General features: G+C 45.9%; 3 protein-coding genes across 3 annotated transcripts; all 3 read left to right on the top strand.

Moving 5' to 3' along the window:
* Positions 1 to 5,544: 5,544 nt before the first annotated feature.
* Positions 5,545 to 20,865, top strand: HOXA3 (homeobox A3). The gene is made up of 3 exons (XM_036760212.1): positions 5,545 to 5,623; positions 17,781 to 18,455; positions 20,040 to 20,865. Exons 2-3 carry the CDS (start codon positions 17,900 to 17,902, stop codon positions 20,810 to 20,812), a joined length of 1,329 nt encoding a protein of 442 aa, XP_036616107.1. The 5' UTR covers positions 5,545 to 5,623; positions 17,781 to 17,899; the 3' UTR covers positions 20,813 to 20,865.
* A 6,260-nt stretch (positions 20,866 to 27,125) lies between these two features.
* Positions 27,126 to 28,902, top strand: HOXA2 (homeobox A2). Its single transcript, XM_036760193.1, has 2 exons — positions 27,126 to 27,546; positions 28,184 to 28,902. Exons 1-2 carry the CDS (start codon positions 27,141 to 27,143, stop codon positions 28,900 to 28,902), a joined length of 1,125 nt encoding a protein of 374 aa, XP_036616088.1. The 5' UTR covers positions 27,126 to 27,140.
* Positions 28,903 to 34,384: 5,482 nt separating this feature from the next.
* Positions 34,385 to 35,880, top strand: HOXA1 (homeobox A1). Its single transcript, XM_036761197.1, has 2 exons — positions 34,385 to 35,039; positions 35,522 to 35,880. Exons 1-2 carry the CDS (start codon positions 34,385 to 34,387, stop codon positions 35,878 to 35,880), a joined length of 1,014 nt encoding a protein of 337 aa, XP_036617092.1.
* Positions 35,881 to 60,948: the final 25,068 nt, after the last annotated feature.

Raw genomic sequence — 60,948 nt, 5'->3', positions numbered from 1 at the left:
CTTTGCTTTATTTCACTGCCTGTAGTTCGAGACAACTAGAATACTTCATACAAAAAGAAGGGAGTGGGTGGGGACCAACCATCCAACCTGGCCAGCAATCCCGGGTCATCTTATGCCTGAGACTTGTTCCTCGAATATAGCAAATAACTCCCTCTGCAATATGAAAAGGAAATACATTAGCATCAGAGTATTATAGAATTCACTGCATGTTCAAGGCTTTTAATGAAAAACTTTGAGCTGGGCCTGGGGTGGTGGTGGTGGTAGTGGTGGTGGAAAAGCTCTACAGAATTAGACCAGAGGCATTTTAAAGACACTCGCCAATCAATAGTTAAAACACTTAACTAATAAGCAGGAAAGCTATGTTTCTTTTACATACTGCCATTTGTTAAAGGAGAATTCTGCCAGCTCTTTAATTATGAACGAAATAGATCTGAGAATGAGACAACAGTCCCATTGCTCAAAGCAGCTTCCATTTCTCTGCCATTAAAAAAAAATGTCTTGCCACTAAAAATTGGGGAGGAACAAATAAACATTCAGAAGTCATCCAAAGTCCTGAAGTGAACCGTGTTTTATGAGATGTGAACTGGAGTCTCTGGGTTTCTCCAAACCTGGGGCTTAAACTTATTATTCCCCTCCCCCAACTTGTAAAACGAAATTAAATCACGCTGAAAATAGCAATTTTGCCGAGAATCATTAATCACCTCATACAATAAATACTTCTTTGTAATTCAACAGCAATTCTGAAAGGCATTCTCCTGGAAAAGTCTGTGGAGGAGCAAAGGATGTCCCTGGAAAAAATGTGGTCATATATAAAGGTGGAAAATCTTGGCTGTCTCCTAAAAAATGCAGACTTTCGGTGGAAACGAAGTGCTGGCTGCAAAGTCTCTTACAGCAGATTATCATCACATAAGGTAAATATTCATATTTACTCTTTGTGTTCTGAGGCTGGGGGCGGGGTGCCTAGAAATGAGCAAGCCTTGGGAGGTGTTTTGGGTGGGAGGCTCCTTGGTGGAGCATCTAGCTACACCCTGAAAATAATGTGGAGTGTCGAGACCATTTTTAAAGGTAAGGACTTGGAACTGAAATGCCTGGATAAATAAATTCAACGTGGTTTTTTTTTAATTCGAATTACCTGGATAATTATCTCCATTCGACACTTCACCCAGGCCTGTTGTAGACCTGCTCCTTTGAGCTAGAATGTTATAACAACTTAGGAAATTCCGCTTTGGGGTTTAAGCCTTCGCATTGTCCTTCTTTTGCTAGGGCAACCATAAGAGGTCACTGAGAGGACAAATTTTCTATCCCATTAATTGTTTTTTTAGAAAAGCCCACTGGCCCTAGGGACCCTTGACCTTTAAAGATAGTATTCTATGTAAGCCCTAGAGCTCTCTTCTCCCTCCAGATATCCTCATGGTCTCTCTGTCTGTCTCCCAATCTCTGTCTTTGTCTCTGCACGAGCGCGCGGGCGCGCGCGCGTGCGCGCGCGCACACACACACACACACACACACACACACACACACACATCTTCTTTAGTCACAGAGGAAAGCCACAGAACATCAGAGCTAAAACTTTTGTCAACATCTGAAATCAACCTAAATCGGATCGGAGACACTTTAATTGTCACAGTTTGAAGCAAGTGCTTAACACTCTCCCCCCTGAAGGAAAATGGCAGTTTGCAAGCTCTCTTTCCTAGTTTTTGCTGAAATCTATGATATACCCGGTGTTTTATTACAGGAGGAATTCAACTGTGACAGGCAGAGTACGGTACTTAATACCCAGAATAGAGCTCCATGGGCGGATTACCTAGATAGATTACAGTTGGGGTGGCTGGCTGGGTGAAGTGAGTCCTGTACAGAGCTTCCTGAATTTTATTCGTGGGGAGCTCGTGGGGGTTTTCTTCATTCTCCCTTGCTCAAACCTCCTTCCTAGTTCGGGCCTGTCTCCCATTAGCATCTTCCTTACCCCCTTTTCTTCTTACTCTCCCTCCCCATTGAAACCTCAGAGCTGCTTCTTACCCTTCAGTCCTTGTATCATTTCATTCCAGTGCTTACAAAGGCAAAATAGATCTGACTCAATTTAAAATATATTTATAAAGGAACCTTTGAAGGACCGATAAAGAAAATAGGGACCTCAGGTTTCCTGTGGAAAGGAATGGGCTCTATTGAGTCAGTGGGTTTGTTGTTCCTGGTCCCCATCATGATCTCTTTGGTAGGCAATTTCCTGAATTTAAAACACTACACACACACACACACACACACACACACACACACACACACACACACGAAGGTCCAATCTACACTCCTTCCCTTTACTATTGGTCTAAAACAATTACAGCAGCCATTTCAACGAATTTTTAGTGTTCCAGCACTTGGATGTTGGGGGAGATATATGATTTCTGGTTCCTTTGTAATGCAAGGCAGAGTATTTTATGGTGACTTGAGACTGATTCCAGCACCTAGCCACAATCTACAGGGCTGGAAGATGTTACTTGGAGCTCAGAGCAAATGTATGAAATGCATGACATGGCTCTTATTCAGTAACTAAGGGGAAAAGATGGTGAGGCGAGAGTCACTCTCCAGCTGGAGAGCCACATAACAATGAACTCAGCTCATGTCCAGCCTTCAAATTAATGGTTAATTTTACCCCTGCCCCAATTTTCTTGGCATTTATAACATCCTGCAACTCAGTAGTGACTTCTGCATCTCTCTGTATAGGTGTGATGTGTCTACAGAAGCCACATCTCTACACATGTGTCCTTTGTCTGCCAGCACACAAGCATGTCAGCATGTGTGTGTATGTCTGGCCTATTTGTGCAGAAATCTACAGTCAAAATGGTCAGGTGCTAGAGGTTCACTCTTTCCAGGCACTAGGGCACCTAATTCAAGGAACAACATAATGTGCCCACCCCAGGCATGCTGGATCCAAAGGTTGATGGATGGAGATCATATATAGGAGGCAACCTAAGAAGCCTGAACTGTTAAGGCAGCAGACTCTTGCCCAGAATCTCCATCAGGATTCAAAGGACTCAGGCTGCTCCTAAGAAGGAGACATAATCAGTTCTCTGATTATGGTTTGTTGCTCACTCAAGACAGACCTGGGAAAGTTACCCTAAGTCCCAGAGATCTGGGGGCTGCCTAAGAAAGCAAAAATGAAAGCCCTGTCCTCTCAGAGAAAGGTGTTTCCTCTGTTCTGGGGGTGATATTGAAATGGTAAGCTTTGGAGTGTCACGTGACTCATTAAATAATTAATGCAGACAGGCAAGAATGGATCTGTGGTCGTCAGTATCTCACTCACTAGGAATGATACTCTCAGAAGTGAAACCCAACTTCCTACTTGATAGATTTCCAAATATATATTTTAAATTCACATTCAGATTTATCTGGAAAGACTTTAAACTCTTTAAGAGGGGGCAATAGGGATTCTGTCGGTGAGTATGGAGGGATCTTGCAGGCTTCATTCTAATTTGACCATTCCTCGGATATTTTCCTGTGGGTCGGATGAGGGAGTAACAGATCATGGGTGGATGGGAGTGGGGGTGGGGGAAGCAGGGTCAGCTCTTTGGCTTTGGCTGTCTCGTGGTGGTCACATTCTCCCTTTTGTGTTGGAATGGGCCGATTACTTTTGGTAATGTTCTAATTCGCTCTGTGGACTGCTGGCTGCCACAGAACAGGAGCAAAGCTTCGTCCCGTTTTCTTGGAGCTAATAAATCACAGCCCACAAGAGGAGGGCCAAAAAATAAAGCCAATTCCTAATTCTGAGGGCTTGGGTTGAGGGGAGGAAAGGACAGAAGAGAGGAGAGAGAGAAGGGGTGGGGAGGGAGGGAGAGAGAGAGAGAGAGAGAGAGAGAGAGAGAGAGAGAGAGAGAGAGAGAGAGAGAGAGAGGAGACATTGTAAGGGAAAAGTCAGGGGGCAAATTTCTTCCAGATTCATTCATTAGTGGGCATGATTTATGCTTGTACCAAGTCGGGGCGCCCACAGTGTGCATTGGGCTTTCTCGGGTAACAGTAACAATAATAATCATAACAATAATCATTATCTTGGTCATCCGTCTCATAAATGGCGTGGCAAATGGCGACTTAGCAGTTCCTTTCTGGGAGTTGTGTTGAAAGTCCTGAGTGGAAGCGCTAGACAATGAGTAGTGTGTGTGGCTACATAAGTAGCCAGAAGTGGCTTTCCAAGATGCAAATGGCATATTTAAAGGAGGAGGAAAAGACTGCCGATACAGTTTATTGCCATTTGTAACCGAGTATCGATTACAGGTCAAAAGAGATCAAAGCGTGGATAGGGAGGGAAGCAGCAGGCTGCTTTGGAAATAGGGCCAAACGCGTGGAAAAGAGGGGTGAGCGGGGGGATAGCAATGCACAAGTCGAATGCTTGCTCCATCCACTTACTGAGCAGGCTGAGCGCCTTGGGAAGGCAACTTTCCCATTTCAATAGTTTGGGGCAGACAGTGGGAGCGCCGGACACTGACTGCTACTGCAAGCGATCAGTCAGGATCACCACTCTCGGCGGGCTGGGGTGGGTGTGAGAGACGCACTGAAGGCTGGAAAAAAAAGAGAAACGTTGAAGGGGATGGAACTGTGAAGCCACACAATGAAAGTTTCTTCCAGAGAAGTTCTCTCAAGACAGACTTCAGAGCTTTCCAAGGCATGAGCTGGAAGATCTCACCACTCCCGTCCTCCCTCCCCCCACCCCCCATCAAAGTTGCACCATCACTACATTGCCCTTTGCTGTCCAGGCAGAAATTCAGGGATGCAGTTTGGTGGTAAACAATGCATGCGTCTGACTTGCTCTGCAAGCAGGGAGATGGATCCAAATAGCTCCCTCATTGGCATCTTGTAATATTCTTTTTCCACGTGGCCGCTTCGGGTTTCCCAGTTTCCAGCAGAAGTTCGTCTAAAATCTGAAAGGTCTAGCACAGCTGGGCCCTCTTGTCAGGCCACAATAACATTTGGCGCAGAGATGAAGAAAGCCGGGTTTGAATAAACCAGAAGACAAAAACTCACGCTCACAATGCTGTGCCCGGCTTGTAGACTGGAGCCCCAGTCTGAAACTTCTCGTACGATTGGGAACGTTTTCAGTGTCTACTTGCTCAAACGCTCCCCGCCCCCAAAGAAAATCCCAAGGCTAGCCTTTGTTAGCAAAAGAAAATAAAGCATACTTTCATATCTCAGAATTTAGGGGCGAGAGAAGAGGGCATAGCGCAGACTGGCTGAGAGCAGAGAATTCTCTTTTCTATGCCCATCTTTCTTGCCCTCTCCCATTCCAACCCCGCCCCCAAGAAAGAAAGAAAGAAAAAGACAAGAGAATGGGTGTGGAGCTAGGAAATGTATTTCTTTAATTTTGAAAAAGAATTAAGTGGTCAGATGTGTAGGCTAGATCCTTTCGGGTGATCACAGTGGATCTGGGAAGAAACTCTGGTGACTTTGTGTTTGTGAGCTCACCATGTACCGAAGGATGATCTTGTATTGCACGTCCCTCACTCCCCCAACTCTCCCCTTCCCTCCCAGCCGCGATTCACCCACTGCTGTCTGTTTGTCTGCAGAACTGCCTGGGCACCGGAAAAGATGACTGACTGAGCACTTGGGGGCAGGAAGCCATTCCATGATCTGATCTGAAGAGGTAAGAGGGCTCCATATACTTAACCTTCATGGTGTGTCCTGAAATGGGGTTGGCATGGACTTCCCATTGGGAGGGGGGAAGCGTCTTTTTTCCCCTTCTGCTTGTGAGGGGAAGGGAGGAGTTCTGATCAATTTTTAACCCAGTTGGAATTTTCTGGTTAGCTTCTATTCATCGCCCATCCCCAGCGAATGTTGGGTCTAGACAGAGAAAGAATGTCTAGGAATCAGAGCTGTATCTGCAGGGGCATTTAGATTATGGGGTGGCTAAAAATCCTGGCAGTGAATGGGGTGCTATAGTGTGCTGTGGTTTGCTAGTGCCTTGTGGGTTTCCTTCTTCCAACTAGCCTCAAACAAAACTTCACTTGGACTACAACGATTTCCAGCCAGTGAGGACAATGAAAACAATTGGGAGTTTTTTGGGGAGGTGGTGGTGGAATTGGGTAGTAGTGGAGGTAGAGGGGGGTGGACTGCGTTCTAGTCTACTTTTTGCAGGCCCTTAGGAGGGAGGTTAGGGGTGGGAAAGAATCAAAGTCATGATTCAGTTTTAAGGAAACTTGTCTCAATGCCCCTGCTTTTCCCCAGGTTTTTCTTTTCCTCCTTAGGCTAAGAGATAAGTGAGCTCACTGGCATTTCATATGTCTAGGCCTTTTCAGCTGTGTATATGTGATCTCTGTTCCTTGCCTGGAGTAGACAGAAGGTCATGTTGGCTAAGACAATGCAGTGGTCTTTATTGGTTTTAGGATTTTCTTTTCATATTTAAGGCAAGGAGAAAACCCTCCGGAATCCTTTTAAGTTGCCGAAGTTGTTTGGGATTCAGGAAGGCAATTAGTGTGGTTTATTACCTTGTAAAAGGGTCATAAATTAAGGGCCTATGGGGGTGTCTGTTGGAGGACTGGGGTAGCCCTCAGAACCCTCTCTTTGCACAGAGCTGCTGAACACGAAATGATTTCTTTGTTCTTTAGAGGATTGCTCCTTTTAAGCTAGGCACAAACAAGGAGTTTCAGGAAAGTCTGTTTATCTGTGTATTTCCCAGGCCTAAACCTTCTCTAACATTTGCCCTTCCCCTACCGCCCCCCCCACCCCAATCCTATCAGTTTGTGACTTCTTTGAAATTTATGATGAGTTAGTCTCTGTGCTGATATGATTGGTATTCTAAGTTTGATTTGTACCCGATAGAAAGTTAAGCACATTAGGAGACCTAAATTTCTCTTTTATTAGCTACTCTGGGTCGTGTGCCTATACCCAAATATACTGAGTGTATCAATTATCAGCTCCCTTCCCATTGTAATGTTCTCATTGTATCAGGAAATAGCTTCAGAATCTACCATACCCTTCAGCACCCAGAAAATTTAGAGTCTGAATGCATTGCAGATGTGCCTGAAAAACCACACCTAATAAAGAATGATGGTTCTCTCCCTCCTCTAAGGAGAAAAAGAGAGCCTTCTTTACCTCATGCATAGGAGAGAGGGAGGGAGGGAGAGAGAGAGATGTCCAAGTTAATTACAGAAATTAAAAATGACTTGTAAGTATATGTAGAGTTAGCAAATCAAATCGTGATATTTGAATGTGAAAATCTTCTTATAGCTTTCCAGTATTAACCAAAGTCATCTCTTATTAGTTTCCCTGCCCTTTACAAGGGAGCTCTATTGTTTTTTGTTATTTCATTTGCCTGGACCCATATTTAAGTATCCCTCACTTACTCCAGTCCCAGATAGCCAATAGAGTTTAGTTCTAGGAAAATGTAGAAGTTTGGGAGTGGAGGTAAGTTATCATAGAAGGATGGAATAAACATTTGAGAGAGGCAGAAAAGACTTTCTCTCTCCACAGTCTGCCCCAGGAGTGGTACAGTGGAATGGAAGGGGACAAGGTTGAAATCTTTTTTGTCTTCTCTTCCATTAGAATTGAGTGTGATACAACATAGTCCTTTCTTAGGACGTGAGTTGTAGTGCCCAAAAGAGATGTCTAACTTTCAGTTGGATTTTCCTTGTCATCTGAAGTTTAGGCTATTAGGAAGAAGTCATAGCGCTATCCATTTGCTAAAGTCCACCCTTAGGGAAACCATTTCCCCTTCAAGTTCTACTTCTTTGCAAATCCTTAGACATCCCCTTCTAGTTCTTACAAACTGGCCCACTCCACTCCAAGATGTTAATTGTTAAACAGAAGTTTGGGCATTAACTTAGTGGTTAACAGAAATGAGGACCTTCTGGGGACCTGAGTTGGGAAACCCAGCCTCTTTCACTAGCGTTAAGGCATTTAGCTGAAGATGTACCTCTGACTTAGGATGGTGATTTATGGTTGTTGGAGTTTCTGTTTGCTTGGGATTCTAAGTTCTGAAACTACCCTCCTCCCCCCTCCCCCCTTTGGGATACAGTGTAGTGGAGAACACTTTTTGTTTTGTTTTATTAAGGCTCAGTACTCTTTCCAGGCTCATATTCCATTTCGATGGCTTGGCAAACCCTCTTGGGGTGGAGAAACGAGGGTGTCCTGGGAGTGGAGTCAGCTCTTTTTTTTTTTTTAATCAGCCTTAAATCCCAGCTGTGATCATTTTCACTTTCAGTTCACTACTGCAGCTGGACTGAGTCAGTCTAGTTAAATCAGAATGTCCCATGGAGGAACAGAAAGACTTAGGCAAGAAAAAGGAGGTTACTAGCTGAGCACACTCACTTTCACTACAGGTAGGGGTAGGCTTCAGGGCAGGGCTCTTCTCTTTCAATGTCCAGATGACTTGGTTACCAGGCTGGTTATTCCATAATTACAGCTGTATAAACTTAGTCCCCTTCTATTCCCTTGGGGAAGAAAAGAGAAATAATATGGAGTCTCTGGTTACTAACGTTGGGTCCTGTTTACAGATAGGAAGGTAAGAGAAGGTAAGGGCACTAAAATGCAGTCTGGGGACTTAGTAGGTGTTTCATCAAAGCTAACAGAGAAAGGGTTAAGAAGGGCATTGGCGATATTTTCCTAGTTAAACCCAGCTCACTGAGTGTTAGAGTCAGAGCAGTAGGGACCCGTGTCACCAGACTGGAAGGCTTAGAGCTTCGTATGGGTTTCATTTGGCTGTGAGAACATCAGTTCCTTTAGTTCATTTTCTCTGTTGTTGGATAAAGCGTTATGGATGTTGAAAAGAACTAAACAGTCTTAAGGGAAGCCCTTTGGATATTCACGCAGATAAGACACCAGCTTGTTTTCTAGGTTAACTCGAGGGACACAAGTGAAGGTTGTTGGTTTTTTTTCCTCTTGGACAATTAGATCATTCCCTCTCCGCCCCCCTTTGCATTTTTCATCGTTAGAAACCTATAATTTCGTGTAGCACTCAGCCTGTGCATAGGAAATGCGTAAGCCCAGGTTGAACGGGGATGGTCCCTACAGAGTTTGAAAAATTCAGATCCACCGCACCGGAGTCGGGCGCATCCTTCAGAGCCTGGGCTCCCACAACTCAAAACATCTCAGCTTCCAGGAGCCGCATCTGCCTTTGTCAGGTAAATTACAGGCCCTTTCAGCCACCCGGGCTGCCGCTTGTACCGCGTGGGTGTGGAGCAAGTTCCACACAATAGCGATATAGAGGAGCCTGTGGGGACGCTGGTCTGGCAATCAAGTGACTCATTAAGGAGTTTCCTTATCGAAAGCAAGGGATCAGCGTTTTGATTTATTAGTGGAGCAAGGACCAGATGAGGCTCTGGCCCTGCAAAAGATGTGGGGTGGCCTTTGCTTACCAGAGGAGCAGGGTTTCTTAGAAAAGTTGAGTGGACTCACTGAATGGGGCAATGATCTTTTTTTAACCTAACTCTGGTTGGAGTGAGTGTGTGTAAAGAAATAGAAGTGAAGGTTGAGGATGGGGGTGGGGTGAGGCGGAAGAGTGGAATGAGACAGTCCCAGTAGAAGTACCGCCTGCCACTCCAAACTTCCTGGCTGCTTTTGGACAAGGCTGTCTTCCTTCCTTGTTTCCTTGTTTCTTCCCTCCCTCCTTCCTTCCTTCCTCCCTCCTCCCCTCCCTCTCTTCCTTCTTTCCTTCCTTCCTCCCCTCCCTCCCTTCCTTCTTTCCTTCCTTCCTTTCTCTTTCTTTCTTTCTTTCTTTCTTTCTTTCTTTCTTTCTTTCTTTCTCTCTTTCCCTCTTTCCTTCTTCCTCTCTCTCTCTCTCTCTCTCTCTCTCTCTCTCTCTCTCTCTCTCTCTCTCTCCCCCCACCCCTTCTGTTCTGCTTGAAAATCTAGTTCCTTCAATGATTCCTTATTTCAAATAAAAGGATTTAAGTTGACGCGTGACCACGTGAGCACATAATGCAGCGCATTATTGTGGCATTTGGAGCGGACACCGAGGCGGGCTTCGTCTGTGATTACGTGATCCCAGATTCTGTTTAGAACGAGAGCTTTCTTCCCCCCCCCCCCCGTCCTACCCCCCCCCCACCTCCCTTCTTCTCTTTCCCCTTCTCCTCCTCAGAGAGCTTGCCGTGCCTGCTGCAGTATTCTAGGGCTCATGGAGAGATTACTGCCGAGCTGATGGTACTCGAGGCTTCGGCAGGAGGATGGATTTGGTTTTAAGGTATTTCCGTTGATTGTTCGCTTCTTCGATAAATTATTGCTGATTGAGGCAAAGGTCAGCCCCGGAGGCTCAAGGGAATACGCGGACCTGATTGCAGTGTGTTTTTTTTCTCCTTTGTCTTGGTTCAGAACTGAAAATCGTCCCGAACTCCCGGGTTAGCGCAGCGAAGTCAGTTTCTTTTCAAGGAAAGACTCTCTCTCTCTCTCTCTCTCTCTCTCTCTCTCTCTCTCTCTCTCTCTCTCTCTCTGTGTGTGTGTGTGTGTGTGTGTATTCACGCGCGCGGGTGGAGGAGAGGAGATCTGGGGACTGCTCCCTTCGCCTCATCCCCTAAGGAGCCTTCTTTGACTCTTCCATAGTGTTATCCTTTCTAGAATATATCCTACTTCCCGTTGCTTGTCCGAAGGAAGATCCTGAAGCTAAGGCCTGGGCAGTTCGGTTTTTGTTGGTGTTTGTCCAATGGGGTATTGGAGGGTGGGAATGAGAGGGCCTCTGGTCTGTTTTGTTGGAGACGGTGGACTCGCTGTGGCTACTGTAGCTAGTGGAGCCGGGAGAGGGAACTGGCTGAGAGCAGTGCGTTGCTTCCATCTTATCTGTCATGGGTCTCACTACTGTGTTTACTATTAGGGTGCTAGGCTTACAAGCTTTCCTGGAAATAGGAAGTCCAAATCGGGGAGAGTGACTCCATTTTTTTTCTCTCTGTTCTGTGCATCCGAGATGGGATGGGAAATTGGACAATCTCAGCTTGAAGAGAGAGAAAAAGCAAAAAGGGATAGGTTCGTTGGGGACAGGGGCCTTGGGCTTTGGTTTCTCCTAAAAACTGTAGAAGAAGGGGCAAGCCCTGGGCTTGGAAAGATCTAAGGAAAAGAACCTCACCCACCTCTCTCTCCTTGAACAGTAGGACATGGTCCCTGTTCTCATTGTTCACAGAAGACACTGAGTTGGGAGACTTTAGGCCCGGGACCCCAGGTCCTCAGCCGAAGTATGTAGTGGAAAGCTAGAAGAGGCAAACAGAAAAGCCAGTTCTGGCTTGAAACTAGAGCCGAGCTGAGATTTATGGCCCACCGAGGTGCCTGGCAGACATTCTCTATCCCGGGGAAGGATGCTACTGAGAACTTAACCTGTTTGTCCCCAATTCCTGGACAGTTTCTCCACCTCCGGTTCTAAGCTTGCTTGGGGGACACAAACAATCTGGGGACTCATGAAGAAGCCAGGGTTGTCTCTGGTCCTCCCAGACTGCAGGGAAGGGATGGCTGGGCAGGAGAACTCTTAGGACTTTGGAAGTAGATCTGAACAAAAGCTTTCATTCTTTTTCACTTTCCTTCTTTTCACTCCATCCTCAATTTTTAAAAAGTCCAATCAAGTTTCCCGGCTTAAGTGGTATTTTCTCTCCCTACCTCCCCCCCCCCCCCCCATCTAGCAAGGGCAGCTCATCCGCTTCCCATTGCCTATTTCATAGGTAAACATGTTTTACAGCGGCTATTTTAAGTGGCCTAAAACGCCCCTTGAAAATAAAATGTAAGCTTTAATTGCAGTTCAATTACTTGTCAACGTTTCCTATGATTTATGACCCAGTTCTGGCGCGCTTTTGACCCAGTTAAGGACTCATAAATAATATAGTTTCACTAGGACGAAAGTGAGAGCAAGCGGAGGTTTGCAGAGCCCTCCTTTATTATCTGTTTAGTGCTGGCTAGTCAACTGGATATCAAATGAGACTCTGCTTGCCGGATCGCCTCTAAGAGAGCATCCGCACTGAACAAAATGTGGTAGAAACAGTTTACAGAATTCACTTCTCCGGAAAAGGGAAGGAAAATAAGCCAAAGAAGATTTAAAGTCTCCTTCCCACAGGCACGGCTTCATCGCCCCCATCTTAAGAATGACGGAGATGTATGTTTCATCCCGAGTTTTCCTGCCCCGGGTGGGATTTCGATAGCCGATTCCTACCAGCAAAAATTCCTCTTTCTCCCCCTCGGATCCCGAACACCTCTAAAAGGAAGTCCTCCCTAGCTTATATCGAGCAATCACGCTCCTAGGTGCTTCTCCTCCTTGCAGATGGAACCCCGAATACAAGATTGGGAGGAGTTTGATTTTCTTCTCTTCGAAAACCCAGAAATTGTAGCTTTCTCAGGCTGGGAGGAAAGCTTAGAGCTTCGGGGTTGCCTTATTCTACTTGTCCCTCAGGAAAAAAGGAAGCTGGTTGAATTCACAAGGAAGATCGAGAGAAAGTGGGAAGAAAACGTACGCGAAAGAAATTTGGCTTTTCGAGATCGAGAACAGAGCCAGGGGCTGGTGGAGTGGGGGTTGGGAAGTGGGGGAAAAATCTTTGAACCGATAAATCATTTCAAGGCGATTGGTTTTATTTTTGTTGTTGTTTTAAAATAAACAAAAAACCACATCAATTACGAAGTAGAAATTTAACCACGGAGAGCAAAATGATTGTTAGAAATCAACCATTAATCCTTCCAAAGTACCCATTTCTTGAAGTGACTTGGGGAGGGGCACCGGTTCGCATCCCTCGCCACCTTCTTCCCCAGATACTGGCACACCTCGCCCCCCCACCCCACACACACCGTGGCCTGCGACAGGCCCGAGCAGAAAAAGCCAACGAAGAGAGCACCTTTGTCTGCCCGGGAACCCTATTCTGCTGGTTCGGAGGTGCAAGCCGGGAAGCTGAAAGATGTCTCCCATCCCAGACTATCTATTTGAGATTCCCTCCTTCCCGCGCAGGTTTTAGCTCCCGGGGTTAGAGGCTCCCTACTAGCTTAGTCTCGGGAGTGGACTTCCTAGAGTCTTCTCAGAGTGGGGAGAGACATCTTCCCCACTACGCAGCTCATCTCCCTGCCCTGTCCCACCTCTAACCCAGGTCCCCGGCTGCTTAGCGTCCTGCTCTTCTTGTCCTAGGTTTCTCGCAGCTTTTCTTTCGTTCCTTCTAGCTAGTTTAGCTGAAAACGGGGAGCCAGTTGCATCAGCACTTTAGAGGAGAAAGTGAGGGGTTGATTATTGACCTACGCCTCCTTTCTTCCAGGGAAACATCCAACCTGGGGGTGGGCTGATGGCTTGAAGAGAAAATGCAGGCCAGCGGATTTTCGGCCCCCTCTCGCCTCGCCTCCTACGCGACCCGGCTTCTCCTTTCATGTTGGGCCGTCGCAATATGCCATAAGGAGCAAGTGTTTTCTGTTTTAGTTCTCTGTTTACAGCTTTGGTGCATGAAGTCATAAATCTTGCCTGGCCATAAATGACAAAAAACCATTGGTATGCATGAGCGGCCGCCCTGGCCTGAGAGCGCTTTCGCATAGCTCCCTTTCCTCTGGCTTTGTTTTTGCTCTAAGGTGACACTTTGGCTCCTCGCAAGTTTAAACATACTATTTATATTTTTAACACCTTCCTTTGAGAAGGATGGGACCGCTGACGCCTCGTAATTACGCAAAAATCTCTATTTCTCCCTTGCTGCCACACAGGACACCCACCAGGCCAACAGAAATTGGCCTTCTGTGGTCAGCCTATAATCCTCCGCTCAGTTTTAGGCACGTTTGGGAAGGGGAATGAAGTGGATATAATACCAGAAGTGAATCCCTTCACTCCCCAGCCCCTAGCAAATCCGAAAGAACAGCTCATAGCTAGCGTTAGGAATGGTGCAATACCCACCATCTATACCGTCCAGCGTTTAAGCCATACCTAGTCTAGAGGAGTTTAGACACAGGGACACACATGGGAGAACCTATGAGTCCCATTGCACTGAGGCCAGGTTGGCGTTGAGATGTGCGTCTTTCTGCCTCCCCCATTTCCCTACTCCTCCCGAGGCTGAAACTACTGAGATGCTTTCTGTCTAAAAATCCAGTCAAATCCAGCTAGATGATTGACCCTAGCAGGATTCTGACCCCCATCAACTCTCAGTAAAAGCTGGGGCAGTGGAGACCCACATCTCTGGAAGTTGGGGATGGTGAAGGGGGCAAGAACATCTTCCTCCAAAGTTAACCACTCGGAGTCCCAGGGAAACTTTGGTGCCCCCCACCTTGGTTTCTCTCCCCCTCCCCCAATGGCTGCTCAATATCTTAGGACGTTTCTCAGATTCATAAGAAATAAAGACCCTAGTGAGAAAGCCCCTTTGTGAGAGCTGTTTGTCTTCATTAGCATAATTTTCCTGGACTTTAGTGACGCCTCAGAGCAGGGAGGGGGTGGGGATGAGGAGGTGGGGGTGGGGGGGAGCCTGCCCTCCTTCACTCGTTCACTCCCTCTCTCTTCTCACTCCTCAGCTTCCTCAATCCCCATCCCCCACTCCGACCCGTGCTTCCCCAGTCGGCTTTGCCTCTCCCCCACCCCCACCCTACCCCCACCCCCCACCCCAACCAGACGCTGCTGCTCCGCGTGTAATATTCATAAGAAACATACCCACCTCGGTGCCACTACCCTAGGAAAAGCCCCGCGCGGCGATAGCTCTTATCTCGGGGCCCCGGCTGCTGCCCTCAGGAAGGGCAGGGAGGGAGTGCTAGTGGAGGGGGTGGGGGGGGGAGGGGGGTCCGAGCCGCCCCAGCCAGCCCTTGGCGAGTGGTGCAGGAGCAGCGAGTGGAGTCACGCCTCTCCTCTTGTCCTGGGCTCCGGGGTCTTCCTCCCCGCGGCTGATGCCTGGAGCTGGTGCCCATCCCGATCGAGCCGGAGGGGACCTGGGCCGGGGCAGCGGGGCCGCGGGCGGGCGGGCCGGGCCGGAGCACGGGAGGAGGGTGCCTGCCTCCTTCCGCGTCCGTCGTCAGAAGTTAAGGTAAGCTGGGCCACAGGCCGCCGCCGCCGCCGCTATCAGTGCTGAATGGCGGAGTTTGTGTCTCGGTGATTTATGGCCACAGACTTAAATCTCGGTTCATGAAGAGTTCACAAGCTGCAGCTTCCTCGCAGGCAGTGACTGATACCCTTAGACTTCGAGTTCAGGCCGCTTCCCCCAACCCCCGCTCCCCCACCCCCACCTCCCATGCCCACTTTCCTCTTCCCGTAACTTTTCTTTTTCGTGGAGATAGGGGAGTGGGGACTTGTGGGGGCTTTTCTCACCTGGCTTCCCCTTTCTGATTTGGGGTGAGAGCTTGAGGTGGGGGAGTAGGGGAGCAAGAGGGTGGAGGAGAAAGGAGTCGGAATTTGGCCATATCTAAAAGGGAGACAATAGGGGCTGTTCCAGGCAATCCGTGTAGCCTCTGACTCGCTTTCTGCTCAACTGCACCTAGTTATGGCCCAGAAATAGATTTTTTTTTTTGCACGGTAATCTTTGCTCAAGCCTTTGTCTTTGGGGTGGAGGGGGAACCTCCTGGAAGGCTGACCTCCAACTTCTTCACTAGAAAGCAAACTTGGGGGGGGAGGTTGTTTGGGCCCTGAGGGTTGTCTGGGGTCCTCAGACAATAGGGTAACTTTGGGGTTGGACCTAGGAAGTGACTCCACATCTTCGGGGCTGGGTTGTTGTTTTCATTTTAACCAAGCAATACACAACTTCGTGAAAGCCTTGAAGTTAAGCAGGCTCCCGATCTGGCTTGGGATAATGGATTAGCAAGTCACTTGAAGTATTGCACTTTCAAAATCAACTTAATTTTGTTTTATCTAATATCTTGCTGTTCAAGTGTCTGGAGTGATTTTCTTAACCTGACATTGTATTTAACACAAGCCTGGTATCTAAAATATTTACAATGTTAGACATTAACACTGTCAAATGGAATAGGAACCCTTTTCAGTAGGAGAACAGGAAATTGTGGTATTAAATTCACCACTGGCTTCTGCACTATTATTTAAGATTTGATTTTCTTCCAGTTGTGCTATCTGGATCTTCTCATCTATTTCCAAGGGCTAAACAATACTCCAGAGCCTAGGGCTCACACACAATCACTTTGGGTAAGGGATGCTGTAATTTTTAATTGAGGTGCTGGAAAATTAATTGTGCCTGCTTTCCAGATGTTGATCAGATTGCCGGTTTAATAATACAATCCAAAGGAGCAGATTATGAAAAAAACGAAAGCAGAATCACCCACTGATAGATGTACTTTTTTTTTTAAGCTAACAAAGTGCCTGCTATCCCCTTGTAGTCTTGAACAACTTGGCATGCAAATATATACAATTAGGGCTGAAAATGGCCATTTCCCCCTCCACAAGTAGGTCATTATTACTTTCTTAAGTGCCCAGAGGAAATAGCATTAATGTTGTGTGTGTTCACACATGTATGCAGTAGGGGTGGAACTTTTCTGAGTTGGTAACAAGCGGTTGGATTTGTTAAGACTGGAAACCCAAAGAAACTGCATCTGTTTCCAGAGCACTCTCTCCACTCCAAATCTCAGTTAACTCTTACATCCCGTCTTTAATTGGTTATGGGGGGGCAGGTAAAGTAATGGAATTAGCAAACATCTTTGAAAACAACAAAAATGACTGAGGAACTGAAGGAGTGATCTCTGGTTTGTCTTTCCATCCCATCTTCCCGAGCCAAATGACCCCCATACATCAAATTACATAGCAGTTTCCAAGACAGAGCCTATTATCGTTAAGTTGGAAGCAAAGTTCAATCGGTGGTCATGGAGATGAACGCTGGTTTTTCAGGTTCCTGGTGGGTTCCCCCCCTCTAATCCATCATGTTTTAACAGGTAGAATTTGGTAGGTGCCATGAAAAAGCCAGCACCTCAGACATTCCTGGGAGGCAGGGATGGGGTGCCTTTTGCTTTGGAAGACAGTTCTGAGGGTGGTTGCTGAGTCCAGGGGATCTGGAAGTAGGGATATTGGAAGATTAAAAAAAGAGGAGAAAAGATCAGCCCCCTAGTTTGAATCGTGACTTAATGGGGATAGAGGAGGAGGGTTGTTTGTTGGTGTTTCCCCCTATGTTTCCTCCAATTTCCCCAAACGAGGGTGAATCTGGAGCCCCACAGGGTTAGTTTAGATGAAAAAGATGGTAAATAGCCCAGAGTATGGGATCTTTGAAATTGGACTGGGCCTGCAAGGGTTGGTTTCCTCGAATCCCAAAGAGACAAGCATAACTTTCCAAGGTGTAGATGTGTGTGTGTGTGTGTGTGTGTGTGTGTGTGTGTGTGTGTGTAAATGATTTTTTTCTGTATGTGTCTGAGAATGTGCAAGGAGAGATGGTGTAGACTACAGGAGAGGAAGAAATAGTGCTGATCTCTTTGGGAAATAGAAGCCTTGTCCCTAGTACTGGCTAGCCAATAGCCCCCTTCGGCCCTTAGCACCTCCCCAAAGGGTGAGGGTGAAGCCGACCCCGCCAGAGGAGGTGAGAAAGGAAGGGCCAAGATTTCGGTTCTCTGGGTCCCCCATCTCTGTCAAAGGAAGATCCCAATCCTCCCAGTTCCTTCCTGGCTGGGGGATGGAATCAAGAGAGAAAGGGAGCGCAAAGCCTGTGCCCACCCCAACCTCCAGGCCCCCTTGGCTTGGAAAGCCCCCCAACTCCAGGCCCAAGTTAACCAAATAGTGGAAGCTGCCAGTAAATTCCAGCGGCTTTTTATAGCTCGCCTCCCTGCGCCCCGGGCCAAGTCATGCCGCTAAATGTTGCTGACCACTTTTTCTTCTATGGCTTTCATGTCACTTAGCTATTGAAAGTAAGATGGATTTGTACTGAGCCCTCACCGCGCTGCGCTTCTCATCTCTCCACCCCCCCCCCCAGGTCTGTCGGGGGCGGCCATTGGCAGAGGAACGTCACGTGACGGAGGGGGGTGCCAATGTTCGGCTTCAAGGGTGTCAAGACCCTGTCAGTGTGTGAAATAAATACTAGGATACAACGAAATGCAAAAAGCGACCTACTACGACAGTTCGGCGATCTACGGCGGCTACCCATACCAAGGAGCAAACGGTTTCACTTATAATGCAAGTCATCAGCAATATCCTCCGCCTTCGGCGCTGGTGGAAAGCGAATACCATCGCCCCGCCTGCTCCCTGCAGTCCCCTGGCAGCGCTGTGGCCCGCCACAAGGCCAATGACATCAACGAGAGTTGCATGAGAACCATCGGGGGCCAGGGTGGCCAGGCTCAGGGCCTTCCCGAAACGTCACAGCCCCCGCCACAGCCCTTGCAACAGCCTCCGCAGCCTCCGCAACCCCAGCAGCAGCAGGCTCCACCACCGTCGTCCCAGCAGCCCCAGCAGCCGTCTCAGCCCCCTGTTCCTTCGGCTCCATCATCCTCACAGCCCCCTCCCTCTGTCTCACCAACTCAAAATGCCAGCAGCAATCCAGCCCCCACCAAGAGTCCCATGCTTAATTCGCCTACCATGTCCAAACAGATCTTTCCCTGGATGAAAGAGTCTCGTCAAAACACAAAGCAGAAAAACAGCAGCTCCAGTTCAGGTAACCATGGTTGGCATGGCGAGGGCTGGTACACCTGCCTCCCTTCCCCCCAAGTTCACCTTGTTCAGAGGCTTCCTCCTTCCCTCTCTCCACTACTTCCTGATCCAGAACCAGTCTAGATGAGAGAGGAATACAGGACTGCATAAATACCCCAAGCTTTGGTGTTTTCACCCTGTGGTTTGGGTTTCTTCCATAAACTTTGCAGATTTCTTTCCCCAAGGGAGTGGTTCTCTGAGTGTAGCAAACCTGAGCCTAGGATACCCTCTTTCCCTTTTCCTAGAACCTTGGTGATGGTCAGTACAGACCTTCCCAGAGGCCAAGAGTAAGAATCTGGCTCCATCCCTTGTCTTTGAGTTCTGATGTATGTGGAGGCCTGAGGCCTGAGCCCTTAGCCAGAAGACCATCCTAAGCCATACTCTTTTTTCTTTTTTTTCTTTCTTTCCTCCCCCCACCCCTTTTTGGCACAGATTGAATATAATAAGACAGTGACGCCAGGCTGAAGTGTAGCTCCAATAAAATGGTTCATCATCACCTGCAGTCAGGATCAATGCTTTGCTTATAATCAGATGCTATTTTTGCTCCAGCAGGTTGAGGCCCTGGGTTTCACAGTTCTAATGAACCCATGCTCTGTGCTAGCACAATAAAGTCTGGCTTTGGGAGAAAAAAAGAAGGCAGAGGGGTGGGGAATTATGGTGTTTGTCATCTTAATGTGAACCACATGGGCCTGAGTGATACAAACCCCAGTGGATGAAAGAGCCCTGGCTGTAGCTTTCAGGCATCTTGTTTACATCTGCCCCCTTTCCAGCTGATGTTGCTCGAAGTAGTTTTAAATCTGGAGCAAACCATGTTTGACTGGGGCTGCCTTGGGGAAGCCCAGGAAGAACAGGAGTGTAAGTAAAATTTTGAGACAGTCTGGAATGATGTCCCCATACCACATGCCTCCCAGCTGATGTCTTCAACCCCACCCCCCACTAATTTTCTAGGTATATGATACCTATTCAAGAAAAGGGCAAGCTATACTCTCTGATGGCTCTAATCCAGTATTCAGGATGCTTCAGGGCCTTTCTTTCAAGCATGTCTACTTGGATGTCTTCACCCTCACTATACATGCCTGGAGAATTGGAGATCTGAGGCAACTGAAGAGAGAATTAAAGCAGGCTACCCTCTTAGTGAGGGGAGGGGAACTTTTTGGGGAACTTCTTTTCATCTTGAAGGATGAAGATGAATTTTACACTACACTGAATTTCACCCTAAATTTTGTTTCAATGGTCTGTTTCACATTTTCCTTTCAGTCTTTCCAGTTACTATATGTCCTCCTAAAACACCCGGCAGAAAGGCAAAGGCCTTTTGTCACCTCCTTTGGGGGGGGGGTGTCCTTTCAGTTTAGGCTGCCCAGAAGGGGCACAGGAGGGAGAGGGGTGGAGAGAAGCAGGCCATGAAGGAGAGCACCTCTCTGGGCCAGCTGTCCTAATCACCTCCCAACGGTTCCGGGGTATTCCCACGTTCATTGGCTCAGGCTGCAGGGGCTGGAGGCCTCTGTGGCTGCAAAGTACTCATCCTCTTCTTTGTATGTGATTTGTGTAGGTGAGAGTTGCTCGGGAGATAAGAGCCCCCCGGGGCAGGCGTCATCCAAGAGGGCTCGAACAGCTTACACAAGTGCCCAGCTGGTGGAGCTGGAGAAGGAATTTCACTTCAATCGCTATCTGTGTAGGCCCAGGAGGGTCGAGATGGCCAACTTGCTCAACCTTACCGAGAGACAGATCAAAATCTGGTTTCAGAACCGCAGGATGAAATATAAGAAGGATCAGAAGGGCAAGGGCATGATGACGTCCTCCGGGGGGCAGTCCCCCAGCCGCAGCCCGGTTCCGCCTGGCGCTGGGGGGTACCTAAACTCTATGCATTCTCTGGTCAACAGTGTTCCTTACGAGCCCCAGTCACCCCCGTCCTTCAGCAAGCCTCATCAGAACACCTACGGCCTCCCCAACTCCTACCCAGCTGCCCTTAACAGCTGCCCACCTCCTCAGAAGCGGTACTCGGGGACTGCCTCGGTCACTCCAGATTACGACCCACACCCCCTCCAAGGCAACGGTAGTTATGGGACCCCACACTTACAGGGAAGCCCCGTCTTCGTGGGGGGCAACTATGTGGAGCCCATGAGTAATTCCGGTTCTTCCATCTTTGGTCTGACTCATCTCCCCCATCCCGTCTCAGCCAACATGGACTATGGGGGGGCTGGGCCCATAGCCAACAACCATCATCACGGACCTTGTGAGCCCCACCCCACCTACACAGACCTTACAGCTCACCATCCTTCTCAGGGAAGAATTCAGGAGGCGCCCAAACTGACCCATCTGTGATGGACCTCGGGGTTGAGTGGACACAAAGTCAACCCACTTCTTTCTTTTTAGTCCTGTTCGGGTTTTTTTTTTTTTTTTTTTTGCTTTCTTTTTTTTAATGGTCCTTCCTTCCCTGTCTCCTTCTCTCTCCTCTCTCCCCTCCCCCATCCTCTCTTTTGTTTTCTTCGGTAAAGCCTTTTTATAGTTTATATGACGTAGCAATATTCGTTGCTTGAATGGCTCTAGGGTTTCCATGGTGATATTTATCTGCCCCCAGCTCGAGTCCTCTGGCTCTCCTTGGCTTGGGTGGTGGGGCGAGAGGAGGGGGCTTCCTTCCTTCACCTTCTTTACTCTTTTATCAGAAACAGGGTATATGAACAAATTTTCTAGCCGAGTTCTTCAATGTGAATTTGTTCGTACATTATGGCTCCCGAGGGGAAGCGATTAAGTTGTGTTTTATTATTATTAATTATTATTTTTAGTTGTTTTTTATTGCACTTCTTTTAAAGAGCGAGAAAGGATATCAAAGGGCGCTTTGAAACAGGGTCTCCCTGGCCAATAATGAATCTGTGTCCGTCTCTCGGTGTGTGTATGCTGGTGAACAGTCAGATTTATTTATATATTTTCGCAAACATTGAGTAATCTAAGTGTTTAAATATTATTTATCCCCATCCGTTCATATTTATATTAAAAAATCTCACCTGCCCTCCAGATCTATACCCTGATTTTTCAGGAGCTTCCCTCTGCCCTTTTGTTCAGTAGCAGATTGGCGTCCTACGACAGTTTGGTTCGAAAGGGAAAGAAAATTCCTTTACCAAGATGGTAACGATTGTAACAAAACCAGAGAGAAGCCACCTTTTTTTCTTTTTTTTTTCCAACAGTAGTTTATGCTTATAACATCGGGCTAAACGGAACAACTCCCCCCCCCCCCAAAAAAAAATCTGTAAACGTGAAAAAAAATCCAAGATTTGTTTCGAGAGGTCTAAATTCCTTGCTGCTCACGTTCTGAAAAAAAACAAACAAACAAAAAAAAAAACAAAAAATAAAGTTTTTATTCTGACTAATTCGGTTTTCAGAACGTGTTCTTTGGCCAATACTGGGGGCGTCTCATGCTCTGGAGAAGGGAGGCAAGGCACAGGTAGTCAGAGGCACCCCCCCCCCCCCACCGCACTCCTACCTCTTCCTCAATCCCTGAATTCCCTCTGCCCCCCTCCCCCCGCCAGCCTCCTTCAGGCCCCTCCGGAGCAGAGCTGTGGGAGCTAGCCTTGGCCTAGGGCTGGCCTTGGGGTGCTGTTGGAAGAGAGAGAGCGTGTGTGTGTGTGTGGGGAGGGGCGCCCTCGGTGCGGGCTCCAGGTCCGACACACTATAGCTGGTCTGGTTTGGGGCTGCTCTTCCGAGCTGCCAGTCCCCGGGCAGGAGCCAGAGTCACCCTGGAGCTCGCAAGCCGGGAACAAAGCGCCGCGATCACAGGTGCTGGTGCTGGGCCCGAGAAGCTGCGGGAGTCGGGGGGGGGGGGGGAGCAATGGGGGCGGGGATGGAGATTCACCACTCCTTGCTCGAAGAGGAAGGAAGGAAGGCGATCGCCATCTTCTCTTGAGAGCCTTTCTCTTTCTCTTTCTCTCTCGGTGTATCTCTCTCCCTCTCCTGCCTCGACGTCGCCTTCCTTCAAGCCACCCCAAAGGAGAAGGACGCAATTTTCTCCTGCACTGGGGACCTCTCTACTCCCACACTTTCCCTCCCAGGGTCAGAAGAGAGAAGCTAAAGGCTGTTACATTGTGCGGGGGTTGCCTTAAATAAAGGCCAGCGGAGCCAGACCTCCAAATCAGAGGCGGCGGGACGCCGTTTCCAAGGGACAAATTCGAAATACAGTCAGTCGTTTATGGCTTCCCATGTCGTTAATCACTCCTGGAAGAGACAGTCCATCATAAATCGCCTCTGAGGTTTGAGGCAGTTTTTCGGTAACTACGGTAGTTCACGCTCACAAAGCGGGCTGAACGTGAAGGGAGAGTAGGGAGCAGCCGCTAGCCAAGCCTCCTTCGCTGGGCGGGTTGACAGTGGCGGCTTTCAAGCATGAACCTTCTTCCTAGGATTTGATATATTTCTCCACCGTTTCCTGAACTTGGCTACCTCCTTCTTCCTCCTTGTATTTTTTTTTTGAGACAGACGGACAGACAGACACAGAGAGACAGACCGAGACAGAGAGACAAAGAGACAGAGACAGAGACACAGAGACAGAAATAAGAAATATTCAGAAACAGAGGCAGAATCAGACCCTTAAAGAGCAGAGACAGAGAGAAAGTGGTTTGTTCTCTTTCTAATAAAATGCAATGCTTCCAGGTATTTTCTTTTTCTTTTGATTCCCCAGGAACTAATATTGTATTGCTATTCATGGAGTTGCAGAACGAGCTACCCTCTGAGAGAGAACCCAAAGTCCACACATTAAAAAAGAAATATTTCCATCCTGAGGGTTTTTTTTTAAGCCAATGGATTTTTAGATTCAGATTTGAGCACTATATCAGCTCTGAGCTTAAAGCATGAAGTGAAAATACATCTATATCTGTAGCTACGCATGTATTTTAGGTGAGAAACCAGCCTCCCTCTCCACTGCATCTCTAAAGGCACAGGGGAAAAAAAAAAGTCGCCATTTTGTTCACTCAAAAATATCCATAATCTTGTTCTTTATCTTCCTCTTAGAACTTTCCTCAAATGACTTTTAGAAATATCTAGTGTAGATGGGTACATGTGTAGACACACGCATGGGGATGTATGTTTGCCCATAGTTGGGACAAGAAGCATAACGTTTTATTTTTTTTTTTCCTTTAAAAGAAGAAAGGAAAAGAGTAGCGGGAAGCGGCCCCAAGGAGATACTTATGTTAACAGAACGCATTTATATGTTTCATCTACATCTAGAGATTTCTCTACCTTCTCTTTGCCAGGACCATTGACTAAGAGACAATTTGAGAGCTTCGGTTTAAAAAGAAATCTCTTACTGTCCTTTCTTCCCACCTCTCCCACCCCTCTATGGAAAAATGGCGGGGTTGGTAAATACATAAAGCTAAAATTTAGGCTTTGTAAGGAATGTGGTCTCCATGTTTTGGACTGGAAGAGCTGGGAGAAAAACATCAGCTTCTCCTTCAAAAGTAACCATTTTTAGACAAATAAATCCTCTAAGTTGGGTGGGAGGAGGTAGAGAAGAGGAAGCTAGAGTGAATTTCTTCTATCCTTAGAGTCCGTTTCTAAGAAGCTTTAAAGGGAGAGCAAACTGGGTTGATAGCTACCTCTTTCCCTGAGGGCAGAAATTTTAAAAATGAAATTATAATATGATTTCCTCATCTTGCTAGCCAAGATATTCATTTTGACTTTCAAGGGAAAAACCCACTCCATCTCATCTAGTTTTCCAGATATACTTTTGTAAAATCCTTATTAAAATGCAGCCTGAGTTAAAGTAATAGATTTTTAGACATCTCGCTGTTGAGTGGCCGGAGAAAAAGAGGTACTTCCAGATGGTATTTGAATTAGAAGCCCCAGAAAGGACTAACAGAATTCAGCGCCCACTCAGCTCAACTCACAAAGCCTGCAGAAATCTGCAGGCGGATGCTTCCTGCTTTTTTGCTTCAGCTCCCACCCCAGCCCCAAGATTTCAAAGCCAAAGCCCAAGCCTAACGTGGCTAACCCGAACCCCTGGAAAGCTCTGCGCCCCAAACCATCCCCCTAACCTTTTCTGCCACGAAAATATCTACAAAGAAGCATTGGTCCCTGTTTACTTGCGTTTCTTGCTCTTCCCTCATTTCTCGGCAACATTTGGTCTTGGAAAAAGCAAGAAGCTCCCAATGTGTTGTCAAGGGCCAGGAGCTGTCAGACCTTTTGGCGAATAAGATTGATCGCGCCCAGACTTCCTTCAGAGCTTTGTGTGGAATAAAAGCAAGAAAATTAAAAACCTACACTTTTTGCCCCGAGAAAGCATCTCTATCTGTAAGGCGTTGCTTTTGGCTAGTAAATGACCAATCCCTCACTGTTTAACCCGAGCTGCTTTAAACGCCCAGAATAGGACATTTCTCCCTTACTCAGTTTCGTGGAATGAGAATTTCTGGTTTATAATCGTGGATTTTTTTTTCCTCTTCCTAACTTTTAAAGTAACTTATTCTTCTAACTGTGTGGATACCGAACTAGCTTGGGAAAGGCTTGTTTGGCCTGTGTCAAAGGAAACCAAAGCGTATAATCATCACCATCATCACCAAGGATTTTTTTTTTTTTGAGGGGGAATTTCAAATACTCTCTCCTTTTTTTTTTTTTAAATATTTCTACTCTTTTTTTTTTTTTTTGCCTTGATGACTTTTGACGGAGAGGTTTGGTAGTTCAGAGATAATGTTTTTTAAGAAGGAAACTGAATTGGATCTGAAAGGCCTTCAATTTCGGGATTCTCCCTGCACTAGAGTCCTTGGAGCGGCTCCTTGGGTGCCTTTCTTCGCTCCCTCCCCTCCCCCTACTCTTTTTAAACTCTGGTTTCCATTTCACCGAACAGAACAAGGGTCCGAATTGCAATTCCTAGCCTTGGAGCTGTTGAGACAGCCCCCCCCCCCCCAAAAGAAGACTCCTGGCGATTGATGCTGGGAAAGAAGCCTTTCTTGGTGCGGCAAATTTCACTTCAAGAAATCCAAACCCGAAAGAAAAAGTTCAACAACAGCAGCAATAAAGGAAGAGTAAAGGGAGGAAGAAAAAGCAACTTCCTTCTCCTTGGCGCTGACTTCCAGGAAATCGGAAATACTCACCGGACCCCTTGTACTACGGGCATTAAACCCAAGAAGTCAGCAGCCAGGAGCGCGCTATAGTCTGCATTATTACACGCCTCTGGCTATAGGGCTCCACTCTACATAGGTTTTGTACGCATGGATCTGGGTCCCTATTGGCATACACTATCTGTCACGGTCCGCTCCGGGGAAGTTGACTGCAAGGGAAAGTCGTGGAGCACACAAAAGCTGCCTTCTATTTTCCGCTTCCCCCAGGAGCCAGATGCGAGGCTGCTGCGGAAAGTCCGGCGAACAATGGGCTGAGCGGACGCAGGCCAATTGTGCACTGCACTGTACACCGGGGAAGAAGGGGGAGGGGATATCAGAGAAAGGGAACGATGGAGAAAGAAAGAAGAACGGAGAGGGGTGGGAAAATGAGAGAGGAAAAGGGAAGGAAAGGAGGAAGGGAGGGAGAGAGAGAGAAAGAGAAAGAGGTAGGGAGGGGAGAGAGAGAGAAAGGGAGAGAGGAAGAGGAAAGGAAAGGAGGGAGAGAGAGAGGGAGGGAGGAAGAGGGAGAGGTAAAGGAGGGAGAGAGGAGAGGGGGAGATAGAGAAAGTAAGGAGAGAGAAAGGAGAGAGGGAGAGAGAGAGAGAGAGAGAGAGAGAGAGAGAGAGAGAGAGAGACCTGCTGGCCTTTTTATTTTCCTTCCCTTTTTTCTTCCCCATCTTCTCTAAACTAATTCCAAAGCTGGCACCTTCAGTTTGTTCTCTCTCTCTCTCTCTCTCTCTCTCTCTCTCTCTCTCTCTCTCTCTCTCTCTCTCTCCTCCACACTCTCCCTCTTCTTCTCTCCCTCCCTCTGTCTTTGCCCCTGTCTGAGGAGAACTTATGTGGCTAAGATGCGGGGGCCCTCGGGTGTCAAAACTTTGAAGATTAATGGATTACTTTGTTAATGACTCCAGGCGTCAGATTGATTTGTGAGGTGCGAAGCGTCTTCCTGACAGTCCCAAACAATGCTAGGAGTGTGCGGGAGGAGAAGGGAGGCCAGCAGTCGGCTAGATCAGCATCCCCAACTCACACACACACACACACACACACACACGCACGCACGCACACACAGACACACACATCCACGCGCGCGCACGCGAGAGCACACACACATACACAGATCTCGCTGGTTTCGGAGGCCATCGGCCCCCTACTCGCGCACTCCCACCCTAGCCCTCCACACCCACACCCACCAAGATGTATTTTTTGCCTTTAAAAAAGTGTAAATAAAGCCTCGCTAGCCCCCAATGAGGCGTTCCTTCCCGACTTTTTTGGATCAATCAAACAGACAGTGGCTTCTTTTGATTAAAGCCCAAATTGTCATTGGGCAGAAGCAATCATGTGACAGCCAATTCGGTCCAATTTCAACCTTGTCTCCATGAATTCAATAGTTTAATAGTAGCGCGGTCCCCATACGGCTGTAATCAGTGAATTAGAAAAAAAACACCCCAGCAGCGATCTTCTATGAGAGATTTTTTTTTCTTCTCTCTCCTTTTGCCTGGGCCTTCCCCCCGCCCCCCCTCAAGCCCCTCCAGAAGAGGGAACTTTTTCTCCGAGGGGGCTCCGAGGAGAAGGCCATGAATTACGAATTTGAGCGAGAGACTGGCTTTATCAATAGTCAGCCGTCGCTCGCTGAGTGCCTGACATCTTTTCCCCCTGTCGGTGATACATTTCAAAGTTCATCAATCAAGAACTCGTCGCTTTCACAGTCGACACTGATTCCTCCTCCTTTTGAGCACACCATCCCCAGCCTGAACCCGGGCAGCCACCCTCGCCACGGCAGCGGCGGCGGCCGCCCCAAGACGAGCCCTGATGGCAGCGGCGGCGGCGGCGGCGGCGGCGGCAGCCCGGTGCCCGCCGGCGCCCTGCAGCCACCGGAGTACCCCTGGATGAAAGAGAAAAAAGCTTCCAAGAAAACCGCGCTGCCTCCCGCCTCCGCGGCCTCCGCCTCCGCCACTGGACATGCCTGCTTGAACCACAAAGGTCAGTTCAAAGACTTCCCCCCCGCCCAACGCAGCTCCTGGATCCCAGCTTTCACCCTTCTTGGTGCGATGGGGCAATTTGGGGGGGAGGGGGAAGGAGAAAGATGGGGAAAAGAAGAGAGGGGCTGCTGGGCTGCCTTAGATTCTCCACTCTGGGCTCTGGAGCGGAGCTGGTGGAAGAGAGAAGGCGCTGATGGGTTCCACGATGCTATTTAAAAAAAAAAAACTTTCCCTAACTTGTTTAATATGGGATGATTTATTTGAGTTGGAACTGACCTCCTCTTGTCTTGCTGTCCTAGAGTTTGGGTATTTGACAGTAATGAAGAGTGATAGATGGTTCTTGCTCAGCTAAGCAGCTGATGCATTAATTATAAATTGCAGTATGGCTAATATAAAGTTTGTTCCCGGATAGAGAGGTTGGGGACTCGCAGGCAATCATTTTATTGAGGTAGTAAAGAAAGGCTTGCGCGGGGCTGGGCGCTCAAGGAGGGCAGCACAATGGATTTTACTGCATACAGGGGCGGCCATTTTGTTGCAGTGATACTTTATGCTATATTTATTCTCCAGTGGAATAACCCCCGCTTGGACCCTCCACCTCCAACTGTGCGTGTGTCTCTTGTCGGTTTCCCTTTCTGCAGAATCCCTGGAAATCGCAGATAACAGCAGCGGGGGCTCCAGGCGCCTGAGAACAGCATACACCAATACCCAACTCTTGGAGCTAGAAAAAGAATTTCATTTCAACAAGTATCTCTGTAGACCTCGGAGGGTGGAGATCGCAGCTCTGCTGGATTTGACTGAGAGACAAGTGAAAGTCTGGTTCCAGAATCGCAGGATGAAGCACAAGAGGCAGACCCAGTGCAAAGAGAACCAAAACGGCGAGGGGAAATACAAGACCCTGGAGGACCCCGAGAAAGCCGAGGACGAAGAGGAGAAATCGCTCTTTGAGCAAGCGCTCAACGTCTCAGGGGCCCTTCTGGAGAGGGAAGGGTACACTTTTCAGCAAAACGCCCTGGCCCAGCAGCAGGCGCCCAACGTGCACAATGGCGACTCCCAAAGTTTCCCAGTTTCGCCTTTAACCAGCAATGAGAAAAATCTGAAACATTTTCAGCACCAGTCACCCACTGTTCAGAACTGCTTGTCAACAATGGGCCTGAACAATGACAGCCCAGAGGCCCTGGATGTCCCCTCTTTACAAGACTTCACCGTTTTCTCCACAGATTCCTGCCTCCAGCTTTCAGAGGCCGTATCGCCCAGTTTACCAGGCTCCCTCGACAGTCCTGTGGACATCTCAGCTGACAGCTTTGACTTTTTTACAGACACACTCACTACAATTGACTTGCAGCATCTGAATTACTAAACACATTAAAAAAAAAGCAAAACAAAAATCCCTTTGGGGGGTTGCCTTCTCTTTTCCCGGGAGTTGATTAAAAAATTTTTTCCCCTTCTCCTACCCTTTTCTTCCTCCCCCCAAACTGGCCAGGGTTTTATGTTTAGTAACTCCCCTGACCGAGTTCCAGAGCCATCTTTGCAGGTTATAATGAAGTTATAGTTGTTTTGGATTTAACCCAAATACCCTCTAGGTGATTCCTTGAAAGCAATATATGAGGCCTGGAAGAAAGTGACCATATAATTGTATTGTCACTTTCTTTTTATTTTTGTATTACATTAGAATGCATTGTCATAAGTATTTTTGGTAGAATAAATTCTCCTTTGCTACAAGTAATTTTCTTATCCCCCTTCCCCCAACAAGATTCATAACGGCTCCTTTCCCTTCTTTTAGTCTAACTTGGTAAATAAAATTCTGCTCACAACCTCTCTTCTTTTATTTCCATTTGAATATATTTATTAGGGGGGAACATTCAGTTTTATTGTAAAGATTAGGTGCCAACAGAAGGAAAGTGAAGGATGGGCTGAGCTTCTGAGAAGCATTTCCCCCCTTTTAAAGTGGATTAGATTTTGTTACCAGACTATAGTACGTACAAGCCATAGACGTGACCCCATAAAAGAAAGAGAAATGTGTAGCCTCTCTGTCAGGGAAAGTTGGAGTTTTTGAGAGTGAAGACTTAAAGTGCCTATGAAATAGTCCCCCTTTACATGATGAATGTGGAGTTCCTTTAAAAAGAAAACTCCATGTGTCTCTAGGTCCATAGCTAAATCACAAACAATTCGTTTATTTCTACACCTTTGTTTAAAACATCCACATTCCAATGATGACAGCAACAAAAGTCCCGTCAAACCCAGCCAAAGGAGTTTGATTAGTCTCCCAGCTGCTGAGAGGTCCCAGGCAAACAGACCTAAAAAATAGAGAAAGAAAAACAAAATAAAATAATGGTTACAGGCTGTCAGATGTATTTCAGAGGGGTTCTTCATTCAACTGGGCCAGTTCAGTCCTTCCAGGAATTTTTTTTTTCAGGGTAGGAAAAAAAAATCAATATTTCATTCTTAAACCTGTTTACATGGCAGATAAAGTTTTCATTAAAGCTTTGAAGTCAGGTTAGCAAATTGAAATCTAAAATGGAGTGTGAGTCAGCACAACATCTTCTAACATAAGGAAGATTCCCAAGTCAGAGCAAAAAACATCTATAAAATATATAAAATGCACTTTAAATGAACATCAATAAAATATGATGTAGGGCTGTGCTATCGGGTTGTTCTGGTTTTTTCTTCCCTCTTATTTTCTTTCCCCTTTTTTCTCCCCCCTTTCTGTGAACAGTGTTATTTACCGTGAGAAAACAGAGTGCAAGCAACATGTGTGAGTGGGCTGGTCTGATTTACTAACCGAAGACCTTAACAGTAACAGTTTGGCAGATACAATGAAATCTCGGCTCTGTGGGTGTGTGCATGCGTGCCCCCCTCCACCCCCTCAGTCCCCCCCTCCTTAAAGAACTATCCAGCATCTGGGAGAAGTTGCAGGATTGTCTTTACCGGAGCCCAGCGGAGAGAGGCTGAGCTGAGTTGGCTGGGCTGGGCTGGGCTGTGTGGGCCAGAGCTGGGAAAAGGGCTGGATAGGATTCTTCCTACTGCTCATAAATCAAACTTTTTCTATGAATGAGAATGTCGTCAAAGAGATCAATTGCAGGAACACATGCACAAATCCAAGTCCTCTTACGTATTTGCCCGAGCTGGGGATCCCCGCCTGAAAGCATTAAGTTAGGAGGCGTTTAAGCTATAAGTCATTTTTATTGCTCTTTTAAAACAACAGCTTGGCTAAGCTGCCGATGCCACGAAAAGCTCAGAGCCTGGGCTTCCCCCCACTCCCCTCCTCCCTCCTTTTCTTTCTAGGAGAAGGGCTTTGGGCGGAGGGAAGAAGCGTTTTAAATCTAGTCATCCTCTTTTTATTTTAGTGACGGTCTCTCCACCCTTCTCCAGGCTGCCCCTAAGGTTTCCATTTCAAAAAGCATGGGGTTCTGTGATCGCTGGGTGCTCTCACTACCAACTCTCCCCAGGGCCCAAAGAGGGCTCTGAAGCTGGTCCGTGGATTTCGAAATCAATTTCCTCCTGGGTGGGGTAAGGAGGTTTTGTCTCTTGGTCGCCTCGTGTTTCTGAGGCCAGTCTTTTGTGAAATGGCCCGTGCTCAAGCTCAAGAAAGGCGAAATAGGCTGAAGGGAGTGGAGGCGATGGTCTGGACTACACCGAGCCAGTGGAAGCTGGGCCCAGGCAGCCGAGAGGCTGAGCCGGACGGAGAAACGCCAATGGGTACGGTATCTCGGTTTCTGTTGACGGCTTTGCCGGTGTGAATATGTGTCTGTGGGTATTTACACACACCACGGAAACCCCTCGCTGGGGCTTCCACTTAAGGGGAAAGGGAAGAGAAAAGAGGAAAGAAGAGGAGAGAGGGAGGGAGAAAAGGGAGGAAAAAGGTAAAGAGAAGAAGAAAGTGGGAGGGAGGATAAAAAGGAAAGAGTAGAAAGAGAAGAGGAAAAGAGAAAGCAAGAGGAGGAAGGAAAGGGGGAGAGGGGAAGAAAAAGAAGAGAGAGGGAAGGAGGAAAGGGAGGAAAGAGGAAAAGAAAGTGTGAGAGGGAGGGTGGGAAAACAAGAGGGCAAAGAAAGAAGGAGAAAGAGAGAGGAGAGGGGGATGGGATGGGGGGGGAGTGGAAGAAAACAGACAAGATGGAGAAGCGATAGAACACATTGGATCATTCCCTATTATGTTTCATTGTGACTGAGCAGGCCACAGACTCCTAGGCTGAGTGGGAGCCTAACAAAAGAGAGGAGCTTTTAAAAACAAAGATGTAGAAATGGAGAAAGAGAGGGATTCTAAGTGGAAGCTGTGCTCCCGGGAAGGAAAACCCTTAGCTTCGATGATTGTGCTGCGTCTCCCCGCCCCCACTCCAAGCCCTGCCCCCACAGTCTCTGAGAAGGAGCCTCGGAGCTGGATGCTGGCCTGGGAAGAGAGGAAAGGGGCAATGCTCCTTAGCCAAGGTCCAGACTCTTTCTTCTCAGAGGCTCCAACCTGCCTGTTGGCATGGTGGTCATCCTGTTGGAAGAGGCTGTGCTGGATCGCTTGGGCTCTGCTCCAGTCTCTCATCATGGCTATGGGGCAAAGGAGCAAATGAAAATAGAAGGGGGGAAGTATTGGAGAGGAATACCTTCTACCTGGGGGAGGGGAGAGTAGAAATGGAGGAAGGATGGGCCGAGGGGTCCCTGAAGCTGCTGAAGCCTCTCCACTTTTGTTCTCCCCTCTCTGAGGAGGAAGCTTCTGGGGGAGAGGGTTCGGTTTGGAGTGGAGGAGGAGCTCAGCTTTTATATTTTAGGACACAAAACAGAAGGGAAGGTGGTAACTCCAAAATTTCAAGCAGGCCCACTAAAAATCTAGTTCTTGAAACTGGAGGAAGTGGAAGGAAACAAGTAACCAACCAAAAGCAGCCTCCAGATCTGTGGCCCTGGATCACCTCCTCTGTTGGGTTTGCTCTAAACAGACCAGATATTCCTGCCTACCAAGTGAGCATCCCCGCAGAATAGAGAGATTCCTTCCCTGGCCCGCTCCACCTTGCTGTGTGTCCCAACTCTTTCCTGTCGCAGTCTCTCTCTGACTCGTTCTACTTGGCCTTTTCTCTGCCCTCCCAGGGTTGACACGGAGCCCAGTGCCCCACAGAAATTAAAGAGCCCATTAGTAGCTGTGAGAGAACGAAGGTGACTGAAAACAGGACCCCTAGCCTGGGAAGAGATTCCTGCTAGCAGCAACGCAAACCTCCAGGGAAAACTAGCCAGCTAGTGCAGTCGAGAAACCATTCAGGGGAGGCTGGTCCTGGCTATGGGGAGGGAGGGGGTGTAGCAGGGAGAGGAAAGCTCGCTTTCCATCATCAACCATCTGTCGCCCCTCCCACTTGGCAGCCCCCACCTCCAACTACAAACACACCGGATGGTGGCCCTAGGAGTGTCGGGGTTCGATCTGGGTGGGGGAGAAGGAGGAGAATAGTGAGAAGGCGGTCTAGCCCCCCAGGATGGAGGAACTTGATTATATATATTAAATTCTTAGCCCACTCCTAGTCTTTTAAGTCTAAGCACTCGGTCCCGGGTTGGGGTTAGACAGAGGCCTCGGATGTCCTGGACTGCGTGTGGTGGCTGTCCAGGGCTGGGGGAGCCTACTAGATGGGCAGCACCGCTGGGACCAGCCCAGAGCTGGGCCATATTCGTCTGCCTCTTCTCCCTGACCATCCCCCGCCCCGGCCCCCCTTCCCTCTGCAGAGTTACTCGCCAGTCACCTCGGACTCCCCAGGCAGAGTCGATTACAGGGAAGGAGGAGAAGGGGAGGGTGGCGAGGGGGATTGCTGCTGCCACTGGGGCCTTTCCCGGCAATCCAGGGTCCCCCAGCTCTCCCGCCCCCGAGAGTCAGATTACAACAACGTCTCATTGCCATGCTAATAGCTGGGGGACTGGGGAGGACTGCGGAGGGGGGAAGCTCCTTGGCTTTGGAGACCCTCAGTGGAGATGAGTTCTCCTCCTTCTCTTCCTCTTCCTCCTCCTCCTCCCCCCCCTCCTCTTCCCTCGTCCTCTTCCCTCTTCCCCCTCCTCTTCTCTTCCCTCCTCCCACAAGGGCCTGGAGATCGCCTTGCCAAACCGTCCCCTCCTTCTCCCAGTCGCTGTTCCCAAAGGGAGCCATGGTCATGATAATAACCAGAGAGCCGGGCAGTTAGGGACAGCGCCTAGCACACTCACCCGGAGGCTGCGGCGTGGGGGCGGGGAGATCTTCCTCTTCTTCTTCCTTGGGTCACTCCGGTACCGGGGGTGCTGGGGAGGGTGAGGGGCTCCCTCACTCACCTGCAATTGGTCGGCGGTCTCAGTGCAAACTGATCCCTAACCCTGCAATCCTGACCAGAGCCAGGAAGCTCCCCGCCAAGCCCCACGTCGTCCTCCTCTTTTCTCTCCTCCTTCTCCTCGCTGGGCCCGGGGAATCTACCCCACCGCCCCATTCCCGGGGCAACTCCTATGGTGGGGTGGAGCGGGAGCCTCCAGCGGCTGCAGCGGCAACAGTGACGGCTCTCTCTCGGGCTCCGGCTCCTCCTGGGTCCGGCCCCAGAGAGGGGCTCCCGCCGTTACCACTGCCGCCGCCGCTGCTGCTGCCGGGGGGGCGACTGCGCGTCACCTTGATGGAGGAGCGCCCGGGATTTAAATGCCACTGAAACGGTGATCCATCACCAGCAGGAACAGGCAAACTTTCGCAGGGGGCTCCGCCATTGGCTGCCGCGGTCACGTGCGCCCCGTCCCTCTCTCCCCCTCCCCCGCCCCCTGCACACTGTACATTCATATCATTTTTCTCTTTGGCCCCATGGAGGAAGTGAGAAAGTTGGCACGGTCACTCAGGGTTCGGAAGGAGCCGGTCACTGTGTGACAGGCAGATGGACAATGCGAGAATGAGCGCCTCCTTCCTGGAGCACCCCATCCTCAGCGCAGGAGACTCGGGGACCTGCTCCTCCCGAGCGTACCACCCCGATCATGGGATTACAACTTTCCAGTCGTGCGCGGTCAGTGCCAACAGCTGCGGGGGCGACGAGCGCTTCCTGGTGGGCAGGGGGGTGCAGATGAGTCCCCCCCACCACCCTCACGCCCATCACCACTATCCCCAGCCGGCCGCCTACCAGCACATCAACAACCTGGGTATGTCTTATTCCCACTCCAGCTGTGGCCCGGGGTTCGGATCGCAGAACTTCAGCGCAGGTTACAGCCCCTACTCATTAAATCAGGAAGCAGACGTGAGCGGCGGGTACCCCTCGTGCGCTCCCGCTGTTTACTCTGGAACTCTCTCATCTTCCATGGTCCAGCATCACCACCACCACCACCAGGGTTATGCCGGGGGCACGGTGGGCTCGCCTCAATACATTCACCATTCATATGGACAAGAAGCGCAGAATCTGACCCTGGCAAATTATAATAACTCCTTGTCCCCTCTCCATGCCAGCCACCAAGAAACCTGTCGCTCTCCTTCAGCAGAGACGTCACCTCCAGCACAGACCTTTGACTGGATGAAAGTCAAAAGGAATCCCCCCAAAACAGGTCAGTTCTCTTTTTGCCGAACACCTGGCTTACTTAGTATTCAGGCGGGGGGGGGGGGGGAAGCCAACTCAAGGTTATGTATAAGTTTTGTAGGGGTGGGTGGGGTAGAGAACTCAGGTGTACTCAGGTAAATGATGCCCAGGAGGTAATAGACTGGAGGCCAGTCCCTCTCTCTGGCTTCCTGAAAATAGGAGCTGGGGGTAGGGGTTGGGGGCGGCTGTTAGTAGCTCTGGACTCCCATTAATCACGCTTTCCGTCCATACCAATAGTTGACTTCAAGTTAATACTTTGTACCTCATCAGTCACCTTTCTAGGAGTTCTGTGGTCAGGTTATCCTTTGCCCTTTTACCTGAGTATGATTGCGAAGCTTGACGGGTAAAAACCACTCAACCGCACTTTATTAGGAAAAAAAAAACACCAACAACAATCAAACGCCAAACTACTTCTTTTCTCTCCCTCCTCCCCCGTCCCTTACCCTCCAGGGAAAGCTGGCGAATACGGGTATATTGGCCAACCCAACACAGTGCGCACCAATTTTACCACCAAGCAGCTGACTGAGCTGGAAAAGGAATTTCATTTCAACAAGTACCTGACAAGGGCCAGGAGGGTGGAGATCGCAGCCTCGCTGCAACTCAACGAGACCCAGGTCAAGATCTGGTTTCAGAACCGCCGCATGAAGCAAAAGAAGAGAGAAAAGGAGGGCCTGTTGCCCATTTCACCCACCACCCCATCACGGAGCGAGGACAAGGCCGAGGAATCCTCAGACAAATCTACCTCCTCGCCCTGTGTCCCCTCTTCCCCAGCCTCCTCTACCTCAGACACTCTGACTACCTCCAACTGAGTTTGCCCGCGGCCCCTTTCTTCCTCCCCCACCCCCACCCCATGATACTTTGGTGCAGGACTGCTAACCCGAAGCGCATTCTTAGCTTATCTTTCCCTTCCTTTACAATGTCTCTCTTTCTTTTTGATGTTATCTTCATGTCTTCTTCGGGCTAGGTCACAGTGTTTCAAGAGAATTCTGGCCCAGAGACTGAGAGGCTGGGTGGGAGTAACTTCACTAATGGTGGGCTACCACCATCTGGTCTTTTGATGACCTCCGAGGACTCCCCCCCCCCTATGATTTATTCAGATAACCTTTGGAAAAAGTCCACCATTCCTCCCCACCCCCATGCTTGCAGAACGGACATATCTGTCATCTAACTTCAAATGATTTTTCTCCCCTTCTTCCTCCTTTCTCCTCATCTCCCGGACCCTAAAGGCAGGCAAAAGAGTCTAAAGACCTCAAGAAGAGGATGCACTATGAAAGTGTTTACACATTCATCTTTTTAATTTAATGCATTCAGTTTCTTGTGTGAGAGTTTGCTGGTTGTAAATACTTTAAGAGATTTATCTTTATACAGATTTTCTAGAAATGATGTTTAGCTTAGGAGATTAAAACAGGGTGGATACACTCCCAAAGCTGAGTGTAATTTTATACAGGACTAAAAGTGACAAAATAAAGAAATCAGACGGGACTGGTGAAGCCCAATCAGATGTCTCCCAGGGAAGTAGCCCTGTGTCTTTGGAGGAGATAAGTAGGCCTGGGCTGCACTGGGTTATTGTTGTTGTTTTGTTTTTTGTAAACCTCCCTGGAGGTGCAGTGTCTCTCTTCCCCAGCCCTCCCACCTCTTCTGGCCTCCTCCTGTCCCACTCAAAAATTGTGCTGGATTGTTCCTGAACCTTAAGGCATATTATCCCCAAACGTCTTATTTCCACAGTAATCTTTCCCTCGATTTGATGTATTTCCAACCCAATGGTAAATGTGATGAATGGCGAAATGAATGTATATTTCATGTGATTCGTGAATAGGCTTTCTGCATGGTGCACAATGGTTTAAGCCCCCAAAGATGCTACACTGAGTTCTATCAGTTGTCCTTTGTGGTCCCACAGTGTTTCTGAGTCTCTGTACAATCATGAAAAGTTCTGAGATTCCAAGAGTGATGGAATCCAGAGCAGAATTTACGGGTCCTAAAATATCTGTAATAAATATATTCACATTTCAGGTATGCTTGGGCTTCCTTGTATTTCCCTCCAATCTGCTGCAGTCAATTCCAACCTGGGTTGATCATTTCATGTGTGAAGGAGAAGGGAAAAGGGGTGTCTCTACTTTCATAGAGGCTGCCCTTTATTGGATAAAGTCACCTTTTCCCTCCTCATCCTGCAGCTAAAACCTACCTTTCCTGGATCATTTTCTCAACCTCACATTTGACACTGAGGTTCTGCTTCTGAGTGTGTGGCTTTTTTTAATGTATATATTTTTTTAAGGGAAGGGTTTTTTTTAAAGTTGAAATCATAGGGAAATTTATGAAGTGAATCTATTTTTGCAACAAATACAGGAACTTCCTGGGTCAAGTGCTAACCTTTTCACCTCTAACTGAATGTTGACATATATATAAACAGACCACCCTTCAAAAGCACAAACTGTCTTCAGCCAGTCTTTCCTCACATCAGTGAACCAACAATCAAGGGACTCACATTTAATTACCTCCAATATGAAGCTGTCCTAGGAATGGAGTCCTTCCTCTCTCTCTCATTCGCCTTTACCCACCTTTCTCTTTGCTGATTGCCAACAATAATTTTGAATACCTTTCTGTCTCCACCTCCCCTTCCTGTCCCTCTTCCTTCTCCTCCTTCAACCTTCCCTTTACTCTTCCTTAAGTTCTCAGCTAAGCCTCATTCATCTCCAAACCCAACTTTGATTTTGAAAGCTATGCCAGACCTGGAACATTTTGCTGAGAGACTCCTGATTCCTGGGCACATGTTGCAGTTATGGAGAGGCCCCAGGAGAAACTGGCTCCCTATTGCCCTCTGCATCCACTTTCAGACAGACTTGTAAGTTTTTTCAAGATCTTAGACCGCCCAACTGCACAAAGCCAGAAATCAGGAAAGGAGCAACATTTCAAAGCTACAAGGTTTACACCTATGCCTTTTCCCAAATCTTCACCACTCCACCCACCTACCCCCTTCACATGTTTTAGCGAAACATTCCGCCCCGAAGCTCCCAGAAAGGGAAAAAATCCTGGCCTCCTCCAAAGGACAAATAAATGTTTCTCCTAAGAAACAAATAAACAAACAGCCTGGGTTTCCTTTCTTCCCCGACAAAGGAATGCTTTGCACCGAGCGTCAGGGCTGCAAAGTTGCAGGTTAGGTGGAGCATCTACGCGAGATTCTTCACTTCCTTGTCAAAGGAGACAAGTCTCGATTTGCAGGCGCGTCGGCCATATCAAGGGCGCCAGGAGAGGGCTAGGGCTCCCTGCCTCAGCGCTGGGACGGTCCCTAAAAAGACTGCAGTGGATGCAGCCCAACTTCAAAGCAGGGCCAAATATTTCTTTCATTTTCCCGCCTGAGCTTATACTGTATCTTTTGTTTATTAGTGTAAGGGCACAAAACAAAACAGATGGCCTCCTTCCAAATACTTTCATGTGCTAACGGAGACATTTGCATGCCACCGACCCTGATTTCAATATCTAAGAGCAGAGGGGTCCCAACCCCGGGGCCCTTGAGTGTCCAGGTACCGGTTTTTTAATGGAACTGGGAGGAGGAAAAGAATCAATTACAGCGAAATTGACCAAGACTTTTCTCTGTGGTGGGATAAATCATCTAACGAGCAATGCATTTAGGACGCGTTAATACACCTTTCGGCAACGAAAACATTTGTATCTTTTTAGCTGTCCTAATCGATTAAATCAAAATAGCTTAACACGACCTACTTTAAGCCCTCTCTCTCTCTCTCTCTCTCTGGGTCTCTGGGTCTCGGGCAAAGCAGACAACTCAGTTAAAAAAAACGATAAGGGTGACTGAAACCCCAGAAAGAGCTAAAATAGGGGAACCTCCCATATTTTTACACATTCAAAACTGACCTCCCTTGACAGGAGGATCGTGGGGTGGGGAAGGTTTGGAGAGCATCTTTCTCAATCCCCGTAGTTTACCAAAGCATGGTCTTCCACGACCCCATAGTTCAGAGTATCCCCCAAACCGTGCCAGGTTTCAAGTTTTTCCTACAGCTCCCCTACCCAAGATAGAACATCCCCCCTTTCAAGTTTACTTTTGGAGCTTAGGCAGAGGCTGGGGTGTTTTCCTCTGGGGCAATCAGATTCCAGCCGATCAATATTTACTCAGTCTGAAAGGGTTGTTGAAAAGGCAGCATCAACAAACTGCTTAGCTGCTCACCCCAGTTTAATCTCAGGTTCACCGAAAGTTCAAACAGAAATTAATTCAGAGATGGGTCACTTTAGAAAGAGCCCTCTGCTGAAGGCAAACAATTCCAGTCCCATCCCTCTCGAGGAGGGGGGAGACTTTCCTATTCTTTTTTGGCTAAACAGTGTTTACAAAAAACTTAAAACACTTTCCTCTCCCTCCCCGGGGGTCTTTTTTTTGGGGGGGGGGGAGTAGTTTGCCTGCTGTCCTCTTCCTGCCTTCTCCTCCTGTTCTAGCTTTCCCTCTGCCAATCCATTAGCCTTCACTTGGCCTGAACTAAATTGAATCGAATATTTAAAAAACGTTAAATTTGACTGATGGAACGGATCCTATTTATTTCAGACGTCACGGGCTATGAAATCGGCTTCTTTGTGATATTACAGCACGTCCCCTAGGTCCAGAAGAACTACTGGACGAGAGTGGATAGGGAAGTTCATTTATGCCTGAGTAATGCGGCCCTCTCTCCTCAGCATCTCTCTAGGCCTCGATGCAGAGTCCAGACTGGGGGTGAGGTGGGAGGGGAGGCTGGAACAATAAAGGGGCAATGTATATTGGGGGATGCCCCGGAATCCTGATGGACTCCAGTTCCATCAGCTGGGGGGTGGCGGACGGCGTTGGATGTGGAAAACCCGAGGATGGAAAAGAGGATGAAGAGGTTAGTGTTGGAGGTGGGGAATGCTGCACATCGTGGCTAATTGCCACGGAGCTCTAGAGGTCAGAGTTCACATAATCACTGCATAAATGAATGCTCAATGGGGACTTATTAAACTCGCTCCTAATGGCAGCTCACGCTTGGTCAAAAGTAGTAATGTTCCTCCTCAAGCAGAGGCATCCATAAGGAAGAACGAGCCTTTTCGCATTTTTACTTACAAAAAGGAAAAGTGTGCCCTTTGTGTTCTCCGTGCTCACACATTTATTTTACATACCATACATGGATGGAACATTTCATTTTCTGATTGCGCTGCAAATATGCTCATCTTGGCATTGTCAATAAGCAGGAAGGAACCGCTCACAGGGACTTCTCTAGTAGGGTGGCCTGTTTGGGAAGAGACAGACAACTCTATTAATAGAAGGTGCCCTCGGCGGCTGAAAGGGTAAGCTGAGGCTTCTGGTTTCTGATCCTTCTTGAGGAGACCCAGGGAGAGTTTTGTTCCTCCTTTTTTCAAGAGCAAAACTGCCTCCCCCATCTTCTGGTGCACTCACTTTTCACTTCTAAAAAGCACCACGGCACCCCTGTTTGGTTTCTTTTACACACCTGTCACAAGAGAGAGGGAGGCTGTCTGAGTTCTTTGTCCTTGATTTTCTTATTTATCAGGTTTTCCGGTAAACACGCCATCTGAGTGATCGGGCCTAAGGTTGTCTGCGTTACTGATCCCCGAGTACCCCTCTCCCGATTTCTGTTAATACGTCACCAATCGAATCCATATCCTAGCAATTAAACATCGGGGACCTAGTTTCACTCAAAAAAAAAAAAAACCATTTTAAGGTTTGAGAGAACACATGAAAAGTCAATTCTGTGAGAACTGGTTTTCACAAACATTTTAAAAATTCAATCTAGATCTGGGAAAGACTCATCGTGAAAGCAACCTCCGGCATTAAGAGTTTGACCCCATTAAATTGGCAAAGGTTGCTGTCAGTGAGGCGGGGCCCAGGGGCTCTGCTAACACATTCCAGGTTGGATTCTCACGCTGAATTTTCTTCCTGCCTTGGACCTATTCCGCAGCCTGGCCTCCTTGCCTGTCTCTGCCCGTATTCCTTCATTTCCTCGGGTGACTCACTCTCTTCCCTGGGGAAAAAAAAAAACCATCAACTATCTTCGGAAGCTTAACTTTGCACTTTTTCTTTCTGCCTGTCAGGTGAATTCCTTAGGCTAGGGATACTGGGCCCACCGCCGGGCATCAGTGCTCGAGGCTGCTGGGAGAATCCCTCGAGGCTTATCTTACACCATCCAGTTGGTAATCGCCCTAGTCATCAAACTCAGCTGACCTTCCCTTGCGGTACTTAAGGCTACTGAGAACAGGCAGGCGGCTCAGCGCAGGTTGGCTCTATGCATCTTTTCCCTCCTCAATTCCTTCATTCCCTTCCACCTTCATCGCTTTGTGATCCCGAAGCACAGGAATTTTACCTTCTAGCCCATGACTCCATGACGGCTGCATCTGGATCTTGGCTATAAGAAATCAATTACCGTCTCGGCTTTCGCTTTCAACTTTGGGCACACAAGTCAAGACGTGTATCTCGAGTTAAAAAATAAATCCTCCCGGGAATTAGGTGAATATAAAAATATACTTTCGCTTTTTCTCTGGTGTGGAGTCAATTTGTAAGATTTGTGTAATTAAACGCTTTTCGTAAAATTTTTTTTAAAAAATCAACCAAAAACCACAGGCTTAATACTATTCTATCCTTTCCCCTCCCCCCAAACAACAACAACAACAAAAACCCAGCAGCAGCAACAAAACAGGCCAATCCACCCTTTCTTTTAACAGAAAATAAGGGAGAGGGGGGAACTCTGATGAATGACCATCTTTTGGATTCTTCTCTTTTTTGGGCGGCGGGGAGTGGTTCATTTTAAAGGAAAGACACCATATCAGGGCTGAAATAAACGCTGTCGACTTTAGGTTCTCCTACTGCACCCACTCCGGTGATCCTCCAAGGGACACAGGGGTGGGTGGAGGACAGGATTCGGATTTTCCAGTGGGCTTATAGGACTTCCCCAGGGCTGTGTTGGAGCGAGCACCAACGCTTTGCTCTCGTCCCAATAGCAGCTCCAGTCACTCCCCAGAACTCGGACTGCTCGGTCCTTAGCCCTGAGAATGCTTCGGGGACCCGGGCCGAGACTGAACTTCGGCCGCCTGGTGTCCAGGGATGCCAGCTCAGGGCTGCTTCTCTCGGGCGGCCCTTCCTGAGCTAGCCCTGCTTTTACTTCTGACGGGGAGCTCTGATCAAAAAGCGAACTGAATTCCTGCCTTGATCACCCCTCTAGGGGAAGTGATGGAGACGTTTCCTCCGCTCCAGTAAAGCCCTGGAAAGAATCTACTTGCAGATTCAGGGAGGCTTCATTGCACTTCGGGGTGCTGGGGCCACGGACAGGGTCGTGGACCCCCTTCTCCCATTCCCATTTACCCCTAACGCCTCCCCTTCTATGCGCTAGAGATTGGGGAAGAGGACTCGTCTTTAAAGTCCGGGACTTTGCATTTGAACTTCCAAGCCACCGGAAGAAGAACCCAATGGGTGACATCAGCTTTCTGCACGTGTCTTAAAAGGGGTGGGAGAAGGTTGTATAAACTGTCACTTTCCCCAGAGTTCCCTCGCCTCCCTTCAACACCCTTTTCCATCTGGAGTGACACTGACTATCCCTTAGTTCCCGGATTCGGACTCATCTCCATTGGCTTGGATGGAAAGGAGATCTAGAGGAGGTGAAGTCCCCTGTATACAGCAGAGGAGGCTGGGTTGTTGGGTGGAAGGCTGAATAGTAGACCCAAGGACCTAGCAGACTTTCTTGGAGCATCGAGGGTTCTAACTTCTTTCCTTCTAGAGTCCTGGTAACTAAATGAAGTCAGAGAGCAGGAAGAGGCCAGGACTTTCCCTCTTTGAAGAAAGGGAGAAACAAAAGGAGTAGTAAATAAAGTCACTCCTAATCAACAGAAACTTAAACACAATTTTAATAAAGCCCTTATCTTTTTTCTTCTTCTGTGGGTCATGAAGATCCAACAAAAAGGGGCAAACAGTCTTAATCTGCAATGTAATCCTGAGCTTCAGAAGACATGCCCACAGGCAATAACTTTCCCTCCATGTTCCCAGATCCCCTACATCCAGGTCTCCCTACCCCTCTTTTTCACCCACAGCCAAGTCCAGTCACTTGGGCTGTGAGCAAGAGTTCTGACAGCTCTACCAACCTTATGGCACATCTCAGATGTTTGCAGCTGGAAGGGAGCCTGGAGTGACTCCTAAGCATTTATCTGATCCTAAGGCTACGAAGACAAAAATGAAATAATTTCTGTTCTCAAAGAGCCTATATTCTTGGCAGGGAGTGGTGAGGATGATGAAGCAGACCTAGAGGATGCAGGGCACCAGGAGGAGAAACCTGTCCTATCCAACTGGATGAGAAGGGGAACACCAAAAAGAAGGACTTTCCTTCCCCTTCTCAGACAAAAGAGCAAATGATGACACATGCTAGAAATTAGTAATTTCTACCAGTGAGGGAGTATTGCTGAGGCCAGGAAGGCCCTATCCCTCTTTCAGGTTCAGGCTTCCTCATGGCCTTCTGCTATCACTGTCTCCTGGTTTCTCTGTCTTTCCCAGAATATCCTCCTCTTTCCCTCCACATAACCAAACTATAGGGACCATCTCCAGCTGTCCTGATCTATATCTGGCCAAGAGACCCAGATGGCTCTGGAGGAGAAAGTGAAGCTGATGACTTTGCACAGCTCTCCCTCACTAAAGTCCAGTTCAGGGAGGTGATGCCATGACATGCAAGTAAACTGGATTTTAGTGAGGGAGGGCTGTTCATAGAAGTTCAAAATTTTGCAGCCAAAGAATAGATTAGTGCAAGAATACTAATCCTTATCTGTGACTGACAGTAATTGGTTGAGAAAACTGCTTCTGAAGAGATGAATGATCATGTCCACATGGTCACCATAAGGCCATGAACAAAAATATTCAGTCAAACATTACAGATAGTTTATTTCTACAAAAGCAAGAGTAAAAAGGATGGTGGCAAAGAATACAGATGGTGCCTGATGATCCATCTATGAAGGGGCTTAGTGATTTAAGGTTACTTCTCATTGACTGATCAGTTGAAAAAGCCAGTGACTCAGTGTACCTTGAAAAAGATCTACCTCTCTTCCTTTGATCCTTTAGGTGACAAAATGTAGTTCTGAGACTTCCTTTGGTTAATGAGAGAGAGGACAAGTTATTCTGTCTCCTACCCAGCTTCCACATGGCCCTGAGAGCATGGCAACTTAAGTCCAAATCCTGTCTAGGCAAGCTTGATCTTGGGCTTTGAACAGCCTCTTCTGTGCCTTTTCTTTCCTGATTTTATAACCTGTGTATATCCAGGCTTGGAAGCCACCCTATGAGTAGAAAAGGTTTGGCAATCCTGAATCTTTTGGGTCAAGCTTACTCTCAGCAAAGGAGAGGAGTCCCTACCAACCATTCCAATGAAAACCACCAAGAGGATGAGTCCAAAGCCTTGTCCAGTTTTTTCAGAAGCCAGAGATTAGGAGTTGTTTGGACAGTGCAGAGCTAAAGTGAAATGTGGGATACCTATTCACTAGCCCCACAAATTGCTTTATGTTCTGATGAGTTTTAAGTATCAGCTTCCCAGAAATTACTGAATCCTATCTAAGTCTTTCTGTGTGTAGTGAAGTTAAAAAAAACATTTATGTTATGTATAGTGAATAAATACCTGTCCCATACCTGATTAAACATTGTAAATTGAGTACCTTTCTCCTCCTTTTTTGGAGAAACCCTAGACATGAGCAGAGATCTCATTCTTCAGCAATTTCCTCCCAGGGTGCCAGAATAGTGGATATAATGAAATAAAAAAGAATGTGAGAAAAGGAGACTGACTTTTTCTTGGAATCTAGATGGTCAAGTTTTCTCAAGACTGAAGCTAGTCCAATCCATATCAGGCATAAACGTCTGGAGCAGAGGGCTGCCTTTAATAAGAAGGAAGAGGGCCCTAGCACTTGATCTTAGGACTTGTTAATGTTAGATGACTATCTAGAAAGTTGTAACCGTATGCATGTTGAATTTTTTCATGTTTTTATTCAGATATTTGGTATCCGTTGGACTGAATTGAATTTTAAAAATTGTTTTAAAATTTAAATTATTTTCAATTTTCAAACTTTTATTTTCCCCTCCCACTTATTTTATCTAATGAAAAGGAAATCCTTTTTGGGGGGCAGGGCATTCTGGATTAGTAATTTAATTGGTATAGAGAAACATCCAACAGGGAAAGTCCCTCAAATCAACAAAACTCCCTTTTTACTCACAGAGGAGAAAAATCTCACAATTTAGGGTCTGAAACCTCTCAGTCAAGAACACCTGAAAGACCCATGTTGTGCAGGAAGTTCAGGGCAAGCAGAATAAAGTCTTTTGCCTCTCTCTGGATCATACTGGAAGCAGCAGGAGTTAGCCACTCCAGGGGCTTGACTGGCACCATGTCAGAATCAACTTCCCAGAGGTTCTTTTCCACCCAGAGTCAGTTCTACCACAATCCTGTAGAAGGATATTGTGAGAATAAATAAGATTTCCAATGAAGCATTATGGGCTTCTTGGGAAGAAACACATTGTAAAAGCCATCTTTGTTAGTATTAGAGAGCAGTATTAACTTACGTTAACAGTGAAAGCAGCAGTAAGAAAAAGCATTTACTTAAATATTTCTTAAAAACCACATTTAAGTAGTTAGCAGAAGTAGCAGATAAAAATGATTTCCCAGAATAGACAAATATTAACCAAGATCTCAAAATCAAGTACTCCAGAGACCTCAAAGTTGTTTATGAATAGTTAAGTGACCCTAAGTATTTGTGTGTGTGGTGGGGAGGGGTAAATTGGAGCTTTTATTGTCTTTCACTTATTTTTCCAATTTTTTTTTACATTTTTATTTAAAGTTTTGAGTTGCAAATTCTATCCATTTCTCCCTCTCTCTCCTTCCTCCCCCATCCCTGAGATGGTAAGTGATCAAATATAGGTTACTCATGTGCATTTATGTAAAACATTTCCATATTAGTCATTTTGTACAGGAAGACTCAACTAAAAGAACAAAACAAAAGAAAATGAAAAAATAGCATACTTTAGTCTGTGTTAGACAAATATTAGTTCTTTCTCTGGAGGCGGATAGTATGCTTCCTTATTAGTCCTTTGGGGTTGTCTTAGATCATTGTATTGTTGAGAATAGCTAAGTGATTCATAGTTCTTCATCAAACAACATTGCTGTTATAGTGTACAACATTCTTCTGGTTCTATTCACTTCACTATGCATCAGTTCATGGAAGTCTTTCCAGGTTTTTCTAAACTTGTCCTGCTTGTCATTTCTTATAGACCAATAATATTCCATCACAATCATATACCATAACTTGTTTAGCCATTCTCCAATTAGTGGGCATCCCTTTGGTTTCCAATTCTTAACTACTGCAAAAGAGCTGCTATAAATATTTTTGTACAAATAGATCCTTTCCCCTTTTTTGGATGTCCTAGGGATATAGACCCAACAGTGGTGCACAGTTTTATAGCCTTTCGGGCATAGTTCCAAATTGCTCTCCAGAATGGTTGGATCAATTCACAACTCCACCGACAGTGCATTAGTGTCCCAGTTTTCCCACATCCTCTCCAACAACCAACATTTTCCTTTTTTGTCATATTAGCCACTCATAGGTGAGAAATGATACCTCAGAATTGTTTTAATTTACATTTCTCTGATCAATAGTGATTTAAAGTAATTTTTCTCATATGACTATAGGTGGCCTTTATTTCTTTATCTCAAAACTGTCTGTTCATATCCCTTGACTATTCATCAGCTGAGGAATGACTTGTATCTTTATAAATTTGACTCAGTTCTCTATATAATTATTAGAAATAAAGCCTTTATCAAAGATTCTTGTTGCAGATATTCCTCCCCCCCCCACTTCTCTGCTTTCCTTATAATTTTGATTGAATTGGTTTTGTTTGTGCAAAACCTTTTAAATTTTATATAATCAAAATTTTCTATTTTAAATTTTCTAATGATCTCTATGCCTTCTTTAGTCCTAAATTATCTTTCACTTATGAAGGTCAAAGACTTTCCCTAGGGTCTAGCTAATGCTTTGCACACAGTAGTTACTTAATATGTGCTTGCTGAACTAAACTCAATTGCACTGAATTCATTAGAATGAGACATTATTGTGGACTGTATGTGGAACCGTGAGACCACGCTTTGAATTTGTTTTTCTGACCTGTGAAACCTTGGACAAATCATTCAATTTCTCTGGGTCTCAGATATCTTACCCATGTCTATCTCCATTTCTCCCTTTCCATGGCCAGATGCTCCTTTACCTGTGAAAAGAGAGAACACAAGGGAAGACAGATTGTATGAGACAGAAAAGGAAAGAGTAAGCCAGTCCCACCTTCTCCTGGGTGCCATTTTTACTGGTTCCAGCAGTTCTACAGTTGGGCATGGAAAAGGAAACCCATGGGAGAATGGCTTTCTCTTTGAGTAAACTCAAGAGAACAGCTGGAAAGAACAGACAGTATTCCTACCACTTCAAGAGAAGAGAGACAGTATCTTAGGAAAGTGCTGGCTTTGCAATCAGAGGACCTGGACTCAAATGCCAGCTTTGCCACTTGCTGCCTATGTGGTATTAGGAAAAGAACCTAAACCCCCTGTGCCATCTCTAAATGAAGATGTACTGGATGACCTTTTGGGTGCCTCTCTAGTTCTAAATCTCTGAAATTATGATGCTCTAGGAAGAAGAGGAAGTGACAAATTAAGTTCTCTCTCTCCCTCTCTGCATCTATCTCTGAGAATAGTGGGTTTGGAAGCAGAAAGACCTGAGTTCAGGTCATCCACATTTACTAGGTATTTGACTACAGATCATTCTTGTTACTTCTCTGATCCTCAGTTTTTTCATTCATAAATTGGGAAATAATACTACCCACAGGACTGTAGTGAGACTCAAGAGTAATAATGTACATGAAGGGCTTTGCAAACTATAAAGTTCCTGACCATTATTCTGTGACTGTGTCAATATATAAATGAACCCATCTCACTGTTTTGACTGATGTCTTTTTTTAGAAAAAGTATGACTTATCAATCATGAGAAGTGGGATCTGGACAAAACTATGAAAAGAGGAGAGTCAAGTAGTCCCAGTCAAATTTATATTTGTAGACATAACCCAAGAGTTCTGAAGAAATTGTACAGTATTATCATAAAACTCTCATCAAGCATCTCTGGGCAGAAGCCAGATTAGGTATTGTCTTCTTTAATACTTCAGTGGATCAGAGATCTCACCAATGTGGATGTTCCCTCTGACAATGCAGGTAGCAACCCCTCCATGTCTGCCCTTCTGTGGAATGCTTGTCCAAACCCTCCTATCAGTCCAAAATAGGGGGCCCACTCAACGTACTGGAGGTTTTGTTACAGAGATCTCTTGATTTTGTATGCCTGCAGATACAGTAAACTGATGGACCATTGGCTATCTACCGATCCTACTAGATGCCCAGTCCATCTTTTTTCCCTCCAATCATATACTTCTCCAATGAAACCCTTTATACTGCCTCAGCTGGTTCATGAGTCCTAAGGGAGTGTAACATTCCACCTCCCTCCACTCCTCTGTGAAAGAGACTGAACCAACAGGAGAAAACCATTCCAGATGGGAGCACAGAGAGATAGACCAAGAGCTCTCCGAGGGCTAACACAGACAAACCCAGATGCAGAAAGACAACCACTTCAGGGAGGAAGGAGCCTTAAAGGACTCGACTACTTGGAACAGAGAGGAATGCTTACTACAGGCTCATTAAAGGATTCCCAGTGACCAGGATGCGAGTTTATTCTCTGGTCATATGTGTCTGCTCTCGTTAGAGTTCACTCTAACTCATGGGAGAGAATGCTTTCAATTTATTGTTATCATTATTATTATTGATGAGGGGAATGCTTTGTACCAACTGCTCTGATTCTACTGCCCCAGTAATGGTCCTTGGTGAAAATAGCTGATTAAGCCTGGCTGGTTATTGATGGGAAGCACACTGGGAAGAGTTCACGAACAACAGTAAAAGAAGTGCCAGCCAATCCTGGTTCTCCCTACAATCATGAGGAGAGAAGTGATCAGCTGCTCTCCAAGGGTCTGGCTGATGCATTCACAAGTAGCTTAGGGGAGCTGACTTGGGAGAGTGTGCTATATGAGCATGATAGGATTTAGAGCTTCAAGGGACCTTAGCGGTCTCTATACCCAACTTAGCATGGGCAGCTAGGGTGGCATAAAGTACCTGCCCTGGAGTCATCTTCCTGAGTTCAAATATGGCCTCAGACACTTACTAGCTGTGTGACCCTGGGCAACTCACTTAACCCAGTTTGCCTCTGTTTCCTCAGCTGTAAAATAATCTGGAGAAGGAAATGGCAAACCACTCCAGTATCTTAAAGGCAACTGGGTGGCATGGTGCAGTGAATAGAGCACTGGCTCTGGAGTCAGGAAGACCTGAGTTCAAATCTAGCCTCAGACTAGCTGTGTGACCTTAAGCAAGTCACTTAACACTATTGCCTCAGTTCCTCATCTGTAAAATGAGTTGGAGAAGGAAATGGTAACCCCAAATAAGATCACAGAGAGGGGCAGACATAACTTAAATGGTTCATCAACAAATGCCCAACTCTCTTATTTTATAGATAAGAAACTTGGGCCTATATGAGAAGGGAGGAAGTGACTTGTCCAAGGTCATGCAGATCAGAATTTGTAGAGCTGTGATTTGAACACAGGTCCTCTATCTCTAAATTCAGTGTTCTTGAAGGAACTCTGGGAAACTGGCCATCCCAGAGAGTCATGGGACTTCATCCTCAGGAAAAGGGCAGGTGAGTCCATAAAAATTCTGTGGGCCAGATCCAGAAAAGCTGCTAAGTTAAGGTCCCCATGGTTTCAAAGATAGGATTCAGGTCAAAGGCAAGGGACAGAACCTGCAGCCCAGGCAGATAGGATCTTTCTTTATAAGTGATGAGAAGTAGGAGAGAAAGTTCCAATTTAAACTCATAACTGGACCTTGAAGTGATTATAAAAGTTGGAACATTTGTTCCTAAAGAATTCTTTAATCTATGTATAATTAATGAAGACAACACATTCCAATACTTTGTATTTGTCATAATTGTCAGAGGGAAAAAACACTCTTTAAAAAGCATAAAATATACTATAAGACTTTTGAAAAGGGAGGTTACAAAACAAAAACAGTGTTAAAAAACTAACTAAAATTAATATCCAATGTGTTAAAAATAATGATATAATAGACGCCTGGAAGTCTGAAGGCAGAGGGAAGGCATTAAATTTGGGAGAGGGAGGAGATGGATGCTTAGGCAGGAAAGGGAGAAAGGTAAGCAAGGAAGGTTTAGGCAAGGAGGAAGAGAAAGCTCTGGAGGGCAGGAGCCAGCCAGGAGATGGCAAAGCCAGGCCAGGTTTTGAAAGCAGCTTTATCCAGTTGCAGTGGCTGGGTCAGCTAGGATAGGGGACAGAGTGGAAGAAGGAGACTAGGGACTCTTTTCTGCCTCCCTTCATCGTCTGAAAGCAATAGCCTCCACTCTGACCTGGATCCTAAATTTGACCCCAATAAGACTTGGTGATATGACTCAAAGGCCTGAAGTGGAATCAAAAGTGATGACAGTTTAATACATCGAGGGATCAGAGATCTCAATGATGTGTACCCTTCCTTCAGTGGTTTCAGGTCACAACCTGTCCACATCTTCTGATCTTGTATAATTCTTGTGTGTGATATTCCATAGATATTCTAGAGAACTTCTCAAAATCTGTGAGTATTAAGGTGTAGGGTTAATGTGATTAAAGCTCTTTCCCACCCATTAATCCCATTAATAGGTCTCAGGTGGAGCTAGTTAAGGGAAGCTTGATTAGGGGAGGCTTGTTTGTAGGAAGGCTCACCCCTTTTTGCTAATTAGGTTATAAGAGTTATGAGGCTAGCCAGTAAGCTCTCTCTCAGAACTTTGGGAGGAGAGGACACAGGCAAGCAGACAGCTAGGATTTGTGAGTGAGTGTTTATGGGAAGGCCCCAGCAGAGGGGAAGGTTATGGGATGGCTTGGCTCCCTGCTGTGATATTGTGTTTTAAGTTCCTTGATGTTATGATGAAGTGGGCTTACTGGTTTTGGGAGTTGGTTGCTGCTTGGATGGGCTGGACTTATTGGCTATGGGATCTGGTCCTTTGGGTCTGAATAAATGTTTTAATTCTTCTGCCTTCTATATGGAGAGTCTCTTATATTCTGCAATACAGAACTATACAGGCATATTCATGGTTACCATTGATATTGAGACACTTGTCTTACTGATATGTAAGGGCAGTTATCCCTGGCTCTCAAGACATGACTGGTCCACCTCCTTTCCTGATCATCCATTTCCTGTATAATATTGCTTCCATGGTTGATAATATTGTATTTGAATGAATGAAGGTAAAACAAAATCATTTCTTAAATGCTTACTATCTTCCAGGCACTGTTCTAAGTGCTGGGGGATACAAATTCTCAAGTAACAGAGTCCCTGACCAGAAGATGCTGACATTCTATTAGAGGGAGACAGCATATTTATAGGAATGATGGCTAAGGAAGGGAATATCTGGGAATTCATAGGAGTCATGAATTGATCCACAGGGCATGGAAGGTTGGAAAGCAAAAAGGGGAGTTGGACAAGTGTTGCAGCAAGGTGGATGGCAAAGTATCCTCAGGGGATGGCTGGATAGGATGTGAAATAATGTCTAGTCTAGTGGCTAGGCAGGTGAATTAGGCTAGTTAAATTTGCCCACATCCATTCATCAACCAAGACTATAGTATGGGAGTTCCAAAACCAAATAGATGAACTCCTTTAGGGTCCTGCTCTCTTCTTGTGAGAACCTGCTCTTTGGATGAATATACCAACCCCTCTCCCTTCACTGAAATCAGGGGGACTTATCACACAAGAACAGAGTGGTGGCCTTGAGTAAGTACAACAATAAATTCCTATCCCTGGGCCGATACATCTGTGGGACAGGAACATTTGGGTGAGGATAATGTGTTTCACTCACTTGCATGTAGAAATGTACTTTGAATTGTATTTCCCAATAGACAGGGCCATTTTCTGCTGCCATAGCCACATTCTTTTCCCAGTTCCACTTGGGATCAAAGCCAAGAGAAATAGGAAACAGTGATAATAAGTTATGGCACTCAGGGTGATCAAACTTTCTCTCCTTTGTGCCATTCCCAATTGAGTCAATGGGCCTTTGACCCACCTTTGGTTTGCCAGTATGGCTCACCATCTAGATAGCAAACATTTGAAAGTCCAACTAAATGTTCATAAGTTCTGTATGCTCAACAGAAGAGAGAATAGAATCTCTAATGACCAAAGAACAGGTTACATATGAGAAGATTTCTGGCTATTTTACTTATGTATGAATCACAATAAAGTCTAATCAGTCAGACTTGAGTTTAAATAGATATTCCCATAATGGTGACAATCTTTTTTTCTCATGGCGTGACATTGTTATAATAAGTTAAAATAATAGGAGAGATAAGTAGCTGTTATAAATGGACCATTAAAAGCAAGAGTGTGCTAAAGTTATTATTGATTTCTCCCTGTCTCTTACTTTATAAAAACTAATGTACAGTTTTGCAATGGAGTTACCTATTTCGGCAATAAATCTCTGGGGTAAGGCCGATAGCCTGATGTTTTCGCTTATATGTAATTTATGGTTTTATTGATTTAAGATTCTGAGCATCTCACCCTATTGGTATGAGCAAAAATATTTCCTAATCGAAAGATGTAAGAATCTTGGGATAAAGCCACTCGGTAGGATAATTTTTATTGCAGAGTTCCATTTGATCAATGCTAAAATAAAATACTTTGACTTTGCTTGAAGCATCAGTTTAAAGGTACAAAATGAGGAGGAGGATGCTGGGACCTCCTCATCATTCGGGAAGTTGATTCATCCTGATATTTAGTGTTGTTCCATTTGGGGTGGGGATTGGCCTCCAAATGTTGTGGTGCCACATTTTAAAGTGACCCTAGCTTCTTTACTGGGTGAGTCATAACTGAGAATTGTGGGAAAGCACTTTAGCCGACTGTTTCATGTCACTCTAATGCAAGTAAGTCTGAAGTTCTGTGATTTTTTTCCCTCTCCTGATTGTGGGCAAGAAAGCTGGCGTTGTCGTTTTTCCAGTCAATATTTGGCATCCTTTCCTTTAATTTGGCTACACATGCCAAGGTAACAGACGCCCAAATGTCTCCCACATCCCTAACCACACCACTATTCTCTCTAAATGCTGCTCTCTGACTTTGAATGCCAGGCCGAGATTGATGCCTGTGAAGGCTGTCACCTTCTTTTGGCTCTTCTTAAAAAGGAAAAAAGACACTTTTTGTTTTTACGTCACATTCACTCCCAGAGCAACCCCCTCCACCCAGTCATCAAACTCTCCCTTACAATGAAAGCCTCTCTCCTGGGTTTTCTTCTCTCCTCGTTCTAGACTTCCTCTCTCAGTCATCTTAGCCTCCATCAACTCACCCAACATGTCTAAATGAATGACTCCCAAATCTTCATATACAGGCTTCATCTTTCTCCTGAGGTCTAGTCGAATTATCTGTTGGAAACCAATCAATCAATGAGCATTTATTAAGCACTTACTATATTCTAGGCACTGTATTGGATCCTGGACACACACACACACACACACACACACACACACACACACACACACACTGAACCAGTTCTTGCCCTCAAAGATCTTATATTCTGTAGGGTGAAATGTGTACATATATATATCTACAAAATACATCTCTGCCTTGCAGCCCTTTAGGCATCTCCAATTCAACACGCCCCAAACACAACCCATTATCTTTCCCTTTAAATGTCTTGGATTCCTTTGGCATTCTGGTGAATACTAGGGACCCTGATTCAGGATAATGTTTTTAGATAACTGAAGGAAATGCTAAATTTCATTTAGAGGTTAGGGAAAATAGAGATGTGATTTTTTTTATCTTAGTTTATAGACTACCCCCCTCCCCAAATCTCCCTGAAAACCAAAGTTAGGAATCCCTATTCTAAACAGACCCTTCTTTTAGCAGGTGCCTGGATCTGTGACCTTTAACCTATATAGATCAACAACTGAAGAGTCATCTCCAAATCTTCATCCTCCCTCACTCCTCCTAGCCAATAAATTGCCAAGTGTTTTTGATTCTACTTGTAGAATATCTCTTCCCCTTCTTTCCAATTATTTAGCCACAACCCTAGTTCAGGTCCTCAACACCTCTAGCCTGGTCTATTACAATAGCCCTTCGTGGCCTCTCTGTCTCTAGCCTCTTCCCTTTCTAATCCATCCTTCACACAATTACCAAAGTGATATTCTTTTTTATAAAACAAACTTTTTTTTCAGTTAAAAAACATGCTTGCTGAATTAAATTTTTTGAAATGGTGAAGGCAATTACTACATGTGAAAATTCATTCAGCATCCCACATCCATAGTACAACTGAGAGGAGTGTATGTTTCATTGTCTGCTCTCCTAGATCAACACTGGTCATTACAGTTACTCAGTTTGGCTTCCTTTTCATGCATGTGATGCAGTCACTGTGTACGTCATGCTCCTGGTTCTGCTAACTTTACTCCAAATCAGTTTATTCAAGTCTTCCCAGGTTTCTCTGAATTCTTCACATCTGCCATTTCTCACAGGACAATGATATTTGATGACATTAGAGGCTACAGTTTATTCAAACATCCCACAATCAAAGGCTACCTACTTGATTTCCAATTTTTTTTCTACAACAAAATGTACTTCTCTGACTATGCTGGTCCATGGTGGGGGGCTTTTCTTACTTACTTTGACCTCCTTGGACTCCACCCCTTTTTCTATTGCTGACGAAGACCATATGTTTATTCCCTGGGGTATCTTCTGAGTCACTGAAGCTGTCCCCCTGTTCTACCTAAGAATGGACCGAAAGTCCATGCACACTCTGAAGTGGGTGAGACAATTAGAGAGAAAAAGGTGAAATGATTAAACATAACACTAACTTGAAAAAAGTTCTACCCAACCCCCTCCTTTTTCTTCTCCACCCTTCTTTGAAATTAGTGTCTGGCCCTCAATGTCCTCACAGCCCACTAGAGCTAGAGCATAGAAGTCCACCCTCACCATCATGAACACATTTCAGATTGGAGCAAAACTGAATAAAACACACAACCAACTTGACAAAATTAGTAGATAGCCTCCTTAATAATATGGTTTTTCATTCATTAATGTATTTATTCATTCACTAGTTCAATGAAAAATTGTCAGAGAGGCGGAATGGCAAGATAGAGCGCTGGACTGAGGATCAGGAAGGGCTGGGTTCAAATTCCACCTTTGACACCTACTATGTGATGAGTCATGTTCTGAGCCTCAGTTTCCCTATAATATATACTGAAGGAGCTAGACTGTATGACTGCTAAGGTCTCTTCCTGCTTAAGATGTCTGATACTGTAAAGTTAATAACCTATGAATTAAGAAAAACACCTCAATGCTCATTCATTGGAGAGAGAGCAGTGGTATTTCATAGTGCCATCAATTTTATCTGCGATAGCTCCATGTCAAAATCAGAGTAATTAGATGGCCCGAGGACCCTGTGAAATGTGTTTGCACTATCTCCTTGGTGATAAAACATAGGCAAATTTACAATTAAAGCTTGTTTATCTTTCACCAACTGAGATGAACACAGGCAAGAGGATTTCAGGGGAGGATTCATCAAAATGAAAACATCAAGTGACACACCTTCTGGATGATAATGTCTTCTTGGTCAGTTACTCGTTATTTTCATGGCAAATTTTTCTACTGAAAATTTTTCTATTGCCTTTGTACTGAGAAAAGACAGCATCAGCGAGTTTCATCCTGTTTTCATTAGGGTTTCTTTTTCTCTTGCAAGGCTTGAAGAGTCATTCCTGTTTATTCAGATAAGAGTGTATTTGTTCCAGGTCTTGACTTCCAGAGGGCAAGTGCTCCTAACCTCCAAGAGAGAAGCTGGGGACAGAGATGCTTCCATTCAGCAGCGTGAGGATGGAGTGGTTAATGTCCAACTCTATCACTAGGAATTATCAAGCTAACAGAGATAAAGAAGGATTGGAAAGCTAACCCAAACCCTGAGTTGACAGCCATCTTTAGCCACTGTGACCTAAGGATGACCCTGAGCTCCCTCCCTTGATGGTGAGGGGTTTAAGCCTCCTACTGAGCAGGCGATCAAATATCTAGGAGGACACTGGGAGTCCCTTGCAAAACTATACGTGGGTCACTTCCAAAACCAAATATACACAGAAGTGACAAAGAGTAAGGCAAATTATGTGTGTGCATGCACATACGCTTAGAAGTACATACACATGTGTATATATAAGTACTGCTCTGCTCTTAGGGATTCTTGATGAATCGTTTTAATTTGCATTTTTGTTGGTGTCTTTAAAAACTTCTTGCCTTGGCATAGTGGATAGAAGGCCCACTTTGGAAGCAGCTTAACATGGGTTCAAGCCCCGCCTTTGACACACATTGCCCGAGTACCCCTGGGCAAGTCCCTAAATCTCTCTAAGACTCTAAATGGCTAGGAAGGTGCTGACCAGCATGGGTAGAGGGAATTCCCTTACTCTATACCTGTAAAATTCCGGGACCAGCTTCTATCCTTATTCCCATCCCCTTCATTTCCCAATGGAGCCAATGTATCCCTCCCCGCTCCTCCACTGGAGAACCATCCCTAATAGTAAAGAATAATAAAAAAGAAAATAGCAAAGAATAATAAAAAAGGTAGAGGAAAAACAGTTTAGCAAAACTGACCAATGCTATCTAATAGCTTTGAAGTTCAACAGTGCATCTATTATTAGTCTATACTCATGTATGGACAAAAAAGCAAGGGAGGTACATGCCATCTCACATCTCTTCTTTGAGGTCATGCTTGCTCATGATTACACAGCATTAAGTTTCAATTATAAGATATGTTTTTTTTACCTCAAGGTAATCATTGCAGTTATATTTAGAAACAAACACGTCTTAGATTGATAAAATCAATGTTGGGTCCAGGGGACTGGAACAGTCTTCCAAACTCCTTCTTATTAAGAGGCCTCTCTTCTCTGGACTCAGGCATATGATATATAATGAGGTCAGTCCTTCAGAAGCCTCATTTTGAATTTGATGAAGAGCAGATTTTCTTTTGTCACACTCTTCAGCTTTTAAAAACCCTTACCCTAGAGCTCCATGGACAAATGTTGTAAAGCTTAGGTTTTGGCTAATGTCTAGGTATCTCCAAAGGAAGAGTAGAAAGACACTCAGGGTAAAATATAAATCAAGTATGAGATAGATATTTTTCCCTCTTCATACAAAAGAAATGCTAATACATACAAAATACTCACAGGGAAAATTGCCAGAACAACTTAAAACAGGATTCAGCAACTTAACTTAAAAGTACTATTTTACTCTTGGTAGATTTTTATAAACCTCACTAGAATATGTACAGGAGTGTACGGGAGTGCTGTCTAGTCATTTTTGCTTTTCACCTTGACTCTGCACTGTCCAAACAACTCTCAGTCCATGCCTTTTGGTAAATGATGCAGGCTAGTGCTCACCCTCTTCTTGATGGTTGTTTTCCTTCAGAATGCTGGACTTATTGCTGGGGACTTCTCCAGGTTGTCAGTTAGCTTTTGACTAAAAGGAACCAAGACCTCTGGACCTCTTGAATTCACAAGATTGCCTCCAAGTTGGACACATTCACCTTGGGACAGATGTTCACCTAAGATTAGGAAAGAATAAATAAGAAGTAGTAGCCCAAACTCAGTCACAGGTTTGCCTAGGTTGGATACTTGGATAGGGCAGGCCAGATTACCACCCTTTGAGGGATGGCAGTCTTAATAGAATCCATAGCCAGTGGGAAAGAGGGTTCTGAGGGTCAGATACTTCTTTTTAAACAGTCACCGAGTCATCAGCTCTTCCTGCTTAGGGACCAATAAGGGGATGCTTTCTCATCTCAAAGCCCAAACCCTTCAGCTCTAAGGCAGGCCCCAAAGCACCTACATGGTTGATTGGGAGCAGGCAAGGCAGCTCTGTTTATGTTCCATGGGATGGTTCCTATATGCCAACTCCATCCTCACTACTCATGCATATAATCTGCTATGTGTGTATACATATATGTGTACGTATATCACTACATATATTAATCTTGTGTGTATATGTGTATAATTATTTACTGGATTTATGATTTACTTTAGGGAATGCCTAGATGAGGAAAATCCCTCATCCATACAGGTCCAGCATCTTTTCTGCAGCTTACAATCTTAGGGAGCTTCCTAGAGCAATGAGACATTAAGTGACTTGCCAGGGTCATACATCCAGGATGTGTCTCAGGCAGGTCTTCCTAAACTTGAGGCCAACCCTTCCCATTTGATAAATGGGTCAAACATTTCTCTTGGCTTTACCTTTTATGACAACTGGGTGATGGTACATCCTCAAGTCTTAAATTGTGTCTGGCATGTCTTCAGAGGAATCGACACCTCCTTAGTCTTTTGCCAACTCTCCACCCTTAGAAATTTTTGTAAGAGCATAGATCCCAATTCTCCTGTTTCCAACGGTCCCTTCTAGCTCTGACATTCTATGATTCCAGGCTTCAATCCTTCAAACTGGGGCTATAAATGATGATTTCTCAGGGGAGCTCTCCCCCCACTCCCCCAAACAGGCTGGCGCTTTTGGTCTCATGCCTCTGGACTGGTTGGTTGTATAAAGAGAGAAAAGCTATGCAAAGTAGTTCTTTCAGTGAAATGAGTTGCTAGGGAAGGCAGAGGAAATTTGGAAGGCACTCAAGGCATAGATGGGCACCCTCTCCAATCGAGTCCCTGGGCCTGGAGAGAAGAGTTTTTGTGTTCCTGTTGGCTCTACTGTGTAACCTTTTGTTTTTCAGGGTTCTGGGGGAAGCAGGAGTGGGCATGACAACCAGGCCACTGAAGCTAAAGGGGAAAGCCAATAATTCAGATTGGGAAATGTGGATTTGTTTGTGAAGGTGTAGGTGGGGCTATTTGTCTATATCTACAGATCTATCTCCACCTCTAGCTAATGCATATTTTACCTGCACATATATGCATGCATACACATATAAACAAAAGTATGCATATATATGTATTTATATAGATTGAACCTACTCTGTAAATTATAGTTGCAGAGAGTTACCTGGCCCATTGAGAGGTTACATTATTTGCCTAGGGCCATAGTGTCAGTATGTCAAAAGTGGGACTTGAACCCACTGACCCCATGCTTGGTTCAGATTCTCTGTTTACTATACTAGGTTGTCTCTGAATATAGGCTGCCATGAATATAGCCCATAACTCTAAAATTAGATATTACTGAAAGGAAAATGTGTATATTTCACATACATACAGATACATATTTGTGTTGTGTGTGCCTACAAGGCGAGCAGGGGGTATAGTGAGAAGATCGATGACTTTGGGGTAAGGGAACCTGGCCTCAAATGGTGAAATTCTGCCTCTGATGTTTCCTACCTGTGTGACTCAACCTGTTGTGACTCAGTTTCCTCATCTATAAAATGAGATAGTTGGGATGGATGGTCTCTGAGGCTTCTCACCCCAGCTCTGGACCTATGATCCCACAAGTGCATATGAAAATCCATAAATATAAAGAACTATACCATATAATGTATTAATTCACATCTTTGTTAACTTTGTATCTACCTATCTATCATTCTATACATATATATGTGTATATATATATATATATATATATATATATATATATATATAAAACATTATATTGTGAAGGCAGAATTTATGATTTCAAAGAGAATCTCATATGTGCCTAAAAGGTCCGGAACCGCAGGATACAAGGAATTCTCTAGGCAGAAGGCAGGAGAACTAAAGCATGTATTTACACTCCACAGTAACAAGCCCACAAACCAGTATCCCCATTTTGATATTTTCATCAAAAGCTTCCAGGCCCAATAAGTCCGCCTCACAAGGGTAACCAGGAGGCCACAGAGAAGTGAGATGGTATAAGGCAAAATCGTATACACGCTTCCCCTCTATGGTAAGAAGATTACCCACTAGCCTCCAGTCAGCTCTGCTACCGGCAGCTCAGCTTCGGCTGTAGGCGTCTCTGGCTCCAACCGGAAAAGGAAGAGAGCATCTTCAAGCTGTCCTCTCCCCTCTTATAGATTTTTTGACATCATCAAGTGCCGCCTGAACCACTCGGGCCGATTGGTTCTTGACTTGGCCCCTCCTCCTAGCGTAGACCAGGTTAACACACCTCCCCTCAGCCAGCCCCATGACTCATCACACAGGAAGTTCTCTGATTCCTGGCATGGTCGCTGGGCTTCCTGCCCCAGAAGAGCAAGCCCCAGTGTCCAGGGAAGCTCAATGAGGTAAGCTGAGTCATTCAAAGAAAACAAAGTCCATTCTGGTTACAAACATTTAAAGATATTTTATCCATTTTTAAAAAAATCACTGGCCTCTTCATCACTTTTGTTATTGTCATGATCTTTCTCATATTCTTATGATATGTCATCTGTGTGCACTCTTTGAGAACTTTATAGGAGCAGAGGACTTAGAACAAGAGGTGACTTAGGAAATCCCCTAATTCAGCTGTTCCCAGTGTTTTTTGGTCCATGAACTATTTTCAAAATCAACAAAAAGAGCTGTGAACACCCAGGATAATTGAATACAACACTCTTTTAGCTGTATTAAGTTCCTAAAATAGCTACAAAGATAACTTTTGCCCCGCAAAGCGCCAAATAAAAACTTTACATTACATAATTTTAATTATAATTTAAAAATATAAACCTAACCAATCCCAAATAAATAGTTATGATATAAAATATTTACTTTTCTACTGGCCAGTGACAAGCACATTTAAATAATCAATTTACTTAAGGTTCAATTGCATATGTTAGTTTTTGTTAACATTTATATACAAACCACCCTTTGTAAGGAAAGAAGCTGCTCAGATATGACTCTCTTCTCTTCCACC

The sequence above is a fragment of the Trichosurus vulpecula genome, chromosome 5 (assembly GCF_011100635.1).
Source record: "Trichosurus vulpecula isolate mTriVul1 chromosome 5, mTriVul1.pri, whole genome shotgun sequence".
In the NCBI taxonomy this organism is placed as follows: Eukaryota; Metazoa; Chordata; class Mammalia; order Diprotodontia; family Phalangeridae; genus Trichosurus; species Trichosurus vulpecula.
The sequence above is the reverse complement of the archived record's forward strand: the minus strand, read 5'-3'. Positions and strand labels throughout refer to the sequence as shown.

Bases quoted from the DNA above. Each gene is read 5' to 3' on its own strand.
- HOXA3 (XM_036760212.1), top strand. From the start codon at position 17,900: ATGCAAAAAGCGACCTACTACGACAGTTCGGCGATCTACGGCGGCTAC. The intron at 18,456-20,039 runs GTAACCATGGTT...TGATTTGTGTAG, and splicing joins AAACAGCAGCTCCAGTTCAG to GTGAGAGTTGCTCGGGAGAT.
- HOXA2 (XM_036760193.1), top strand. From the start codon at position 27,141: ATGAATTACGAATTTGAGCGAGAGACTGGCTTTATCAATAGTCAGCCG. The intron at 27,547-28,183 runs GTCAGTTCAAAG...CCCTTTCTGCAG, and splicing joins TGCCTGCTTGAACCACAAAG to AATCCCTGGAAATCGCAGAT.
- HOXA1 (XM_036761197.1), top strand. From the start codon at position 34,385: ATGGACAATGCGAGAATGAGCGCCTCCTTCCTGGAGCACCCCATCCTC. The intron at 35,040-35,521 runs GTCAGTTCTCTT...CTTACCCTCCAG, and splicing joins AAGGAATCCCCCCAAAACAG to GGAAAGCTGGCGAATACGGG.